The sequence below is a fragment of the Hemitrygon akajei genome, chromosome 14 (assembly GCF_048418815.1).
Source record: "Hemitrygon akajei chromosome 14, sHemAka1.3, whole genome shotgun sequence".
NCBI lineage: Eukaryota > Metazoa > Chordata > Chondrichthyes > Myliobatiformes > Dasyatidae > Hemitrygon > Hemitrygon akajei.
The window spans coordinates 76012586-76084674 of NC_133137.1; the positions used below are offsets into that span (position 1 = coordinate 76012586).

General features: G+C 41.7%; 1 long non-coding RNA gene across 1 annotated transcript; it reads left to right on the top strand.

The window, feature by feature from the left end:
• Nucleotides 1-7610: 7610 nt before the first annotated feature.
• On the top strand, nucleotides 7611-54890 carry LOC140739007 (uncharacterized). Its single transcript, XR_012101530.1, has 3 exons — nucleotides 7611-7689; nucleotides 37147-37303; nucleotides 54108-54890. It is a non-coding gene; the product is annotated as an uncharacterized lncRNA (long non-coding RNA).
• The last annotated feature ends 17199 nt before the right edge of the window (nucleotides 54891-72089 follow it).

Here is a 72089-nt window from a genome sequence, read left to right on the forward strand (position 1 = left end):
TGCCTTCTCCCCATAGCCCTTCATACCCTGACTAATCAAGAATCTATCAACTTCTGCCTTAAATGTACCCAATGACCTGGCCTCCACAGCCACCTGTGGCAACGAATTCCACGGCTGCACCACTCTCAGGCTAAAGAAATTCCTCCTCAGCTCCGTTCCAAATAGACGTCCCTCTGTTTAGAGGGACCTGTTCCAATACCCCACCATGTGAAAAATCCTCTCCACATCCACTCAAGGCCTTTCAAGATTTGATAGGTTTCAATGAGACCACCCTCAGTCTTCGGAATTCCACTGAGTATGTGCCAAGAAACATCAAACGCTCCTTCTTTGACAAGCCTTTCAATTCCAGAGTTATTTTTGTAAATCTCCTTGAACCGTCTCCAATGTCAGCACATCCTTTCTTAGATAAGGGGCCCAAAACTGCTCACAATACTTGAAGCGAGGCCACACCAGTGCTTTATAAAGCCTCAACATTACATCCTTCCTTAGAAATGTTAAGGTCTATATTGGTACTGTGGTAATGGTTATATTACTGCTTGCAGATGCAGCAACAAATAGGGTAAACAAAATGACAATTTGTTCTATATCACGCAATTTATCACTTTTATTCTCCAGAAAATTGTTCTGTAATAATGTTTGCTTGAGCTAGATCCCAAAAAGATGCAAAACACTGCGAGCATTGTAAGAAATAGACAAATAAAATTCCCATTAAAAACTATTTGGTAGTAATAGAATGAAATTAATTACCACATTCATCAGATAATCCTACTTTATTAAATGAGGAAACAGAAACATCTTAAAAGCTTTCCTATATTTAATCCATAATATTTAATTTATGTAATTAAGTTCACACTTTGCAACATTTAAGTTCTGGCCTCTCTTTTATGAGTATGAAAATATTTCTAACCATGCAGTCATCACCTCCACAAAGTGTGGAAACCCTTAAATATTAATCTTAGTAAACTAGTCGCTATTTTAGGTAAGGTGTTGTTGTTCTAAATGAAAATGTTTTAAGGACTTTGTTCAGGTGAAAAGAAAGTGATCATATTGTCAAAATGAGAGACAAAGGGAGCTAACAATTGATAAATAGAATAGATTCTGCAGATGCCAGAAACCCAAAGCTGGAGGAACTCAGCAGGCATAAACATCAGTTTCAACTTCCACTAATTCTGTGACCCCTCCCCCTTTACACATTCTGGTTTCCCTCTTACTCTTTCTCTTCTCCTCACCTGCCTCAGGTACCCCACTTCCTCCTCCTTCCCATTCTCACTCACCTCTCCTATCAAATTCCTTCTTCTTTATACCTTTACCTTTGCCACCTATCACCCCCCAGCTTCTCAGTTCATCTCACCTACCTATCATCCCCTCGCCTGGTTTCACCTAACGCCTTCCAGCTTGTAGTCCTTTCCCTCTCCCAAGCACCTCATTCTGGATTCTAGATTCTTCCCCAACCCTTCCAGTCCTGGTGAAGGGACTTGGCCTGAAACGCTGACTCGCTAGATGCTGCCTGATCCGCTCAGCTAACGAATGAGATAGTTAGACGTGTGGCTTTAAAAATAAGGCAGGGGATTTTAGAGATTGAATTCTAGAAACCCAAATGAAGACATGAGCATCCCTGGTAAGAGGGGGTGGGGGAAGAAATGGATGCAAAACACCAGGAATCATGGATCATGGAACCAAAGTGCTTTCAGACTTTGACAAACTTATATAGATGTGCAGTGGAGAGTTTATTGACTGGTTGCATCACAGCCTGGTATGGAAAGACCAAAGCCTTTGAACGGGAAATCCTACAAAAAGTAGTGAATTCAACTCAGTACATCATGGGTAAAGCCCTCCCCCATCCACTGAGCAGATCTACATGAAATGCTAACGTAGGAAAGCAACATCCATCGTCAGGATCCTACCACCACATAGGTCATGCTCTCTTCTCGCTGACGCCTTCAGATAGAAAGTATAAGAGCCTCAGGACTTGCACAATCAGGGTCCAGAACAGTTATTACCCCTCAAACATCAGCCTCTTGAATAAAAGGGGATAACTACAATCACTTGCACCATCATTGAAATGTTCCCACAACCAATGATCTCACTTTAAGGACTCTTTATCTCATTGTCTCATGTTCTCATTATTTATTGCTATTTATTTGTATATGCATTTGTACAGTTTTTCATTTTCAAGCTCTAAATGATCTTCCATTGATCCTGTTATAGTTACTATTCTATAAATTTGCTGAGTATGCCCACAAGAAAATGAATCTCAGGGTTGTACATGGTGACATATCTGTACTTCGATAATAAATTCACTTTGAACTTTTGAACTTTGAAGATGAAGGGTAATTTTTTCTGGGGAAAAAATACTTGTAGCTGGAGAAGGTAGGAACATCTCTGAAAGGAATAAATATATTTTTGTTACATGGAATTTATTTATGCCTAGCTGCTGTACATATTCCTGTGGCAAAATGTTTAGTTCGGGAAGATGTTTACATCTTCATACAGATCATCTATCACCCATGCCACTGACAAATTTCCAGAACCATTCCACTGTTCCAATGGTGATATTTCAGATGTTTCGAGGATCTGTCAACCACTGGATTAATAAATAGCAACATGGCCAGACGTACATTTCCCTAAAATGTCTGACTGTAGATTGTTTGGATTACAAATAGACATTTACTGAGTGAGATGTGGATGATTATTTCATCAGTTTATTCCCAAACGACTCAAGTGATGGAAAGGTATGTTTCTGGTTTTCTCAACTTCTCATTTTAACTGATCGCTCTCAAATATTTCTTCAAACATGGGCCAATTTTTTTCATGATAGGTCATGCCACATAAGACAAGATATTTTTTTTTCTGTGTCTCTGCAGATGTTCTGCATTCTTTCATAATGTAGAAACAGAGGTATGCTGGTGATGCTCTCGCTGTTGCCTGAGATCATGTCTGGGCAAGAACTTGTAATAGTGGTCGAACTGAAAAATACTTCATTCCATTCTGTTGCCCTCTACTACTCAGCATTCCATTCACTATGACTTCTTTCTTGTCGTTCCCTTTTGCATCTGGTGGCACACTGGACGTGACTCTTTTTTTATGAGGCTGAGTTGCTGCCTCAGTGCTAAACCCAGCACAGATGGAAAGTTTGCAAGGAGCCGGTCGGATTTGAACTCGGGATCATTCACCTCAAAGTCCAGTGCTAATGCCACTATACCACCGGCCAGCAAGCCTTTCTTCTATTGACTGAATACATACATACAAAATTTTGTATAATATTTATGCCTTACACCACCTGTAACTTCACTTTGAGGGCAGTGTGTCATGTCTGAGACATGTTTTGAATGGATAACGACATTCAAATTGACCCCTGCAGGTACACTTATTTTGATACATGCTTGAGTTCTACCAACAGTCTTCTTGTTATCATATGGCCTAGTGCACACGGTTTGCCGTTTGATCGATTCATGTGTTATGGATGGGGTGTGCAGGACCAAGTTGACTGGGAGGATTACAGCCCTGAGGAGAGATCTTGGCTGACATCCAGTTGCATCTTGGGTCCATCGCTCATCAAGGAGCTCCACCAGACCCTTCCAGATCATTCTGGGCCATAGGCGGGGTGATGGGTGGGAGTGTAGGGTTCTGTCAGGCCTGCACACGCAGACTCTTTCCAGTCTCTGACCAGCTAGCAAGTATCACCTGCCACTCATTTCCAGCTCATCACCTACACATACTTAAACCCAGCTCCCACCCACAATCCTTGCTCACTCACACTGCACGAACCAGCCAGCCTCAGCCAGTTGCCTTGTCTTGTTAATTATCCTCTCTTGTGTTGTGGTTCCTCATGGCTTGTTATTTTTCATTTTATTATTAATGTGATTGCTCACCATTAAATCATCTCCACTGCTCTGCATTTGGGTTAACCCTTCATGACAAGTATAGCCCAGTTAAAGGCTCAAGCATCATCTTCTACAACCTTTCCTCCAATTTACATAATGTCCTTGTACAACGGAATTGTTTTACTGATCCTTCTTTGTTCTAGGATCAAAACTCCCCACCCAGGAGTACTACAAGTGTACCTTTGCCCTGTGATGAAATCCATGGTGACGTGGGATCATGGGCTTTGAAGGACCAGTCACAGTCACAGGATCCCAGAGGGCCACTGGTTGGAGGAATTCCACTGGGTACATTGAGGGCAGGCAGCAACGAACTGATGTACATCTAAGATCATGGTGGACCACCAGATCTGGCATCACAGAAAATCCAGGCATGAGGAGTGGGCCCACTGGAGTGCCTCGGAGTACACATACACATGGTTGTCAGGAGTGTTGGTTGGTGCAGACTCATGCTGTATGGCCTGGCTGATCTGGCTCTCCAGGTCCCAAACAATCAGGACAAGGGTCTGGAAGGATGGAATGATAGGCTGAGAGTCGACCTCCAATTCATCTGGGTCATACTGTTGTGACAGGCTGTCTGCCTTCGTGTTCTTGGAGCCTAGTCAGTTGGAGATGGTGAAGTTGAATTGATTGAGGAAATGGGCCCACGAGCATGACGTGGATTGAGTTGGCAGGACTGTTTGTTATATGATCTGAGTTTCTGGTGATCGGTCCAGATCAGGAAGGGCTCAGTGTTTCCCATCAGCCGATGTCTCCATTCTTCCAAGGTCAATCTGATGACAAGTAGCTCCCTGTCTCCTACTCCGTAATGGCGCTGTTTGTGGTTGAAGTTGTGAGAGAAGGTACAAGTGTGTGTGTTCCCATCCAGTCCTCACTGGAAGAGGATGGTCCCCAGAGACAATGTCAGATGCGTCCACCCCTGCCACAAAAGATCCAGAGGAGTTTGAATGGTGGAGAATGAAAGCTGGGGTGAAGAATCTCTTAAGCTCTTCAGAAGCATGGTCCTCATCAACAGTCAGGTTACCTAGGAGATGGGTGACTTGGTGAGGGAGGTGAGAAGTGCAGCAATTTGACTGTAGTTTCTGATAAAATGGTGGTAGAATCACAAAAGCCACTGCTGTCACTTATGACTGTGTGGCTAAGTACAGCTCCAACACCATATTCAAGTTTGCTGATGACACCACTGATGTGGGCTGTATCAAAGGTGGTGATGAATCAGCATCCAGGAGGGAGATTGAAAACTTGGCTGAGTGGTGTCATAACAACAACCTCCCACTCAATGTCAGAAAGACCAATGTAGACTTCAGGAGAGGGAAACCAGAGGACCATGAGCCAGTCCTCATCAGAGGATCAGAGGTAGAGAAGGTCAGCAACTTTAAATTCCTGGGTGCTACCATCTTAGAAGACCTGTCCTGGACTTATCATATAAATGTAATTTCAAAGAAGGCATAACAGCGCCTCTACTTCCTGCAGGGATTTGGCAAGACATTAAAATTTTTGAGAAACATCTGTAATGGAGAGTGTATTGAGTGGTTGCAGCACCGCCTGGTATGGAAACACCAATGCTTTTTTCAGAAAATTCTACAAGATGTAGCGGAGTCAGCCTAGTACATCACAGGTAAAGCCCGCCCAACCATTGAGTATATGAAATACTGTTGTAGGAAAGCAGCATCCAGCAAATATCCTCACCACCTGGGCCATGTTCATTTCTCTCTGCTGCCATCAGGTAGAAGGTATAGGAGCCTCAGGACTCACACCACCAGGATCAAAAACAGTTTCTACCCCTCAACAATCAGGCTCTTGAATAAAAGAGGAATAGCTACAATTACTTGCACCATCATTGAGCTGTGGTGACATATACTGTATGTACTCTGATAACAAAATTTATTTGAACTTTGAGTTATTTGAGGGAGCGTGTGTGAGCCATTCAACAACAGCACGCACTTTCTTTGGGTCCATGATTCTGTCTTGGGATGAAAGGGTATAACAAAGAAAGGAAACGACTGGGGCGTGGGATTAGCATTTCTCTAACTTGCAGTACAGTTGGTTTTCAAGGTGATGCTGAAGGATTGATCAGATGTGGTCTTGGGAGTCATTGGAGAAAATGGGGATGTCATTGAGGTAGTCCAACATGTTCCTGTGTAGCATGCCTTGGAGAATCTTGTTAATGAAAGCTTGGAAACCGGCTGGAAGATTGAAAAGTACAAAAGGCATCACAAAGTATTTGTCGTGGCCAATGGGTGCCATGAACGTCACCTTCCACTCATGCCCTGGTGGATGAAGATCAGCTTGTACAAGCTCCATAGATCGAACTTGGTGGAAATCTGAGACCCACAGAGTGTTTCGAATGTGTTATTCATCAAGCGGAGAGGGTAGCAGTTGTTAATGGTGAATTTGTTGAGTCTATGGTACTCAGTGCAGGGACAAAGACCCTTATCTTTCCTTTTAACAAAGAATCCTGCATGGGCTGGGGACTAGGATGGGCAAAGGAAGCCACACTTTAGCACTTTAATGACGTAGTCATCCATGGCGTGGGTCTAAGGAGGGGAGCAGGAGAAAAGACAACCTTGTGGAGGGCTGGTGAGGTTGAGGGTTTCCACTATCTCCATGGATTTACAAGGTGAAAATCAGCTGAGGTTGCAAGCAGGTGATCTGGCAGTTGGGTACCCAACTCAGCAATGAACCAGATGACCAGGCGAAGTGAGGGTCGTGAGCTAGGAGTAACCAAGGATAAGAGGAATGTTGGGCGAGTCGATTAGGATAAATTGGGTGGACTTGCAGTGCTGTCTGATGTTCATGTGCCCAGGCCGGCTGTATACACTGAGCAACCCAGACCCCAAGGGATGTCCATCAATCACTCAGAACAAGACACCGGAAGGCTCTGTAGAGAATCCGAGCTCACACATGGATCCCCGTCCGGAAAGATGCTTGCTGCACCAGAGTGCTCCAGAGCCTGCTGTACACTGAGAGCCATTGGGAGGATAGAGAGAGAGTCAGATTACCGTGCTGAATGAGAGGTGGCAGAGAGCTTATCAGATAGAATGCTTCTCGTCTCTACTCGGTGAGGCTACTTGCCCAGACACAGTAGGCATTTGATGTGTGGGTGAGCCGTGGCTCCGCAGTAAGCACACAAGTAGTTTCTCCCCGGTGTTCCTGCTCTTGCGGAGCAAACGGACTTCTATCTAACTGCATGGGTTCTGGAGGCATTGTTGATGAAGCAGCTACAGCCTGAAACATCTCTGGAACAGAACTGGGGTTCTGGCTGGTGATCTGTCAGGTAAATCCATGAAACATTTCTCACCACAGAGGGCCAGGATGATGAAGCTTCTCCCAGGTGGGAAGCTCTTCTTTCAGGCGCTGCAAGAGGCTGAGGTCAGCTGCACTTCTGCACTCCAGCAACACTCTGCCGCGAGGATCCTGAATTCCGCCGTGTAATCCAGAAAAGAGCATGAGCCTTGACAGGGGTGAAATATCCAGTCCACTGTCTACCTTCCACTTCCTGGATGGTCAAAAAAACCTGGCGCATTCCAGCTGTGAACTGGTTGAGAGTGGCTGTAATGAGGTGAAGGTTGAGAGTGGCTGTAACGAGATGAAGAGTTGGTTGAGAGTGGCTGTAACGAGATGAAGAGTTGGTTGAGAGTGGCGAACAGATGGTCAGTGGTTTCCTGCTGCTTCTGAGAACTCATTATGACGTGCAACCTTCTTTAGGCAAGCAAACTCTACTGTGTCAATCACTGGTTCTTTCTTCACGTTAGGAAATGTAGAGGAGGCTTGAGCCAAACACAGCACAGCAGAGTTAATTTAGCAGGTGAGTGATCACTTTAATAATAAACTGCAAAGTATCAGCCGCCAAAAAGGCCACAAACCAAGAAAGAATAGATACTTAGCACAACAAGGCAACAAAGTAACTGAAGGTTAGGAGCAACTGTTTGAGGCTGGCTGGTTCATATGAGTGAACAATGATGGCAGATGAGAGCAGTGTTTAAATAGGCTGTAGGTGATGGGTTGGAACCTAGTGGCAGATGACTCCTGTTAGCCGCATTGAGACTGGGAGGAGCCTGCATGTGACAGTACTGAGAAATTACAGCACAGGAGGTCTCCTGCTGACCTTCTGAACTGAGGACCCATCTGGCTGCTCAGATGAATATTAAACTCCCATGGGATGTTTTGCAGAACAGCATTCTTTTGGAGATCTGGCAAACAATCATCTTAACCAGCATTTCCAATACAAACGAATTGATAGTTAATTTTGTCACTGCTTTTGGGCCAGGGCTCTATGCAAAATGCCGAGAGTCCACTTACATAACAGCCAATGCGTCAAGATCAGCAAATTGTGAGGTGTTTTAAAATAACTCCTAGGTGTAGAAAACAAAAATGAAATTCTTTATTGCTCAGCTATTTTGCATGAAGATTAGCTGCCTTGGAAATAAGATAAAAATGACAATTTGTATGTGAAAAAATAACAGATTAGATATGCATACTTAGTTTTTTGGTACCTTGAAGTAATCCTTCAAATATCATTTTGTCTTCCTAGGCTGTCTGCAGGGCATTATTTTAATAGCAGGTATCAGCAGTATAGTCCAGACATCAATGGCAAGGAACATTTAGTTACTGCTCAGATAATAATAACAGATTTTTGAAACATCAGTCATTTGATCATACTTATATAGAGGTATGAATTGCTTTCAGGCAAGCTTCCAGATATTCACAGTGAAATATAGCTAGGGTGCCTAAGACTTCTGCTCAGTACTGTAGTAATTTTATGTATTGCACTGTACTGCTGACACAAAAAAAAACAAATTTCATGACCTATGTGAGTGATGATAAACCTGATCCTGATATGGGTCTCTATTGTGGACTGAGAGTGGGAAAGGGGCTATAAGAGGGGAATCATGGCTGGGAAAAGAGGAGGGGAAAGGGGAAGGAGTGGGAAGCGCTAGAGGAGACATGCTATAATGATCAACAAACCAATTGTTTGGAATAAAGTGACCTCGTCTGGTGTCTCAGGGATGGATGTGTCTGCATTCTCATCAATATCCACACTTGCCCATGGCACGCCTTTTCCACCATCTGTCCCACACCCCTCCCATGGAGCTCCTCCCTCCCCATTCCCAACATCCCTTGCTCCCGACAGATATACAAACTTGCTCTCTGCTCCACGTACAGTACTGTACAAAAGTCTTAGGCATCCTAGCAATGTAGCAATACATATGTGGCTAGGACTTTTGTACAGTACGGTCTATTCATTGAGATTCATTTTCTTGCAGGCATTTGCAGGTAGAAGAAATACAACAGAATTTTACAACAAACTATACATAAACAAAACCAGACAAACAATCAAGGTGCAAAAAAAGACAAAATGTGCAAATAAAAGTCCGACAGAGAACATGAGTTGTAAAGAGTCCTTGAAGTGAATCTGTCAGTCTTGGAATCAGTTTAGTATTGTGATGAGTGAAGTTGTCTATGCTGGTTCAGGAGCCTGATTATTGTAGGGTAATAACTATTCCTGAATCTGGTGATGTGGGACCTAAGGATTCAGTATTTCCTGCCTGATGGTAATTGCAAGACTGCATGGCCCAGATGGTGGAGATCTTTGATAATAGATGTTGCTTTCTTGTAGTACGCTATGTCAATGAATTCAATGTTTAGGAGGTTTTGACTGGGCTGTATCCACCACCTTGTTTAGCCTTTTTTTATACCCAGGATTTGGTGTTTGCAGCCAGTTAAGATACTCCTCACTGTGCATCTATAGAAGTCTGCCAAATCTACGCAAACTTCTAAGAAAGAAGAGATCGTGTCATGCCTTCTTTGTGATGATGTTTACGTGCTGGTCAGAGGACAGATCCTTTGACATGTCAACGCCAAGAAAGTTAAAGCTACTGACCGGCTGCACCTCTGATCCTTTAATGAGGACTGGTTCGTGGACCTCTGGTTTCTTCCTCCTGTAGCTGATGACCAGCTCTTCCGTTTTGCTGACGTAGTTTGAGAAGTTGTTGCTGTGACACCACTCAGCCAGATTTTCAATCTCTGTCTTGTATGCCAATTCGTCACCACCTTCGATTCAGCCAACAAGAGTGGTTTCGTCAGCAAATTTAAATATGACATTGGTGCTGTACTTAGCCTCACAGCCATTAATATTGAATGAGTAGTGCAGGGGGTGAAGCACACAGCCTTGTGGTGCACCTATGCTGATGAAGAGTGTGGAGGAAATGTTAAATTTAAGAATTCTAGGTAGAATTTGAATAGGGACATAGATAGGAGGGATATGGAGTGTTATCTCCATTTGCCTCACTCTGTATTTGCAATTACAATTCATCTCAAATTTTAAAGCAGGACTTTTTCTCAAGTCATTACTTTGATCACAATAGAAGATTACTAGTATTGGTTCATCATGCTACCAAATCAAAAACATAATAAGACTACTCAGCGTAACGTAGGGTGCTGTGCACAAGTCTTAGACACATACAGTATACATAGCTAGGGTGCCTAAGACTTTTGCACAGTAATGTATTTGTCAACATGGAGGGAAGAGTGAGTTTGTAAATCTGGTGGGAGCAACAAATGCTGGGTATGGCGAGGGTGGAGTGCCATGGGAGAGGTGTGGGATGGGTGGCAGAGAAGGGATGTCAGGGGCAGGGGAGGGTTGCCATGGGTGCAGACACACCCAGCCCTGTGACACCAGGCAAGGTCATTTGATTCCAAACAACTGATTTTTGATCACTACAGAATGTCTCCCCGGTTCTTCCCATTCCCTCCTCTCTCCCTTCCCTTTTCCCCATCATGATTCCCTTCTCAATGCCCTCTTCCCTCTCTCAGCCTACAATTGAGACCCATATCAGAATCAGGTTTATCATCACTCACAAATGTCATGATATTTGCTCTTTTTGTAGTAGCTGTACAGTACAATATATAAAATTACTATTGTACTGTACAAAAGTCTTGGGGACCCTAGCTATATTTACGTTCCTAAGACTTTTGTACAATAGCTCTAAAATATGTTACTTTTTTGATTTGATCTTCAGAAGGAATATCATGCTGCCCTGTTGGTTACTGGTTGGAATTTGATGTGAAAATATTAATGCAGTACTCATAAAATTGCATTTAGAAGAATTAATTTAATAGAAGATATATCAATGCAACTGGTTCATTTCAATGTCTGATGTTGTTAAACCTATTTGAACCTAACTCTCCTTGTTTAAATATATTCTGTATTAAAGGGACACACATTGAGCCAATTCAATATCCCTAATTTGTCTATGAGGTTTCTGCTATCTTTGACCCTTACAAATTATTTTGACATGACACTGTCTGTAATCAGCAAGATGTTGGCCTGTTGGGACTAATTTGAATAAATAATCAGATTTGTAGCTGATCGATCATGTTATCTGATTTCTTTATTCCCTACACATCTTTCTCAACAGCTGGTGGGATGATGGCCATAGATGCATACAGAAGCGTTCAAACCTGCTGATACAAATCACAAGAGAGTTAGTTGGTTTACTGTGTCTAACAACAAGCTATGTTAAAAAAATTCTGCCAAATAACCCACTTTGTAGACAATTTTCAATCTAGTAGGGAAGGGATTTCTTCCAGTATGGAAATTTGCGGTGCGATGTGGCTTGAGCCAAAGGATAATTTATTGTTTTACAGCCAGTTGATGTTATAATCAAAATGATTTTTCCTCAGGATTAATTACTTTTCGAACCATTTCAGGATCAGAATCGAAATCAGGTTTAATGTGACCGACGTATGTCATGAAATTTTGTTGTCTTTGGGGCAGCAGTCCAATGTGATACATAATAATAGAAAAAGCTGTGAATTACAATAAGTATAAACTGTATATATTAAATAGAATAGTTAAATTTGATAAGTGCTAAAATAGAAATAATAAAAATTAGTGAGGTAGTGTTTATGGATTCAATGTCCATTCAGTAATCGGATGGCAGAGGGGAAGAAGCTGTTCCTGAATTGCTGAGAGTGTGTGTGCCTTCAGGCTTCTGTGCCTCCTTCCTGATGGTAACAATGAGAAGAGGGCATGACCTGGATGATGCATGTTGTTAATGATGGACGCTGCCTTTTTGAGGCAGCACTCTTTGAAGATGCCTTGGATACTACAGAGGCTAGTGCCCATGGCAGAGCTGACTGAGTTTACAAACCTCTGGTGATACAACCAGTTAGAATGCTCTGCACAGCACATCTGTAGAAACTTGCCAGTGCTTTTGGTGACATACCAAATCTCCTTGAATTCCTAATGAAATACAGCCGATGTTATAATGGAAATTACTTTTCCTCAGGCGTTTCTCGTCGTCTGCAATTTTCTTAGTTTTCGATATTTGTAAATTTCTATGGAAGTTCTTGTTTTCTTGCCCCTACATATAAGCTTCAAAATGAAGCACAGGAGTGTAAAAAATCAGGGAATTTTCAAGTGCGTTGCAAAGTGCCAAAATAACAGAAAATGTATAAACAATGCCAGAGTTTAAAAGAAATTGGAAAATAGAATCAGCTAACCACCATTAATTAATGATGGTTGTCAAATAACTCTGGTTGTGGAAGTATTGCTCTACTCAATTTTATAGGCTGCAGTAACCATTAGTGTAACTATAAAGAATTAAACATTTTATTCCTAAAGAAGGGCCTCAGCCCGAAAGAAACAGAATCAGGTTTAATATCACTGGAATATGTTGAGAAATTTGTTATCATAGCAGCAGCAGTACAATGCAATACATGATAATAGAAAAAACTTTGTGAATTACTGTAAGTATATACTGTATATATTAAATAGTTAAATTAAATAAGTTGTGCAAAAACAGAAATTAAAAAGAAAGTAGTGAAGTAGTGTTCATGGGTTCAATGTCCATTCTGAAATTGGATGGCAGAGGAGAAGAAACTGTTCCTGAATCGCTGAGAATGTGCGTTCAGGCTTCTGTACCTTCTTCCTGATGGTATCAATGAAAAGAGGGCATATCCTGGGTGGAGGGGGCCGGGTGGTCCTTAATGATGGATGCCACTGTTGTGAGGCACCGCTCCTTGAAGATGCCTGGATGCTACAGAGGCTAGTACTCGTAATGGAGCTGACTAACTTTTGTCACTTTCTGCAGCTTACTTTGATCCTGTGCAGTAACCCCACTCCCCAGCAACCTCCCCCCCCCTCCCCCATACCAGACGGTGATGCAGCCAGTCAGAATGCTCTCCACATTAACTGTTTATTCTTTTCCATGGACGCTGCCCGACCTGCTGAGTCCCTCCAGCATTTTGTGTGTGTTGCTTTGGATTTCCAGCATCTGCAGACTTTTGCGTGTTTATACATTTTATTGGTTTGCTTCAGGAATTACTTTCACTGAATCCAGAACTACGGATAAAGAAAAAGACAGTTTACTTAAAGATGTTGATGAATTATTTTACAAGCTGCTTGCAAGTCTTAAAAGCTGCTTTCAATAATATTTCAGTGCTTCCAGGCATCCAGATTCACCTAATATGGATCATAATGGCTCATTATTAATTCAAAACTTTTAATACATTGAACGCTTGTTTTGAGAACGCAATGATGTTGTATCAGTCAGTAAGTTCAAGGTGACCATGAGAACAAACATTGATTTAAATTTTATAAGTATACTGAAGGAATAGCAATGCTGGCTATTATGGTTGCATGCAACAAAGCAGCAATTAACCCACCTAAAAGGCCAAATTTCAAAATTCAAAGTATTTCAACATTTAAGGGAAGTTTGGATAGTTACATGGATGGTAAGTGTATGGGGGGCTGCGGTCCCGGTGCAGGTTAAATGGTGGCACAGTAGCATAGTGGTCAGCACAACACATTACAGCACTACTGACCCAGGTTCAATTCCTGCCACTGCCTGTAAGGAACTTGTACATTCTCCCTGTGAACACGTAAGTTCCTTTCAGAAGCTTCAGTTTCCTCCCACAATCCAAAGACGTCCCAGTTAGTAGGTTAGTTGGTCATTGTAAATTGTCCCATGATTAGTCAGGGGATTGCTGGGTGGCACAGCTCAAAGGGTAAGATGGGCCTATTCCATGCTGTATCTCAATAAGTAAATAAATGGTTCAGCATGGACTAGATGGGCTGAAGAGCCTGTTTTTGTGCTGGACTTTTCTATGACTCTTTGGCTCTAAATTTATCATCAAAGTACATATATATGACCATATAGTAATCCTGAGATTTGTTTTCTCACAGGCATACACAGTAAATCCAAGAAACACTTAATCATAAAACATGCACCTATATCTCAAACTTTCATTTTATGCTATTATAATTATAATGTAATGGAAACCATACCAGACCATACCTCAAGCAGGTAAACTTTATTTAATTCTGTAAAGAATTGTTTTACTGCAGTTGATTGGAAAGATATCCATTTCCTTCATTGTCTTCACATATCTGCATAGATTATGAAACGCTAAAATTCAGATCAATACTTGCTGAAGTGAGGCTCTTCCCTGTCTAGTCAGAGATGCCTGATCTTGGCCAGCACCTCTATAATTGACCTAAAAATTACAGAGAATAAATTAGCCTGTTCACCATCTGGTAAGACATGAAGGAAAATAATTATAGGCAGAAATTTGATAAGGTCACAATTGATTTTAACTCTAACTTCAAACAACAAGCATATATTTTTCACTGTGATGTACATGAAATTTGTCACTGGGAAATGACATTGACGTCCTGATAGCACACACAAAACTCCACTTCATTTTTAGATGGTCAAATGGATCAATTTAATATTGAAGAATGTATACAGTATACAACCTGAAAATCTTACTCTTCACAGACTTCCACAAAACGAGAAACCCCATAGAATGAATGACAGAAACGTCAGAACCTGAAAGCCCACCCTCCCCCCTCCCATTGCATTAACATCAGCAGAATCATCGACCCTCCCTCTTCTCGATATTTATTGCTTATTTATTTATTTTTATTATTTCGTTCTTTTTGTATTTGCATAGTTTGCTGTCTTTTGCACACTGGTTAAATCCGCAAGTTGGTGCTGTCTTTCATTGATTCTGTTATGGTTATTATTCTATAGATTTATTGAGTATGCCCACAAGAAAATGAATCGCAAGGTTGTATATGGTGACAAATATGTAAGACCATAAGACCATAAGATATAGGAACAGAAGTAGGCCATTCGGCCCATTGAGTCTGCTCCCCCATTCAATCATGGGCTGATCCAATTCTTCCAGTCATCCCCACTCCCCTGCCTTCACCTCATACCCTTTGTTGCCCTGGTTAATGAAGAACCTATCTATCTCTGCCTTAGATACACCGAAGGACTTGGCCTCCACAGCTGCTATGGTAACAAATTCCACAGATTTACCACCCTCTGACTAAAGTAATTTCTCTGCATCTCAGTTCTAAAAGGACGTCCTTCAATCCTGAAGTTGTGACCTCTTGTCATAGAATGCCCTACCATGGGAAATAACTTTGCCATATCTAATCTGTTCAGGCCTTTTAACATTCGGAATATTTCTATGAGATCCCCCTCATTCTTCTGAGCTCCAGGGAATACAGCCCAAGAGCTGCCAGACGTTCCTCATATGGTAACCCTTTCATTCTTGTGAATCTTCTCTGAACCCTCTCCAATGTCAGTATATCCTTTCAAAAATAAAGAGCCCAAAACTGCACACAATACTGCAAGTGTGGTCTCACGAGTGCCTTATAGAGCCTCAACATCACATCCCTGCTCGTATATTCTATACCTCTAGAAATGAATGCCAACATTGCATTTGCCTTCTTCACAACTGACTCAACTGGAGTTTAACCTTTAGGGTATCTTGCACAAGGACTCCCAAGTCCCTTTGCATCTCTGCATTTTGAATTCTCACCCCATCTAAATAGTCTGCCTGTTTATTTCTTCCATCAAAGTGCATGGCTATACACTTTCCAACATTGTATTTCATTTGCCACTCCTTTGCTCATTCCCCTAAACTATCTAAGTCTCTCTGCAGGCTCTCTGTTTCCTCAACAATACCTGCTCCTCCACCCATCTTTGTATCAGTGGCAAATTTAGCCACAAATCCATTAATACCGTAGTTCAAATCATTGACATACATCGTAAAAAGCAGCGATCCCAGCACCGACCCCTATGGAACTCCACTGGTAACCATCAGCCAGCCAGAATAGGACCCCTTTATTCCTGTTCTCTGTTTTCTGCTGACCAGCCAAAGCTCCACCCACGCTGGTAACTTCCCTGTGTTTCCATGGGCTCTTATCTTGCTAAGCAGCCTCATGCACGGCACCTTGTCAAAGGCTTTCTGAAAATCCAAGTACACCACGTCTACTATATCTCCTGTGTTTACCCTGCTTGTTAGTTCCTCAAAGAATTGCAGTAGGTTTGTGAGGCAAGATTTTCCTTTCAGGAGACCATGCTGGCTTTGGCCTATCTTGTCATGTGCCTCCGGGTACTTCATAATCTCATCCCTAACGATTGATTCCAACTACTTCCCAACCACTGATGTCAGGCTAACAGGTCTATAGTTTCCTTTCTGCTGCCTCCCACCCTTCTTAAATAGCGGAATATCCGATATACCATATATCCATGGACATTCAGCTCCCAATGGCAGCCATCCTTTAGCCAAGTTTCAGAGATGGCCACAACATCATATTTGCCAATCTGTAGCTGAATTTCAAGATCGTGCCTGTTCTTTCTATAATCTCTGTTGCACGCTATCTTTGATTTATTTCTGTTTTCCTCTTCCTCAGCCCTATCACTCCGATTCCCATCCCCCTTTGTACCTTGATAATAAACTAATAACTGTGCTTTAAATAAGTGAGAATCCAGAATGTTCTAAGTAATCCACCTTGTTACCATGCGCAATACTGCATAAAATAGAAATTATGCAATATTTTTTTTATTTAATAAAATTCACAGAATGATCTGTCAAATTCAAATTTCAGTGTAAGGCTTTCAATGGATATTATTACAACAATCAAAAAACAGGCGGACTGTTATGATATCATCTATCTAGGCAACAGCGAACTGGCTGTTAGAGGATTTAGGACGTCTGAATAGCCACTAGACATTTATCAGCCAATTGGCAAGGTGAATATATACACGAGGAGAGACTATGAACCTTACCAATTCTATTACTAATGGATGGGGAGTTCAGGGAGTAGTTCCACTTCTGACGAAGGTGCTTGTTGTGTCCGTTCTGGGCAGCTCACTCAACTTTGATCCTTTGATCCTCACCGGACGCCCTGCTCTCACCTGTGGTTCCAAGTAGCTGTTGGCAGGCAACAGCGGCCGCATTCCAGTGCACTGTTTTGACAGATGGGCTAAACCAGGTGGAGGTAGCTAGCAGCCTCATACCCGAGTGAGGTAGGGACATGCCTGTCCTAGCGTGCAAAGTCAGCTCTGGCCATCTGGGCAGGTGAGATCTACAATGAGATCCAATGACTAGGAAGGCGGTACTGCAATGCTCCGTGGAGAGCGTAGGTGATTGTGGTCTTTCCACGATCATGATTGTTCTTGGCAATTTTTTTTTACAGAAGTGGTAAACCATTGCCTTCTTCTGGGCTGTGCTTTTATAAGATGAGTGACTCCCAGCCATAATTAATACTCCAGAGATTCTCTGCCTAATGTATACTGAGCCTGTTTAATCTCCCTTCATGAGACATACTCGCCATCTCTTTAAACCTCTGTTACACTCACACAATAGGTATAAATTAATTTATGTAGGGATTGCAAAATGGGTGTCCATTTATCCCATTGAGACCCATTGAGTCCTGAAGAAGAGTCTTGGCTCAAAATATCAATTGCTTATTCATTTTCATAGATGCTGCCTGATCTGCTGAGTTTCTCCAGTATATTGTTTGTGTTGCTACCCGTTTATGCAGTATGGTCTCACCAAGGCCACATGTAATGACAGTAAGACATTGTTAATTTCAAATACGGTATCTTGCAGTAAAGGCCATTAGTCTCAAGTTTCTTGCTGTGCTGACCAATGAACTTCCAATGAAATCAGTACTTTAAACATCACATTCCTAATCACTCTCCATTTACAAAATACTCAGCTTTTCTTGGTGGTCATAGAACATTACAGCACAGAAACAGGTCCTTCAGCCCATCCAGTCCATGCTGAACTATTATTCTGCCTAGTCCCATCAACCTGCATCTGGGCCATATCACTCCCATCCAATGTACCAATCCAAATTTCTCTTAAATGGTGAAGTCAAACCCACATCCCCACCTAGCACAGGCAGTTCATTCCACACTCTCACCACCCTCTGAGTGAAGAAGTTCCCCCTCATGTTTCTCTTAAACTTTTCACCTTTCACCCTTAACCCATGTAGTTCTAGTCTCACCCAACCTTGGTGGAAAATATCTGTTTGCATTTACTCTACCTATAACCCTTACGCTCTCGGGAATAAAGCACTAACCTATAACTCAGGTTCTCCAGTCTCGGCAACATCCTTGTAAATTTTCTCTGCACCCTTTCTGTCATATTGATATCGCTCTTGTAGGAAGGTAATGAGAAATGCACATAATACTCCAAATTAGGCCTCACCAATTTCCTGCAACATAACAGCCCAACTCCTGTACTCAATTTATGAAGGCCAATGTGCCAAAAGCTCTCGTAATGATCCTATCTGCCTGTGGTGCTACTTTCAACGAATTTGGATCTATATTCCCAGACTCCTCTGTTCTGTCACACTCCTCAGTGACCTACCACTCACTCTGTAAATTCTACCCTAGTTTGTCCTCCCAAAGTGCAACACCTCACGCTCACCTGCATAAATTCCGTCTGCCATTTTTTTAGCCCATTTTTCCATCTGGTCCAGATCCCACTGCAGGCTTTGATAGCCTTCTTCACTGTTCACTACCCCCTCAGTCTTGGTGTTATTTGCAGATTTGTTAATCCCGCTTACCACATTGCTAAGCAGTGGTGTGTCGGTCTGAGGAGTGGTGGTGAAGAGGAGTTCAACCGAAGTGGATAAACTCGCAGTCTTCCAGTTCCTCACTCCGCTTGCATGAGCCTAACCCTGCTCACGTTCTAACTTAGCTAGAAGATCAAATACATTTATTATCAAAGAATGTATAAACCACACAACCTTCAGATATGCTTGCTCACGTGTAGTCACAAGGCAAGACTTGTGAAAGAACCCAATTACAGGTCCACAATCCCTTATCCAAAATTCTGAAATCCAAAAAGCTCCTAAAACCAAAATTTTTTTTTCGCCAACAGCTGACGTGGCAGCACTAGCAGAGGCTGCCAGACGTCAGTTGTGGCTCAGCGCTCGTACTGGTTACACGTGCATTTGCTGTTCGCTGATATTTTGTGTTCACTGTTGACTTTGTGTTTAATTTCACTGTGAAAATGTCAAAAAGAGCTGCAGATACCCCTATGGGTAACAATGAAAAAGAGAGAAGGAAGCATCTATCATTATCAATAACGCAGAAAGTGGAGTTATTGCAGAAGCTTGATCGTGGTGTGTCTGTGCGGCATCTTACTGAAGAATATGGTGTCGGAACTACCACTGTATATGATTTAAAGAAACAGAAAAACAACTTACTGAAGTTTTATAGTGACAGTGATGTTCTACATTTATTCCAATAAGTCATTTACCACGTGTTTGATTCGGTTCGTTTGAAGCTGTATATTTTTATGTTTCATTGAATGTTTTTGTTGGAAATAAAATATTTTTTCTTGTCATTATTCCCCAAACAATACAGTATAGCAACTCTTTACATAGCATTAGGTATTTTAAGTAATCTAGAGATGACTAAAATTATACAGGAGGATGTGCGTAAGTGCGGAGCTCTGCCAGGTCCTAAAGTCCACCCGCACTGAGCCAGATTAAATAAAGAACTCGAGCATGTGTGTCTTTTGGTATCCGCCGGGGGGGTGGGGGGGTGGGGGGGGTCCCAGAACCAATAAGGAGGGATTCTGAAATCTGAAAAATTCTGAATTCCGAAATGCAACTGGCCCCAAGGATTTCGGATAAGGGATTGTGGACCTGTAAAGAAAAAAAATAAATAAAAGTCCAACACTCGCTGCGCAAGAGAAAGAAAAAAAACAAATCATGTTAAGCAATTGAAACAAACAACAGCATTCTGAACCAATATGGAGTCTTCAGATCCAAACCCAATACTCAGCATCTCTTGGTGGTCATAGAACACTACAGCACAGTAGGCCTAAAGCATCACTTATCAGTTCATTATATTAGCAGGCACAAAGCACAGCAGCTGGAGCAGTCTTCATAGCTTCAGCACTGTAGAAATGACCATTGCAGTCAACGAGCAAAATCCGATTTTTATCCCAATCGACACCCTCTCTTTTCAGTCAATCCGGGCTAGCATTTAATTTCACCGAACAACAGACCAGCGAAAGGCTCCAGCTTCCTGGAGAGAAGAGTGAAGATCGTGGAGAGGGAGTGAAATCGGCTCTTGCCTCCAAACTGGGCCAGCTTTTAAGTTGGTACCTCACAAATTGTACCTCGCACTAAGACCTGGGCACCACCACTGTGAAAGACTCAGGGCCTAGATATCAGCAAACAAAATTATCGCATTTGATGAAACTGCCAATAAACAACACAAGCAAGTGCAACATCCTCTAGATGATACAAAATAAAACTTCTTTCTCTTCTTTTACATCCTCTTTTTCCTTCAAATGTTCTTCTTCTGCTGTTGGAGCCTGTGATCTACATTTTGGGGGTCTGTTTTGGGGCTGAATGAGTGAGCTGCCACTTATCTGTCTCTGAGAGAGTTCTTTGAGATTTTGATCAAAGCGTGAGGCTTGTAGGCCCAGAAGCCTGGACGTGGGGTGTGAGCCCATGATCGACTCCATTTCTCACTGATCTTACTGATTAAGGCACTGACAAAGACCAAAATCATCAAGGCAAGTGCGGAAGGCGAGCAGGTGTGCAGCGATGTCTACCAGCCTCTGACTGCCTGCTGCTGAAGAAGGTGCCTGCATGTGACAGTCTCTGTCTCCCCCTTACTTGCTGCTCCCAAAGGAATGTCCCTGGCTTCAAATGGAATTTCTCTTCCTCAACGCTGTTGGAGGAAGGTGCCAGAGTTCTGGGTTTTGTTCAAGGTTTAATTGATGTGGTTTGACGATTGGACTCTAGCTCACGTTATGATAGAACCGTGGAACACTATAGTACAGAAAACAGGCCATTCGGCCCTTCTAGCCTGTGCCGACACTTTATTCCCCCTTGATTCTTCTACGCTCCAAGGAAGAAAGTCCTAACCTGTTCAATCTTTCCCTGTAACTCAACTCCTGAGTTACATCCTAGTAAATCTTCTCTGCACTTTTTCAATTTTACTGATATTCTTCCTATAGTTAGGTGAACAGATCTGTACATGATACTCCAAATTTGGCCTCACCAATGTCTTATACAACCTCACCATAACATCCCAACTCCTATACTCAATACTTTGATTTATGAATGCCAGGATGCCAAAAGCCTTCTTTACAACCCTGTCTACCTGTGACACCACTTCCAGGGAATTACCGTATGTATCCCTAGATCCCTTTGTTCCTCCACACTCCTCAGTGGTCTACCATTTACTGTGTATGTCCTACCTTGATTTGTCCTTCCAAAATGAAACACCTCACACTTGTCTACATTAAATTCCATCTGCCATTTTCTGGCCCATTTTTCTAGTTGGTCCAGATCCCTCTGGAAGCTTTGAAAGCCTTCCTCATTGTCCACAATGCCACCAATCTTAGTGTCATTAGCCAACTTGCTGATCCAATTTACCACATTATCATCTAGATCATTGATATAGACAACAAACAACATGGTTCCAGCACAGATCCCTGAGGCACACCACTAGTCACAGGCCTCCAGTCTGAGAAGAAATCATCCACTACCACTCTGTCTTCTCCCACACAGCCAATTCGAATCCAGTTTACAACCTCTCCATGTGATATCTAGTGTCTGAACCTTTTGAACTAACCTCCCATGTAGGACCTTGTCAAACGCCTTACTAAAGTCCATTTCGACAACATCTACAGCCTTTCCTTCATCTACTTTCTTGGTAACGTCCTCGAAAAACTCTACAAGATTTGTTAAACATGATCTACCATGCACAAAGCCATGTTGACTATCCTTAATCAGCCCTTGGCTGTCCAAATACTTGTATATCTGGTCTCCCAGAACACCTTCCAATAATTATGGAAGGTGTTATAATTATGGAATAATTATAGCCATGCTGATTATCCTTAATCAGCCCTTGGCTGTCCAAATACTTGTATATCCGGTCTCCCAGAACACCTTCCAATAATTTACCTACTACTGATGTCAGACTCACTGGCCTGTAATTACCTGGTTTACTTTTGGAGCATTTTTTAAACAATGGAAGAACATGAGCTACCCTCCAACCCTCCGCCACCGCACCTGTGGCTAAGGACATTTTAAATATTTCTGCCAGGGCCCTTGCAATTTCTACACTAGTCTCGCTCAAGGTCTGAGGAAATATCATGTCAGGCCCGGGGCATTTATCTACCTTTATTCGCTGTAAGGCAGCAAGCACTTCCTCCTCTTTAATCTCTATATGTTCCATGACACGTACTGCTTGTTTCCCTTCCTTCCATATACGCTATGCCAGTTTCCTGAGTAAATACTTATGCAAAAAAAAACTCTTTAAGATCTCCTCCATCTCGTGAGGTGCCACACATAGACGACCACTCTGATCATCTAGAGGACCAATTTTCTCCCTTACTATCCTTTTACTCTTAATATACTTGTAGAAACCCTTCGGGTTCACCTACACATTATCTGCCAAAACAACCTCATGTCTTCTTCTTGCCTTCCTGATTTCCTTCTTTAGTATTTTCTTACATTTTCTATACTCTTCAAGTACCTCATTTGTTCCTTGTTGCCTATACCTGTTGTACACCACTTTTTCTTAACCAGATCGCCAATATCCCTTGAAAACCAAGGTTCCCTGTGCCTGTTAACTTTGTCTTTAATCCTGGCAGGAACATGCAAACTCTGCACTCTCAAAATTTTGCCTTTGAAGGCCTTCCACTTACTGAACACATCCTTGCCAGAGAACAACTTATCCCAATCCACTCTTCCTAGATCCTTTCTCATTTCCACAAAATTGGCCCTTCTTCGATTTAGAACCTCAGCTCGAGGACCAGACCTATCCTTATCCATAATTAACTTGAAACTAATGACATTATAGTCACTGGATCCAAAATGTTTGCTTACACATATTTCTGTCACCTGACCTGTCTGGTTCCCTAATAGGAGACCAAGTATTGCATCCTCTCTCGTAGGTACCTCTATATATTGATTTAGAAAACTTTCCTGACTACATTTGACAAACTCCAAGCCGTCTAGCTCTTTCAATGTGGGAGTCCCAGTCAATATGTGGAAAGTTAAAATCCTCTACTATTACAACTTTCTGTTTCTTATATCGGTCTGCCATCTCTCTACAGATTTGCTCCTCCAATTCTCTCTGACTATTGGGTGGTCTATAATACAACCCTATTAGTGTGGTCACACCTTTCCCGTTCCTCAGCTTCACCCATATGGCCTCTGTAGACAAGCCCTCCAGGCTGTCCTGTCTACGCATAGCTGTGATATTTTCCCTGACTAGTAATGCCACTCCTCTTCCTTTCATCCCTCCCCCTCTATCATGTCTGAAACAACGGAATCCCAGAACATTAAGTTGCTAGTCCTGCCCTTCCTGCAACCAAGTTTCACTAATAGCAATAATGTCATAATCCCACATGCCAATTCATGCCCTAAGCTCATCTGCCTTACCTACAATACTCCTTGCATTGAAATAGATGCACCTGAGAACATTTCTATCACATACGAACCTTTGATTTCTGTCTATACATGCAGTCCTCACATGACCTTTATCCTCCTCCACCTTGCTATCTGCTCTAACACTTTGGTTCCCCTCTCCCTGCAAATCTAGTAAATCTACCCGCAGGGATGTTAGTCCCCCTCCAGTTCAGGTGCATTGGAACAGATCCCACCTTCCCTGGAACAAAGCCCAATTGCCCAGAAACATGAAGCCCTCCATCTTGCACTATCTCCTTGGCCACGGATTTAGCTGCATTATCTTCCTATTTCTAGCCTCACTAGCACGTGGCACAGGTAGCAATCCTGAGATTGCAACCCTGGGGGTCCTGTCCTTCAACTTTGCACCTAACTCCCTAAACTCTTGTTGCAGGACCTCCTCCTCCTTCCTATCCACATCATTGGTTGCTACAGAGACCTCGACATTTGGCTGCTCACCCTCCCTCTGGAGAATACTGAGAACTTGATCCGAGATATCGCAGAACCTGGCACCAGGGAGACAACAGACCACCCGGGATTCTCGATCTCTCCCACAGAACCTCTTATCTGTCCCCCTAACTATGCTCTCCTCTTTTCCCTCCTTCCCTTCTGAGCTGAGGGTCCAGTCTCAGTGCCAGAGACACGACCACTACAACTTGTCCCTGGTAGGTCATCCCCACCAACAGTATCCAAAACGGTATATTTATTGTTGATGGGAACGGCCACAGGGGGGTGGTCTGCTCATTCTGTCTATTCCCCTTCCCTCTCCTGACAGTCACCCAGCTGCCTGCCTCCTGACTTTTAGGGGTGACTATCTCCCTGAAACTCCTGTTTATTTCTGCCTCTGCCTCACGAATGATCCAAAGTCCATCCAGTTCCAGCTCCAGTTCCCTAACTTGTTTTGTCAGGAGCTGCAGCTGGATGCACCTTTTGCAGGTGTAGTCATCAGGGACAGCTGTGCTCTCCCTGACTTCACACATACTGCAAACGGAGCACTCGACTGCCCTAACTGCTGCCTCCATTACCTACTCCTAATCTAAGTAGATTAATTAAAGGAACATACCCAGCCTTACCTCACTGGGAGCAAGCTCATCCTCAGCCTCTGCTCGCCAAAGCCTCAAAGCTCCACTCCTACCCTGAGCCACTCACACAGTTGCCACTCCTCTTCAGTTACCCCTCCTTTTATTTATCCCTGCCAATTATCTCAAGTACTCACTCCCTCTAATCAACTAAGCAACACTCTGTTTAATCCTTCCGTTCCCCTCCACACTCCTTTTAAAGCACACTCACCTCAATTCCTCAGCTGCTTCCCAGCACTCAGCGCTCTCCCGAGCCCCTCGCTCCTCCTCCTGCTGCGACAGTCCCACGATCACACTGTCTCTAATGTGTCTCTGGATTCCAGTTGCTCCTTCTTTTTGGGCGGTTTTGAATCGGAGCAGCCTGCAAGCGATGAAAACTGAGCTGAACTGAATACGCCTGGACTCTTTAGATTTTTGTGTTTTATATTCTATGTTTTTTGCTCATTTTTAAAAATTACCTTTGAACGATTTGTAATTTTTTTTGTGTGCAGGGGGTGCACACTGAAAGGGTTCATGGTTTTCCAATGTACCCTGACCATGTTTACTACTTCCTGTTGCTACCTCATCAAAAGCATTCTGAAAATCCAGACTTAACATGTCCAATTAGAAATTCGCCGTTACCTCACTGATTAGAAAGTGGATGTGTGCTTCTGACACAGATGTTGGCTGCAGTTTTCCAAAATAGCTGTGCAACTTTAAACGCTACTCGGGTGACTTTGGCAAAAGCCTGTGTACGGGAGACTGGTTTCCATCCCATTTTTTCCACCTTGCGGAAGATCTTAAAATCATGGCAAACGGCAGAAGCAATGAGGGCCAGCGCTGACAGCCACTAAACGGGGGATGAATATCACCAGCTATATAGCGAATGAAGGGGTTACCTGTAATCTTTGTGTAATGGGATTCTGGAGTAGGGTAATGAACACTTATGCAAATATTCCAGTGCAGAGTATTCTTTTGGCCATGCCCTCCCAGGAGTTTCCAACAATTCCCAAGTGATGTTGATAATCGTTATTTAGATCATGGAAGCTCAGATTAAGATGACACCAGGGTATTTAGTGTGAGGCAAATGTGCAATCTGTCATTCACAGAAGGAAGCCTTAAGCTCTTCCTCATTGTCTTAATTGTTTAGGTGGAATGTCGACGTAACTGTCTTATCTGCATTGAGCTGGAAAATGAAAAAGCACTGAAGCTGTAAAACAAATTTATCTACATTTTTAGAACACCTGGAGGTGTACAGTAAATGCCACATTTATAAAGAAAAGAATTAAAAATAAAAACAACCTGCAAAATTTGGAAGCAAGACTGGCAGAGGATGATTCAGGTGCTCAGCCAAGCACTCAGTGAACAAATTTGCAATCTGCTTTATGTGTTGGAAATCAGAATAAGATAGCAGGATGGAGATATGGCTCTACTAAAGGAGAAATAAGGTGCTTCTTCCCTCCACTAGTCTGTAGGCCACCTTCGGGCAAGGTGTAGCACCTGCTTAGCTCCCCAGTCAGGGTCACATGAAGCCATGGGAGCAGATAGTGGATGTTCGTATGAGCAAATAGTGCATATCACAATCCTGGTTATGCGACAACTCATGCCAGGCAGACAATCTCTCTGAAGTGTATTGATAATGCTTGGGATCACCCACCTTGTAAAGACACCGCCCAGAAGAAGACAATGGCAAAACCACTTCTGTAAAAAAATCTGGTATGAAGAATCATTGTTATGGAAAGACCATGATTGCTCATGTCATACAACACAGCACATAACAAACTGATGAATCAGAATTAAACTCTGGGGGCAATTTTCAACATCCCCTCTGAAGAGTCTCTGAAGTTACCAGGACAGGACCTTGAGCTGAAATTTGGATTACTTCACCTTTAACACAGATGATCATCATGTTAAAGTAGTTAAAGTCAGAGTTAGATGTGACTCCTGGCTCATAAAAGGGCTGATTACCATTTAACCTGCTTTTCAGCATTCAGTAGGTTGATGTTATAAATAAGACAACACTTTGAGGAATTCTGTTTTTATTTCAAAGTTAATTCACTTTTCATTGATCAGATATCAATGTAGATCTAGTTTGAGGAGAATTCTGAAACAGTACAGAAGACTTCCTAAGATCACTTCGTCTAGCCTTCACCAACACTCGTTCAGCAATCAAAAGACCATAAGATATAGGAGCAGAATTAGGTCATTTGGCCTATCGAGTCTGCTCCACCATTTCATCATGGCTGATCCAGTTTCCCTCTCAGCCCCAATCTCCTGCATTCTCCCTGTAACTCTTCATGCCCTGATTAATCAAGAATCTATCAACAGTCTTAAATATACCCAATGACTTGGTCTCCACAGCCACCTGTGGTAACAAATTCCACAAATTCACCACTTTCTCCCTAAAGAAATTCCTTCTCATCTCCATTCTAAATGGACATCCTTCCATTCTGAGGCTGTGTCCTCTCATCTTAGACTCCCCCACCATAGGAAACATGCTCTCCACATCCACTCTATTGAGGCCTTTCAACATTTGATAGGTTTCAATGAGGTCATCCCTCACTCCTCTGAATTCCAGTGAGGACAAGTCTAGAGCCATCATATGCTCCTCATATGAGAAGCCTTTCAATCCCTGAATCATTTTCATGAACCTCCTTTGAACCCTCTCCAAAGCTAGCATACCCTATCATAGATACAGTGCCTATAAAAGGCATTCATCTCCCCACTCCCCCCCGGAAGTTCCCATGCTTTATTGTTTTACAACATTGAATCACAATGGATTTAATTTGGCTTTTTTGACACTGATCAACAGGAAAAGACTCTTTCATGTCAAAGTCAAAACTGTTCTCTACAAAGTGATCTAAATTAATTGCAAATATAAAACACAAAATAATTGATTGCATAAGTATTCACCCCCTTTAATATGACACACCAAATCATCACTGGTGCAGCCAATTTGTTTTAGAAGCCACATTATTAGTTAAATGAAGATCATGGTGTGCAGTCAAGATGTTTCAACTGATTGTAGTAAAAATACACCTGTGTCTGGATGGTCCGACTGGGTGGTCAGTATCCTGGCAAAATCTACATCATGACGACAAAAGAACACACCAAGCAACTTTACAAAAAGGTTATTGGAAAGTACAAGGCAGAAGATAGATACAAGAGCATTTCCAAGACACTGAATATTCCGTGGAGTACAGTTAAGTCAATCATCAAAAAAAGGAAAGAATATGTGACAGCTGTAAACCTGCTTAGAGCAGGCCATCCTCAAAATCTGAGTGACCGTGCAAGAAGGGGACTAGTGAGGGAGGCTACCAAGAGACCCATGACAACTCTGGAGGAGTTACAAGCCTCAGTGACTGAGATGGGAGAGACTGCGCATACAACAACTGTTGCCCGGGTGCTTCACCAGTTGCAGCTTTATGGGAGAGTGGCAAAGAAAAAGCCACTATTGAAAAATTCTCTCATGAAATCTTGGCTGGGGTTTTCCAGAAGGCATTTGGAAGACTGAAGACAACTGGAAGAAGATTCTATGGTTTGATGAAACCAAAGTTAAGCTTTTTGGCCATTAGACTAAACACTATGTTTGGCGTAAGTCAAACATAGCACATCATCAAAAACACACCATCCCTACTGTGAAGTATTGTGGTGGCTGCATCATGCTGTGGGGATGCTTCACTGCGGCAGACCCTGAAAGGCTTGTGAAAATAGAGGGTAAAATGAATGCAGCAAAATACAGGGAAATCTTGGAGAAAAACGTGGTGCAGTCAGCAAGAGAACTCTAACTTCAGAGAAGATCTCTTTTCTCAGCAAGACAATAGCCCGAAGCATTAAGCCAAAACTACACAGGAATGGTTTAAAAAAAAATCAAAGTTAATGTCTTAGAGTGGCCAAGTCAGAGTTCAGTCCTCAATTCAATTAAGAATTCCTGGCTGGACTTGAAAAGAGCTGTTCACTCACTATCCCCATGCAATCTGATAGAGCTTGAGCAGTTTTTGTAAAGAAGGATGGGGAGAAATTAGTGTCCAGATGTGTAAAGCGGATGGAGACTTATCGACACAGACTGAAAGCTATAATTGCTGACAAAGGTGCATCTACAAAATTATGACTTGAAGGGGGTGAATACTTTCTATAGGCACAGTAAGGAGCCCAGAATTGCTCACTATACACCGTGAGCCCTCACCAGTGCCTTCAACATTACATCCTTGCTTTTATATTTTAATTTTTCTTAAAATGATTGCTAACATTGTATTGACCTTCCTCTCCACCATCTTAGCCTGAATCATTAACCTTTAGGGAATCCTGTGCAAGGACTCCAAAGGCCCTCTGCACATCAGATTTTTGAGTTTTCTCTCCATTTAGAAAATATTATTTCTTCTACCAATGTGCATGACCACACACTTCCCGACACTGTATTCCATTTGCCACTTCTTTGCCCATCCTCCTAGTCTGTCTAAGTCCTTCTGAAACCGCTCTACTTCCTCAACACTAACTGCCCTCCAATGATCTTCGTATTGTCTGCAAATTTGGCCATAAAGCCACCATTTCCATCATCCAAATGACTGTATTGGAGATTTTCTGAGGAATTAGTGAAAAAGGTACCACTGTGCTTCTTTACTGAGAAACTCATGGAGATCAACAAGTACTTGCTGATGTTATTTTGCAGTCTATAAGAGGAACTGAAGAATGAACTAAGGCCAGACAATACAGTGACAACTCCCAAAGAAAGGAGACACATTGGTATCTGGATGCTTCAGCCATGCCTATGTCATATTCTCGAGAAAATGCCACCTCTTCCTTTGCTCAATGAATCAAGCTAAAACATGTTATTATGTTTCATCTGAGGCATTCCACACCTTTCAGGGTATCATAGAGATTGAGTAATAGTATAGAAACAGGCTCTTAGACCTACCAAATCTACATCCACCGTTAATAAATCTGCAAGTCCCACTGCGGAGGTTTCAGATGTTAAAACAACAGATGTCCTTGTTTAATCTTGCAGTTTCAAATTGTGGCAACTGGACACCAGGCCAAAATTCCCCGCTAAATTCAGACTGTCTTACTACCATCTTATTAGCACAACATCAGTATTGTAGCTGCTATCAGAGTTTCACCAAAAATGCCCCCAAAGAACCCTTAATCCATTATTTTTGTGAAAAGAAGGTAGTCTGAAACCTGTAGAGGCTTTCAACAATCTGAGTGAGAAGTGGCAGCCTGGACAATCCATTTCTCCAATGCCAGCTTTGTTACATTTCATAATTCCAAAACTAAAAACTAATGGGAAGATAAACCGAGAGCCGGGGATAACTGGTGTACTCTTCATTTTTACTTTTAGTGAGGCGTGCACATATGATATGGTAGTGTGATAACGAATGCTATTCACATACTTTCACATGTAACCCAGAATGAATCATTTAAACAAACAAAATGCTTAATCAAGCAATATATTTACAATGAATTGCCAAGATCAGAGAACAACTCAACCCAACCATCAACCACCCGAGCTACACATTCCAAATTATTTCCAAACAAGGAATGCTTAATCAATATTATTCAAGTACTACTGAAGTATTAAATACATGTGTGATGATGTATAGTATTCACATACTTTTACATATAACCTAGAATAAATTATTTAAACAAACAAAGAATGGTTAGGTTGAGCTGTTCTCCGATCTCGACAATACATTTGCAAACTTTTCGTTGACATAAGAGGAGACATCATCAGTGCACTGTTCATTTGTGGTATGTCCTCCGAATGTGTGGCCTTTATATACTTATCAATCAATATACTTATATAAAGGCCAAGCATTCAGAGGACACAGTACGCTGATGATGTCACCTGTCGTATGGTGACAAAACATTTGCAAATGAATTGCCAAGATTGGAGAACAACTCAACCCAAGTATCAACCACACAAGCTACACATTTTAAGTAAATATTTCCAAATGAAGAATGCTTAATCAAACAATATATTAACAATACTACTGAAGTATTAAATATGCAACAAGCGACTTTAATTGTAATGCAGAACTTGGCAGCAACACTCAAAATAAAAGCAGTCATTACCCTCTTCAGAGATTACTAAAAAGATTGCTTTGTGTTACTAAAACGTTACTCCAATATGAAACATGCATCATTTCCCAAATCTTGAACTGTTGCAAACACATTACTGCTTGTAATCAAGTGCTTTAGTTTTACTTAGCTTACAACACACACGACATCTGAAAGATGGCTTCCGTGTATTTTGTAAGAGTGTTACATAACACCTACTTACAATCACTCTGTATGGATGAAAGCGAAGTTACGGCAATTTGTAAGAACTCTCCCTGCTCTTTTGAAAGTTAAGCTGCAAACGATATTGTACCATGAAAAATGACTCTCTAAGCATGCTTTTCATTTTGCGTCATAGTTTCCAATTTTATATCCTTGTCTTTATGCCTTGGAGTAGTAACACCAAATGCTTCACAGTTTCTTCTGAACTTGCATTCTCTGCAACCGTCATGCTAATTCATCAGTTAACTGTGCTGTAGGGTGGCTGGGGAGAGGCACATCTCTACCAAAAGAAGTGTAAGGCACTCCTTCAATCCGCTAGTCTGCAGTTCACCTGGGCAAGGTGCAGCCCCTGCTCAGTGCCCCCTATCAGGGTCACATGAAGCCATGGGAGCAGATGGTGGATGATCGTATGAGCAGCTGGTGCATATCACGTCCTGGTTATATGACCACTGATGCCAGGCAGACAATCTCTGAAGAGTACTGATAATGGCTGGGGTCTCTCATCTTGTAAAGACACTGCCCAGAAAAAAACAAGGGTAAACCACTTCTGTAGAAAAATTTGCCAAGAACAAACATGGTCATGGAAAGACCATGATTGCCCACGTTACATGATGCTGCACATAATGAACAAACTGTGCTGTGCAAAGTTCCAATATCCAGGATTAGTGCAGGGACTACCACTGTTCACGATTTATTTTAGTGGCTTGGGCTTTGGCTGCCCAGTGTGAGTCTTATATTCTGGTAGAAAGAAATGGAATTCACATGTTTCCTGGAAAACAAGCACTTACAAAGGTTGGAAGAACAAAAAGTTTTTAATCACTTGAAGTAGAGATGTGGCCATAAGAATAAGGTCAGTACATTTAAGAAAATGAAGCACTGAATTTTGGGCAGATTCAACCACACTAGGAATTCTGCACACCATTCCCATCCCAGTTTTATACCCAAGTGCTTCTTGGATCCCAGTGATCCAAGAAGCACTGGAAATTTACAAAAAAATTGCTGATACTGAACCAGAACCACAAAGTTATACCAAGGAGACCAATAGATAATAAAATCTATTTAAACAGTTTCATAAAGTGACCTAAGTGATTCCACCTTTTGTGAATAGAGAAGGTATAGATCGTAAGATAATCATTAGTAAATCCATTTGGAACTTCAGAAGAAACCTTGTTCCCAAAGTGGGCTCAGAATGTAGAACTTGCACAGGAGTAATATTCTGGAGCACACAGCAGGTATATTTAAAGGGAAGCCAGGAACCCACATGTTTCAGAAAGGATTAGGAGGACATTCTAGTAAATTGAGATAGAGGGTGGTGAGAGGAATCTCATGAATAATGTCAACACAAACATAGTCAGAAGATTGCAATGATCTCCATGCTGAAGTCTACAAAGATCAAACTTCAGCAGAGGAGGTCTGGTGGGTTGGTAATGGATCTGAAAGCATTTGAAAATATCTACACCTAGCTTCTACTGAATTTAGCAAAAGGGAGAATAATAAGAGGGCAGTCAATGAAACCCCATGAAGAAGCCTGGTATTTTAAATATTTCAACAAAGCTTGCAGACTTGGACTTAGAACATAGAAAGCATGCTGTAGAACATAGAATAAACAGCACAGTGCAGTCTCTGAAATGGCTGGTCCATTAGTCCTGAGGCCTTTGCCCAACAGAGGTTTTCTGTAGGTGACCAACAGCCAAAAAGATGAATTGCACCACTCTTCTTGCATACCTTTTATTGAGATGCAGTGCAAAATAGGTTTGTTCGGCTCTTCAAGCCGTACCACAAAGCAACCTCCCAATTTAACCCTGGCCAGATCACAGGATAATTTAGAGTGACCAATTAATCTAACAACCAGCACATCTTTGGATATTGAGAGGAAACCAGAACACCCAGAGGAAAGCCACACGGTCACATGGAGAACATACAAACTCCTTATAGACCTTTTTGTGGGTGAACAAGAAGTTCTAGGCAGAACACTGAGCCAAAAGGATAGCGTAATAATATAAAAAATAAATTAATGTGTGCACTTATCAATCTGCAATGTACAGAGATCTATGTAGGAAAGTTTGATCACATTGGTATAAATCAAGACAGATATTCATAAATACAGTTAGGTTTCTCAAAGTCACACCACATCTCAAGCTTGCTCTCATTCCTCTGCTGCTCACATTAAAACTACAATCTGGTTATTACAATTAAATGCCAAAATGTGTCCCAATAAGATTAAAGTAGAAGTAAAGCCAGTCCAACATCTTGTAAGACTTCATAAAATTATTTTCTTCTTAATCTAAATTCATTTTCCTAGGAGAGATTTGAGTTGGCTTTAAGCTTATATGATCTTCCAAAAAAAAGAAAGCAGTTATTTCCCTTTATAGATCATAGCCTTGAATTGGTCAAAAGTAACTTAAAAGGCTTAAAAACTGCTATAATTTTATTTTATAAAGAAAGCTGGTAGTATCATGTTGTAGAAACTATCGTATCTGTTGCACTGAAAATGAATTTTTGAAAACTACAAAAGAAAGTGTTTAAAAGGCTACAGTACTTCAAAGGAAATTTTTAGTAGATTTGTTAGTTGATAGTTATGAAGTACAGACTCAATGTCAAGGAATGTTTTTTTTCTTTAAAGCTTCAGGCAACTTGAGTATTCCTTTGATGTAACCTATAGTGCAGCACTTAGCAACTTCTGATAAATAAGTATCGTACATATTCCGTCCCAGATTTTCAGCAGCCTTGCCTAATTTGTTTAATTGTAACTCAGCAACAGTATATGTGGAAATCATGTATCAGCAAAGTGGCTGTAATTGGGCAAAGGTATTCATTAAACATTCAATTACCCGTTTTGTTCAATTTCCCATAAACTGTGCAAAGATTTTTAAAGTTCTGCTTTAGTCCTTGGCATATAAATGCAATAAAGGATATGGACTCGTCTCTCTCAGCAAAGACTCTGGTGAGAAGTTTAGTTTCTGAGTTAGGTCTTATTAATTATGATACATTTTAAATCACTAACTGCTGCGTATTTAATATTTCAGTAATATTTGAGTAATTTTGTAATTATATTGTTTGATTAAACATTCTTTGCAACACACACAAAATGCTGGAGGCCTTCACCACTGAAATTTTACCACTTTAAACTAAAACCATCAGGGACAGATGATCAGGAGAACACACATTAGTTCTCGTTGATGGGTCAGTGGTGGAAAGAGTGAGCACACTTAATTTCCTGAGTGTCAACATTTCAGGGGTTCTATCCTAGGCCTAACACTTTGATGCACTCACAAAGAAGGGATGGCACTGGTTATGCTTCATTAGACCACAAGGCCATAAGATGTAGGAGCAGAATTAGGCCATTTGGCCCATCGAGTCTGTTCTACCATTACATCATGGCTGATCCAATTTTCCTTTCAGCCCCAATCTCCTACCTTCTCCCTGTATCCCTTCATGCCCTGACCAATCAAGAATCTATCAACCTCTGCCTTAAATATACATAACGACCTGGACTCCACAGCAACCTGTGGCAAAGGATTCCACACATTCTCTATTCTCTGGCTAAAGAAATTCCTCCTCATCTCCAATCTAAAATGGCATCCCTCTATTCTGAGGCTATGTCCTCTGGTATTAGTCTCTCCCACCATAGAAAACACCCTCTCCACATCCACTGTAACAAGGCCTTTCACTATTTGATAGGTTTCAATAAGGTCACCCCTTATTCTTCTGATTTCTGTGAATACAGGCCCAGAGCCAGCAAACGTTCTTCAAATGGTAAGACATTCAATCTGGGAATCATGTTCATGAACCTCCTTTGAACCCTCTCCTGTTTCAGTACATCCTTTCTAAGATAAGGATTCCAAAACTGCTCACAATACTCCAAATGAGGCCTCACCAGTACTTTATAAAGTCTCAGCAATACATCCTTGCTTTTATATTCTAGACCTCTTGAAATGAATGCAAAACAGCCAAATTCATTGGGAGTTTGACGAAACTTGGTATGTCGCTAAAGACTCCAGCAAATTTCTACAGACATCCAGTGGACAGCATTCTAACTAGTTGCCTCCCCACCTGCAATGGGGGTTCCGATATATAGGATTGGAAGAAGCTGCAGAGGGTTTGAATTCATTCCATTCCACCATGGGCATTAACCACCCCACCATCTAGGACATCTTCAAAAGGCAGTGCCTCAAGAAGGACATATCTAATATTAAGGACCCTTATCATCCAAGCCATGCCCTCTTCTCATTACCACAATAAGGGAAGAGGTACAGGAACCCGAAGACTCAAACTGGATGTTTTAAGAACAGCTTCTTACATCACCATCAGATTGCTGAACGGTCCATAAACTCATGAAAACTACCTCATTATTCCTCTCTTACACCATCTATCCACTTACATATTTACTTATTTATTGCACCTTGTAATTACTATGTCCTACTCCATGCTCCTGCCTCAAAGTAACAAATTCCAAGGCATATATCAGAGGTAATAAATCAATTGCTGGGAAAACAAGCGCTTATAAAAAATCTGCTGGAAGTTTCAGGGCGCTGATTAATCAATACATGCAGACTTGTCATTTACATTTCAAAAACAAAACCAAATGAAGTTTCTCCTCCTACACAGAAAGTCAAAATACCATTGAACAGGATTGATAGTGAAGGTAGGATCCATCTTAGAACTGAAGTTGTGGTGTTCACTCAGCCTGGCAGTTAGCTTGCAGATGTTTCATTACCAGTGATGATGACATTCCTAGTGCACAGTTGTTGGTCTTTCGCTCTTGCAGTGCTCGTGGTTATATAGACCCCATTCACTTGGCCTCGGTCCCGTTTGGCTATTTGACCTTTGACTTCTATTGGCTTACTCCTGGATGGAGGCAGGTTAATGGCGACCTATATAATTGTGAGCACTGTCAGAGAGAAACACCAACAACTGCTAATTGCCAAGCACGGCAAACACTGCAACATCAAACGGCTCAAACCGAGCTGCCAATATTCGCCCCCATCCTAAATTGTTTTGGCTGTCAGCTGTTTGTTATTTGCCTTTGATCTCTGATTACCAATTGATAACCTCTTTCTAGTCCTTTAATGCTAACCATGGTTAGGCATGTCTTAATCAGAGTGACAGTTGCTTGGTGATGTTAACACCCATTTCTGCCTTTCATTTCTTGAATGAGGAGTAATACTCAGATCGCTGCCTTACACAGTGCAATTATTTGTACTTTCCTTGCTAACATAGTGTGGGAAATCTGTCCTCCCAGTGAAGGATTTAGACATAGCTGCTCCTAAGATTCACTGCTGGATCTCATTAAACTAACTGTGATCCTATTTTCAAGTCTTGTAATTGAACCATAAATCTCAGACGTATTCAAAGTTCAAAGTACCGCTATTATTTTACTCATTATACAATTTTGAGAGTTGTCTCCCTACAGGCAGCCATGAAACAAAGAAACCCAAAAGAATTCCTTATGTGACCATGAGGAGTTTGAACATTCGCCCCGTGACTGTGTGGATTTTCTCCGGGTGCTCTGGTTTCCTCCCACAGTCCAAAGGTGTACCAGTTGGTAGGTTAATTGGTCATTGTAAATTGCCCCGTGATTAGGCTAGTATGAAATCAGGAGATTGCTTGGTGGTGTGACTCAAAGGGCTGGAACATCCTGACAGCCTATTCCATACTGTATTTCAATAAATAAATAAACAAAAAAATAAATAAATACCCAAGGATACTCAAAGAGCCAATTTTAAAGATGTGCAGATGTTTAAAGGGCCGTCGAACTGGAGAAGGCGGGCATAAGAGTGAAAGAATGATAAAATCAAGATATTGCCTGCTAGAAATCAATATAGGAGAAAAGGGTGAATGGATGAATAGAACTTGTTGTAAATGAGTACACATACACTAATGGGATGACCAGGAGTACTGGTGTAGAAGAGAAGGTTGGTTAAGAGCACTTTGGTTTACTGAAGTCTGAAGATCGCTAAGACCTGGATGATGCAGAATTTGGTAATTTTACAGAGAGAGACAGATGGTTTTAGTAATCCTGCAGTTACGCAGTTCAAAGCTCATTTAAGAGACAGATATGACATTGAGATTGGGTAGTCTAGTTCAGTTCTAGACAATTATTGTGGATTGTTGTTTTGACAAAGGATGGATAGATTATATAACCTTGAGAGTTGTTTGCTTACAGGCATCCACAAAGCATGAAACCGGAAAGAACCCAATTAAACAAAAACAACCCCCAACGCACACAGGGGAAGGGATAAAACCCAAGTCATGCAAACAATAGTAGCGAGCAACAGCAGTCCGAACCAGTCCTTACATCCAAATCACCAGAGCAGCCTGAGGTAAGCTCAAAGCCTTTGTATTCTCGCCATCATTTTAGTGGGCAAATCGCCACAAAGTTTGCAGACGTGCATTACAGCAACTGGGGGCAGTCTCACAGTCTTCGCGTTGTGAAGAGAGGAGCCCCCAGTCTATCTGGGCCTCCATTTAAATTATTCAAACAGCGGATTGTACCTCACATTAGCACCTGCCGCAGCGAATTGCTTTGGGTCTAGATTTCACTGCCAAAGAAGCCATTCTTGATCTCTCCAAGTCGGCTCTGCGCCCAGAGCAATCCAGCCTCGCCCGACTCTCGACTTCTGTCTTTCCAGTTGATCTGGGCCAGTGTTTAAATTACCCAAACAGCAGATCATGCCTTGCATTAGGACCTGGGCCCCACCATGATGGAATGCTCTGGGACTAGAACGAACCACCCAGCGATACACTTTGAACCTAGATTTCGCTGCCGAAGAAGCTGTTCTTGACCTTTCCAAATCTGCCAGGTGCTTGGGGCAATCCACTCTCGCACCCGGGGTAGTTGGACGGGCATCGTAACTCCTCTGCCTCGTCTTCTCCTCTCCGAATCATTCACTCCAACAGTATGGCTCCAACTCCAAGTGCATCAATTCTGCAGCGCACCAGCAGGGGATGTATCTCGAATTCACTTTGCCTCTTCATTGTTTGCGATGATAGTTTACCACAATTGACTTCAAAAAAAGTGTTATGAGTAGTGTTTCTAATTTAATTTCTTTGCTTTAGAGCTACCAGTAAGCCATCACACATGATGGAATTTATGATAAGATCTAACAACAACTATTGAAATGCAGACACTTCATGCCTCAGTGAATTTTCAGTAGCAAGGAACATTCATATCTCAAAACTACAGATAATGACCACCCTAGAAAGAAAAGCTAGCTACCAGTCCAATGCCACCACCATCTCTGAGGTCAGGGAAGAGCTGTTTACAATGACAATTTGTATTTCCACTACCAAAACTGATAAGGGTTTGACATGTGTTATGGTAAACACCCAACCATGCCAGACACAGAGGCTCTGATGCTTCGATTCATCAGAATATAGATAGCTGGTGTGGTCCTTTTAAAGATTCAGGCCCACTCTGCTAATTGACGGCCATGTTTTGGTGCCAGAATTGGAGATTTAATGAACACCTGAACTCAGGTTCAGAGCTCATTTGTCAGCTCAACTTTGATTCAGTCTGCGATCGTGTTTAGGATTTCCGTCTCATCTGGATTCTCATCTAGTCTCGTCAGGTTCTCATCTAGCATCTAGTCAAGAACCCTGTTCTCATCTCAGAGTCACAATCATGTCTCAATTCCAGTCTCGGAAACTCCAGCACTTGGGTCCTTACCATCCTTGCCTAGGCCTCCCTTCACAACATGTTTCTGCTGCAAGATTACATCATCCTAACTTCAGAAGATATACCTTCTCCTATAACCCTGCTGAGTCTAAACCCTAGAATTTCATCCTCAGCAGCACAAAGGGGATCTCCTCATGAAGAGGACAGCTGTGGTTTGAGAAAGCAGTTCACCTACTCAGGTACAAGTAGGGATGGGCAGTAAACACTGGTTTTGCCAGTGATGATCGGATCCTGAAATATAAGTTAAAGTAGTAGGAAAGTTGTTTCCTGCTCCCCCTCCTCCACTTGCAGCATCTTGTCCTTCTCTTTGTGTCCTCTGCTCTTTCTCCCAGTCCATAAGACCATAAGCAGAAATAGGCTGTTCACCCCATCATCTGCTCTGCCATTTCAACAAGGTTGATCCATTCCCCAATCTCCTGCCTTCTCCCCGTAACCTTCCATGTTCTGACTCATCAAGAACCTATCAACCTCCACCTTAAGTGCACCCAATGAGCTGGCCTCCGCAGCTGCCTGTGGCAATGAATTCCACAGAATCACCACTCTCTGGCTAAAGAAATTTCTTCTCATCTCCTTTCTGAAAGGACACCCCTCCATTCTGACCCACCACTCTCTGGGGGAAGAAATTCCTCCTCATCTCCATTCTGAAAGGAAACCCCACTAGGCTGAGGCTGAGTCCTCTGGTCTTAAACTCTCCCATCTTAGGAAACCTCCTCTCCACATCCACTGTACCTAGGCCTTTCAACATTTGATAAATTTCTATGAGTTCCCTCCTCATTCTTCCAAACTCCAGTGAGTAAAGGCACAGAGCCATCAATTGTTCCTATACAATAACCCTTTCCTTCCTGGAATCATTCTCGTGAACTGCTTCCAATGGCAGCATATCCTTTCTTAAATAAGGGGCTCCAAGCTGCTGACAATGTTCCAAAAGAGCCCTCACCAATGCCATATAAAGACTCTGCCGCATATCCTTGCTTTATATTCTAAAAACAAGGATGTAATGCTGAGGCTTTATAAATCCTGGTGTACTTCAAAAGGAATATGTACTTAAAGTTGTCAAATCTTGGTGCAGCTGCTTTCTATCCTCCTCTGCTTACACTCCATTCCCGGTGGCTTTCACAGAACTCTTGAAAATATCAATCTCCTATACAAAAGCAACAACAGAACTGAACAGCAAGGATTTTGCTTCCTGAATGTATCTTACGGATTTTGGGCTGCTGACCATCAAAGTCACCGTGAAATTTCCCCATCAAATACCATCTTTTTTTAAAATTGCCTATATTTGTTATTTCAATCCATAATTTAAGTCAGAAAGGATGTGCTGAAACTGGACAGGGTTCAAAGGAGGTTCAAGAAAATGATTCCAGGATTGAATGGTTTGTCATATGAAGAGCTTTTGATGGCTCTAGGCCTGTATTCACTAGAATTCAGAAGAATGAGTGGTAACCTCATTTGAACCTATTGAACGGTAAAAGACCTTGATAGAGTGTATGAGGAGAGAATGCTTCTAATGGTGGGAGAGTTTAAAACCAAAGGACACAGCCTCAGAATAGAATGGCGTCCTTTTAGAATGGAGGTGCAGAGAAATTTCTTTAGCCAGAGAGATGTGAATCTGTGGAATTCTTTGCCACAAGCCACTGTGGTGGCCTAGTCTTTAGGTATATTTAAAGCAGAGGTTGATAGATTCTTAACTAGTCAGGGCATGAAGGGATATGGGGAGAAGGCAGGAGACTGGGGCTGAGAGAAAAATTTGAAAAGTGGCGGATTAGACTCAATAGGCCAAATGGCCTAATTTTGCTCTTATATCTTCTGGTCTTATGGTCTATAGCTGATGCCAAGATTAAAGAAGACATTTTTGTTGGTCCACAAATCAAACAGGTGATCTATAACAGGCAGTTTGAAGAACTTCTAGTGGGACTAGAGAATTACACGGAAGGTATTCAAAGATGTTGTTGAAAATATTTTTGGCAACTACAGAGCCACCAAACTATGTGCAGCTGGTTGACAACATGCTTCAAGTGTACAAAACCATGAAGTGCAACATGTCACTAAAGTTTCATTTTCTACATTCCTATTTAGATTTCTTCCCTGCAAATCTTAGCACTGTCAGTGATGAGCATGGTGAAAGGCTTCACCAGGACATTATGATCATTGAGAAACGGTATTAGGGCAACTGGAATTCATCAATGCTGGCTGATTATTGTTGGACACAAGCTTGAAGCCTCAGACACTGATTGCAAATGAAAATCAACAACAAAACATTTTTAGCTTAGTTGCAAACCATCAGAATAGTTATGCAACTAAATACATTATATTCAATAAAAGTTAATTTCTTGTTTCTCCAAATCTCTACATGGTGCGAGTACTCTGAAATGATATTTGTGTTCAGCTTCAAGCAGTCGATCATAAGCAAAAATAATTCCGAGGAAGCAACTCTTTTGAAAAAATGTGTTGCCCAGTTTAGTCAAAGGAAATCAAAGTGCAACAAGCCTTCACACAGTTAACATTCCCTTTAAATAGAGTTGCAAGGGGAGGCTATGGGGTTGTTCTTGCTCTGAGAGTGTAAGGCAAGCAGGTGTTCAGTGCTGCCAGCCTGCATTTGACAGGTCTCCTTCTCCATCTGGCTTATTGGTACGGGAGGAATCTGCAGGAGTCGGGTCTTAGGCAAGATTTGATCAGTGTAGTTTGGCGATTGGACTCATTTTTAGACGGCTCTGCAGTTCATGTTATGAAGCGTTTCTGGTTTCAGGTTACCCCTTTTTTAATTGCTATTTTGCACAATTTTGATTTGGGCAAACTGGCTCTGCGGTCTGCAGTCAACAAATGACACTGTGCTAAATTGAACTAAGTGGAACACTCCTAGGCTGTTTCAAGGACTCTGCAGTTGTTTAATATTCTGTGTGTTATTTCCTCGTTTTTTGCCATTTACACATTCTGTACCTTTTTTGCAAGTTGGGTTTTTGGTGGTTTCTTTGAACAGATCCCATGGCCTTTCCTTGTTTTGTGGCTGTCCACGAGAAGATGAATCTCAACGTATGATAATAAATGTACTTTGTAGCTTTGAATCTTTGAGCTTTAATTGATTCAGCTGCAAAACATTAATGGATTGCACTAGGTATGCACAAAAGTGAAACCCTAACAGATGTCTTGAATTATCTACTTAGCATACTTCCAGCAGACATTAAGTGCACAGGGGTTTAAGGATTTAAGAACATTTTGCTGAAAATCTAAAGCAACACACACAAAATGCTGGAGGAATTTAGCTGCTCAGGCAGCATCTACAGAAAAGAGTAAACAGGTGATGTTTTGGACCAGGACCCTTCATTAGGACTGGAAAAAAAAGTCAGAGTAAGAAGGTGCGGGAGGGGAAGAAGAAGTACAAAGTGGCAGGTGATAGATGAAACTGTAAGAGGGGAAGTGGGTGAAGTAAAGAGCTGGGAAGTTGACTGGTGAAAGAGATAAAGGGTGGAGAAAGGGAAATCTGATAGGAGAGGATAGAAGAACATGGAAGAAAGGGAAGGGAGAGGAGTACCAGAGGGAGGTGAAGATCTGGTAAATGAGACAGGGAAACAAAAATGGGGGCATGGTAAATGGGGGGGTGTGCAATTACTGGAAGGAATTTGGCCTCTGGCTAACACACCACAATTGTGTGTGCTTGTCTCAAAAGTAGTTTGGAAGCAACACCAATCAACTCATTTATCAGGTGGGGGGGGAGTGTGTGCATGTGTGAGTGTGTGCGTGTGTGTGTGTGTGTGTGTGTGTGTGTGCGCGCGTGCACACACTGCAACTTAATTTTAACTAGTATTGGAAATCCTATTTCAACATACATAAATAAGATCTGAATATTCTAATACTCATGTGATTGTCTGTAAGTGAGTGAAAGAGGTGTGCCTGTTCCTCTGTTGACCACAACATCACGTGCCCCAAACTAAGATAAACTCATAACACAAGGTCAAATTTTACATACTGTGTTTTTGACTTTCATGTCTGCAGATTGAAATGTTTGACTTACACCAACAATCTAGTTGCAGTCTTGTAGTGAAACTCACAGACCTACTGCACTGGAACGAATGGGCAAAATCTTTTAATCTCTTGTTTCATGTGAGATTTGCTAACGTGGAATCTGTCCTTCAGTTTTTCATTGGCGCCAGCCTTAAAGATGATAGCAAGACATTTGGTATCCAGCAGCTCTTTTGAAAGGTTAAGCAAACAGTTGGAGTTCCAGAGCTCTGTGATGTCTGGAAGCAAGGTCATTCATTCTGTGTTTTTAGTGTTCACCGGCTTTTGGAAAATTGTCCTTTATCTGTCTGACTGTCTGTCCTTTGCACTTGTACCTTTTGAGCAAACAAACTTTGTCAAAACTCCTGCCAAGGTTAATTGATGCGTTGACATGTGATTAGGACAGGACAGCAATTGATAGCAACACATCAGGCTGTCCTTACTGACATTAAACCACCTCTGCTGTTCACTGGGAATTCTAACACCTTCAGTAAGAGAAATTCAAAGCTGAAAAACTATAAAATTAACAAGACAAAGTGACTTGTTCTACATTTTATAATGTTAATGTGCAACAATTGGGTACATACCAATAAATCTTCCATTTCAAATGTAACCTCATTTGTTTTATATATATGTAGAGCACTCAGCTTCCTCACCCCAATTCGTCACAACCATGCAGTAAAAAATAATGTTTGAAGTGGATTTTAGCCACTTGCCTGATTACAGTGATTAGCTGGTTTGGAGGTCATCGTGTACCCTCTGTCATAAGATGCTATGATGGTGCTTTACTATTTGTTCACTGAAGTATATTGGATAATGGAAATGTCAACAAACAAACGTCTTTTTTTAACTGGAGTAGTAAAGTTACGGCATGACAACACACAAAAAACACTGGAGGAACTCAGGCGGTATCTATGGAGAAGAATAAATAGTCAACCTTTCGGGCTGAGGAGGAGGGGAAGGAGGCTGGCTGGAAGGTGATAGGTGAAGCCAGGTGGTGGGAGAGGTCAAGGGCTGGAGAAAAAGGAATCTGAAAGGAGAGTGGACCGTAGGAGAAAGGGAAGGAGGAGGGGCACCAGGGGAAAGTAAAAAGAAAGTAAGAAGAAGTAAAAAGTCAGAGTGAGGCGTAGAATTTGTTTACAAGAAGGAGAACTTGAGATTCGTGCCATCAGGTTGGAGGCTACCAAGACTGAATATAAGGTGTTGCTCCTCCACCCTGAGGGTGGCTTCATCTTGGCACAAGAGGAGACCATGGACCAACATGCCAGAATGGGAATGAGAATCAGAATTGTAATGTTCAGTCATCGGGAAGTCCTGCTTATGGTGGATGGTGCGGAGGTGCTCGACGAAGCAGTCCCCCCGATTTACGATGTGTCTCACCAATGTAGCGGAGGCCGCATCGGCAGCATTGGACACAATAGGCAACCCTAGCAGACTCGCAGGTGAATTGTTGCCTTACCTGGAGGGACTGCTTAGGGCCCTGAATAGAGGTGAGGGAGGGGGTGTTTGGGCAGGTGCAGCACCTAGGCCGCTTGCAGAGATGAGCGCAGAGCAGGAGATTAGTGGGGAGGGATGAATGGATATGGAAATTGCAGAGGGAGCAATCACTGTGGAAAGCTGTGGGGGGGAAGGTAAAGATAAGTTTAGAGGTGGGATAACTACTGTGTTACTAAAATTTCAGAATAATAGGGCTTCCTTCTAGAATTGTGATGAGTTTTTTTTAGTAAGAATAAGAACCAAACTCATGATAGTGAAAGATACATTAGATGAATGTATCTTAAAGTTCCACCTTGATTCTTGTGTTTAAGAGATTTAAGCACAGGAATCCTTGCCAAAAGACGCAAGCACTTGGGCTAGAATAGCCAATCTATGGCAAAGAAACCAAGATCTGAAATTACTCCACATGTGTGACCTGTGAAGCCACTAGGTAAAAACACTGAGGTTAATCTGTGCACAAACTTGTTCAATATCAGCTCTGCAAAATTCTAAGGTTCTACCAAACTTACTCGGAGCATCATTGAGGCTGTGACTTACAACTAACTCACTTTTGTGAGCTTCAATTCTGAATGCTACTTGTTTACTTTTATTGTTTGCACAATTTGTTTTATTTCCTCCCTCTGCACTTTGGGTGTTTGACAGTATATTTTTGTTTTCTTTGTGTGGCTGCCTGTAAGGAGACAATTCTCAAAGTTGTATAAAGATGAGATAAAACTTCATTTATCCTGAAGGAAATTATTGTTGCAAGGTTGCTCAGTCAGAAATACATTCTTTAAAATACAAAATTTAAGCATTAAGATATGAAAAAGAATACAAAATGTGAATAAAAAGTAATAGTGGAAAATGCAGATGTGCAATGAATCCTTATACTTGTATATTTAAGGAGGAGGAGTTGTAGAGTCTTATAGGTACAGGGAGAAAGGATCTCCTGTGGCGTTCAGTTGTACACCTCGGTGGAATCAATCTGTTACTAAAGGTGCTCCTCTCTTTGTCCAGTGTGCTATGGAGGGGTTGAGAGGGATTGTCCATAATTCTCCATAGCTTCTGCAGCATTCTTCTCTCAGACACAACCACCAGGGAATCAAGCTCCACTCTCAGAACAGAACCAGCCTTCCTGACGAGCTTATCGATTTTCTTGACGTCAGCTGCACTCACCCTGCCCCAGCAGACTACAGCATAGAAAAGAATGCTGGCCACCACTGAATCTTAGAACACCTACGGCCTCGTACTACAGACTTTGAATGACCAGAGCCTCCTCAAGAAGTACTGCTGGCTCTGTCCCTTCTTGTACAGAGCCCCTGTATTTCTAGTTCAGTTGAGTTTAATGTCCAGTTGAGTTCCCAGGTATTTGTAGTCTTGGATAACTTCCACATCCGTTGCCTTGATGGAGATGGGAATGCAGGGTGTTTTCACCTTCCTGAGGTCCACCAACAACTCCTTTGTCTTAGTGATGTTGAGCTGCAGATGATTAAGCCCACACCACCCAACAAAGTTGTCCACCTCTCTTCTGTACTCAGCCTCTTGACCCCAACTGATACAGCCCACAACTGCCAAATCTTCTGAAAACCTCTGCAGCGGCAGGACTCCGAGTTGCTTCTGAAGTCTGAAGTGTAGACGATGAACAGGAAGGGGGACAGGACAGTCCCCTGAGGTGTCTGTGTGCTGCTAACCACAGTATCTGATACACAGTTCTGTAATCTCACATTCTGCATACATACTTTGATAATAAATATGTGCAGTTCTGGTCTAGAGGAAGAATGTGATTCCACTGGAGAGAGCTCCGGGGAGGTTCATTAGCATCTTAAATTATCTGGAGGACCTTAGTTATGGAAGGGATTGGATAGCCTAAATTTCTCTTCTTCTGAATCTAATCAGCAGGACCCAGGCCCGAGAGCAAGGAACGAGCTGATGTTTGGCTGATTTAAGAGCCAGTCCAGGTTGAAAAGGTTGGGTATGGGTCGAATCAATGTGGCGGGGCCTGGGACCAAGGGCAAGGAATGAGCCGGTGTTTGGCTGAGATACGCACAGGGCCGGATTGGAAAAGTCAGGGTGTCAAGGCTGGAGGTGAGGGATAGGCCGGTGTTGAGCTCACTGCTCCGTGAGGTTTACTCGTCTCTACACTGAACTGAGGCCGTGGTTGTAGCAATGAACTGGCTACTGGGGTGTGGACTCACTCTCGTCAGCTTCAGTTCAGAGTGTTACTTGTTTGCTTTCTATTGTTTGCACAATTTGTTCTTTTTCTCACACATTTGGTGTTTGACGGTCTTTTTTAAAGGCCCCCATTGGGTTTCTTTGCTTTTGTGGCTGCCTGTAAAGTCACCACGCTCATTCATTTGGTTTGGGAACGTGGTCAGTTTTATACAACAAGCTGTGTCCTGCCTGGTGATCCTGAAACAAATGTGGAAATCTACCATAACTCCCTGCAATTTGTAGAGCCTCGTGTATGTTCAAGGAGGGATGCTTCAAAAAATCAGCATCATTAAGGACCCCATCACCCAAGACATTCTCTGTTCTCATTGCTGCCATGAAGGAGGAGGTACAGAAGCCTGAAGGAACACACTCTCAGCCATCTGATTTCTGAATGGACATTGAACCCGATGCTTCACTACTTGAACCCATTACTACTTCATTACTTTTTTTCTCTCTTTTTGCACTTCCTATTTAATTTAACTATTTATATATATATTTACTGTAATTCACATTTCTATATTATCATGTATTGCATTGCAAAGAACACAAATTTCATGACATATGCCGGTGATATTAAACCTGATTTTGATGGAGCACAGAAATTTGACATTTGTTCTCATTTTGTCTAGACTTGATTGCTGCAGGCAGAGTATTTGCCCAAAGATTTGAAGCTGTTTTTTTTTTTGGCTTGAGTCTGACTCTGGAGAATGGTATTCGCAAATTGTGCAGAGGCAACAGATCTTTACTCTTGGCCACTGCTAATTAACAAACTGTACAGTAGTATTAAAATGCCCCATTTCAGGAAATCCCCAGAGTAAGACTGATCTTCTGCCTTTCAAGCCTTCCAATTTGAATGCTTTCTTCCAGTTTTCTTTCATGTAACAGCTGCAAAAAAGTATTGTATTCTGCAAATGACTATTACAGAATGGTGCTCTCTCCCTCTGAAGACTTCTCAAATTACACAATTACCTGTAAAATTCAAAGTGACTATTTTATTAGTAACGTAGTCTTTCAACAAAAATAGCCCAGTCATGTAGTCAATGTCTGGACCAATCTAGCAAGAAAGTCATGGCAGATTCTTGTCTACCTTCAGAAATGTTTAAATGTTAGGCTGAGAATTATCTGCATTCTCAGATAATGAATGCATCTGAGATGGAGCAGGAATGAATATTGCAGAAAGTCGTTCTAGGATACCAGATGTGTTCAGTTTCCTTATTGGAAAAATGCCTAAATTTAGGTGGAAGTTTGATAAAGGCAAAATTTTCCCAACGTAAGAAAAAAGTAAGTACATTAGAAAAGCTTTCCACAATGGGACCTGGTTGCTTTGTGAATAAATAAACCAATGGAAACACTTTGTAGGTGTCAGCTGATGTGAATCCACTGTGTCACTTTTGGTCTGAAGATCTGACAGAATGCTTGAGGGGCTTAACTCTTGCCTGCAGCCCTCTGCTGACTTTTACTTCACCATTAACTTGCAATGCAAAATTTGGCTAAGATGTTTATTTCAACTTGGTCTCCTTAAGGTCATAATAAGAACATAAGATTTAGGAGCAGATTTAGGCCATTTGCCCTATAGGGTCTGCTCAGCCATTTCAGTTGTGGCTGATCCATTTGCCCTCTCAGCCCCAACCTCAATAGCATTTGACAACAGCCTTAAGTTTATGTCTGGCCAGGCCAAGGGTGGCATTGAAATAAAAGAGATCGGTAACTCAGGCTGGCTGCTTGCTTGTAGGGTTGCTCGCCAAGACTGCGAGAACAATGAGTCTGACCAATATATACTCAAGCACCCCACAGAAACAACACTCAGTTGCACGCTGATGATGTCACGACGACTGATGATGAAACATTTGCGACTTAACCTCCTGGTTCGGTGAGCAAACTGACAAACAAGCAGGGATAGCATTGTCTGAAGGGAAATGGAAGGTGGGGCTGGTGTTAATGGAGTGGAGAATTAGAAAAGAGTAGACATTTACCAATACCTTTCCAGGACCAATCAGATAACCTGTGATTATAAATTGCCAATAACAGGACCACCAATCAAACTCATCGGTTTCTCCTTAAATATGCAGATCAGCTTTTCTTATGTCATAGGGGTCCAATCCATTATTTTAACTTCAAGCCAAATAAATCCCATCAGAAGTTAAATAGGGGGCTGAAGAGTCCTAGGCAGACATTCTTTCCTTTAAAAAGTGTGAGTTTTCTGCATTAGACTTAGTTCACGGATGAGAGGGGTGGTTCCCTGAGCAGACCGTCCAGTTCATCTGGCAAAATGCCTCATCGCCAGACCTCACCTGGTTGGCAGTGAGAGAGGCCTTCCCAGTCCGATCCCTTCTGTACGCCTGGGATGTCACCTCCATATTCCGCTGCCCACGGGAGGACTGCAGTGAGGAGGAGTCGGTGACCCACCTCTTTGCACACTGTGGGTTCGCGGAGAGGGTGTGGAGGAGGATGGAAGGGACAGCGTCGAGGTTCATCCCCAGCAGCTGCGTAACAGAGGACTCTCTGATCTACGGGCTGTTCCTGGGGACGCACACGAAAACCAATATCCAGTGCTGCTGGCAGATCATCAACTCGGTGAAAGACGCTCTTTGGTCGGCCCGAAACTTGATGGTCTACCAGCACACGGAGATGTCCGTGGGGGAATGCTGCCGACTGGCACATTCTCGGCTGCAGGAGTACGTGCTGAGGGACACACTGAGACTTGGTGCAGCCACCACAAGGGCCCGGTGGGGAAGGACCACAGTCTAGGGTCTTTCTCCCGTGGGAGTTGAGGGGTAGGGGGACAGGGTGTATACCCCTCAACAAGTGTATGTAAATATGAAGTAACAGAGTGTCACATGGGGGGCAAAAGTGTGGAAATGTAAAGACTGTAATGGAAACACCTGTAAAGGATTGAGAGCCATTGAATCTGAGAGTCATGAGAGTATATCATTTTATTTTTGAATAAAGTATATTTTGTTTAAAAAAAAAGGAGTACTTCTTCAAACCTCAAAAGGAACTCCTGCTCCAGAGGATATGCAGAATTGTTTTCCTTAACAACTGTTCTTCACACCCATATGTTGTTGTGCTTATACTCAGAGATGTTCTGGCAACATTTCTTCCCGTCCGCCATTTCCCTAATGTGGCTTCAGGGATTATTGATAGATTAACAGATATTTCATTGCATGAAGTAAAACTGTAGAAACACATTTTCATGTCATGTGCTTTATTTAACTTATTGTTACATATCCTCACATTTACAACATATATCACGCATGTAAGAACCCTTCCAAGATGAGTAGAGGAAAGTATTGGGGGGAAGAAAAGTCAGAGGTAGCTTTTTTTTTTAAAGACAGTGAATAAGAAATATGTGGAATGCACTGCCAGGGCTGGTGATAGAGGCAGATACATCAGAGACTTTTCAAAGACTCTTACATAGGCACATGGATGAAGGAACAATGGAGGTCAATATGGGGGGGTTAGTTTTAAAACTAAGGGTTAGTTTTATCTTAACACAAAAATACAACTGCAGATGCTGTGGATCAAAGAATATGTACACAATGCTGGAAGAACTCAGCAGGCCAGGTTTATCTTAGATAGGTTACAGGTGGACATAATGTATAGAAGATTAGATGACTAGCAGGAGGCAAAGATTGGGAATGAAGGGAGCCTTTTCTGGTTGGCTGCCAGTGACTTGTGGTGTTCCACAGGGGTTGCTGTTGGGACCGCTTCTTTTCATGCTATATGTCAATGATTTGAATAATGGAATTGCTGGCTTTGTGGCTAGGTTTATGGACACTAGCAAGATAGGTGGAGGAGCAGGTAGTGTGCAGGATGCAGGTATTCTGAAGAAGGACTTAGACTAGTTGGGAGAATGGGCAAAGATGGAATATGGTATATGATCATGCTTTTTGGTAGAAAGAATAAATATGTAAACTATTTTCTAAACAGGGAAAAAAATCAAAACTCTGAGGTTCAAAGGGACCTGGAAGCCCTTGTGCAGGATTCCCTAAAAGCTAAGATGGAGGTAAAGAAGGCAAATACAGTATTAGCATTCATTTTGAGAGGACTCAAATATAAAAGCAAGGATGTTATGGTGAGGGTTAATAAGGTGTTTGCCAGGCTGCACTCAGAATATTGTGGGAGGGGGGAAGTCTCATTGAAATCTATCAAATATTGAAAGGCCTAGATAGAGTGAATGTGGAGAGGATGTTTTCTATATGAAGAAGTCTAGGAACAGATGGCACAGCCTCAGAGCAGAGAAATGCCCATTTACAGCAGAGATGAGAAGGGATTTTTTTTTAGCCAGCTGGTGATGAATCTGTGGAATTCATTGCCACAGACTGCTCTGGAGGTGCACTCATTGAATACACTTAAAGCTAAGTTCGGTAGATTCTTAGTTAGTCAGGGCATCAAAGTTTAGGGGAAAAGACAGAAGATTGGGGTGGAGAGGGATAATAAATCAGCTATGATAGAATGGCGGAGCAGGCTTGATGGGCCGAATGGTCTAATTCTGCTCCTAAGAGAAGTTACTCTAATTCTTCAGTCTAACATTGTAGACTGAAAGGCCTGTACTGTCCTGTAATGTTCCACGTATTTGGAAAGCTGCAGTGTGTAAGCACCACGTCACTAGTGAATTCATATGATCAAAAGACATCATGAGGAACAGTTTTCTTTTGAGCTATGTCCTTATCTAGATTATATTTACTGTATTGTTACAATTGGTGTGGTTAAGTAGTTACATTCATTTGCTAATGGCTTCTCTGACTTAGATCTGTTATCTTAGAATAAATGTTTTTAACTAAAGATTTTTTCCCCACTAGGCTGAAAATTTTACTTAGTAACTTCCTATTAATTGATTTCTACTTGGAATAAGCAAATCCCTAACTTAGTTTCTGGTTAATTAACTTACTTTCATCAAATAAATCTAATTCAAGGCATCAAAGGTCCTTTTCATCCATGAAAATATACTGTTATTTATTTAAGATTAAAGTAATTGGCATCTGCAGCAACAGGTAAAGAAGATAACAGGAACAATCAAAAATCTTTCAAGTCTCTTGGTGAAACATGCTTCACCAAGCACCTACGCTCAGTCTGCCAGAAATGCTGTGATCTCCCTTTGGCCACCTAGTTCAATTCGACTTCCCATTCCCACTGCGACATGTCAGTCCATTGCCTCCTCAACTGCCAGGATGAAGCCACTCAAGGTTGGAAGAGAAACACCTTATAGTCTGTCTGGGTAGCCTCAAACCCAGAGGCCTGAACGTCAATTTCTTGAACTCCTGGTAATTGCTCCACCTTCAGCATTCCTCATATCCGTTTCCCTCTCTCACTTCATCTCCATTCCTCCTATCTGTTCTTTTCTTCCATGGTCTTCTACCCTCTCCTGTCAGATTATCCCTTCTCCAGCCCTTTATCTCTTTCACCTATCAGCTTCCCAGCTCTCCACTTCACCCATTCCCCTCCCTGTTTGTACTTCTTCCACCCTCCCCTCGCCTTGTTGCTCTAGCTTCTCATCTTTTTTTCCAGTCCTGATGAAGGGTCTCAGCTCGAATGTTGACTGTTTATTCGTTTCCATAGATTCTGGTGGCCTGCTGGGTCCCACCGACATTTTGTGTGTTTTGCCTGGATTTCCAGCATCCGCAGATTATTCTCATCTTTGCGCGTAATATTTCTCATTTTTCCACACCTGTATTAAAGTGTTTCCAGTTATAATTGGGAACCAAAGAAAAGTTGTGAGGGAAAACAAAAAGGCTAGCAGCTAGAATGAATGGATTTGCAGAATGAAATAGCTTCATTCCTGTTGTGACCAATAAACTTCACATCAGCTTGAAACCTATATCCTATGGAACTGCAATTTCCTCCTCAACATATCGCAGTAGGGATTCCACGAGAAAATTCCCTCGATTGCCTCCTGGAGAAAGCGGAGGGGAAACACCCAAGATACACAATGCTGGTTAGATTCTACTGCAGGTGAATGGTTTCATCTTGCCAGCTCCTGATTAACTCAAGTATGCAATTTACTTGTGAGGAGACATCATCAGTGTGCTATTGATTGTGGTGTGTCCTCCGAGTTCGCCTGCGGTAGAACCTAACCAGCCTTGTGTGTCTTGGGTGTTTCCCCTCCAAGCTACACACCTTCCAAAATATTTCCAATCGAGTATGCCGCTAATCCTGAGCTGTTGGCAATTGCAAGTTTCCATGAGGGAGAAATGCAGAAGAAAAGACAGCTGTAAAGAGATGCATTAGCTACGGCATTAACTTTCACGCCAATAGTTTGAATTCTATCCATTCAGAAAAACACTACAACTTTGTGGAAAGGCAGAAGTCTTCAAGGCCCAGGAAGTCATTATTTGTATGCATATAGCTAAGTGGTGCTTTGTTCAAAGTCCATGCCGACGTCAACAGAAAAGGTATCCATTTGAAAAGCTGCTTATTTACAGACAGCAATATGTCTCATTGTGAATTCAGGCATGATTGTACATCTTGATGTACATCATGACTGTACTTCTTTAGTTCTATTTTCATGAAGTCAATCATGACACATTATTGGAACTTTGGCTTCTGGGAGATCAGGACTATCTTGTAGATCTTGACTTATGTCAAAATGTACTTGCCCACATGAACACTGCTGTAATGTGGTTTATTGTGGCCAGTACAGGATATACAGAAAGGTGCCAGATATACAGAAAAGCCAGCAATATCATGAATGATCCCACCCATCCTGTTTGTCCCACTCTCAGTTGGGAGGAAACTGCGTAGCATCCACGCCAAGACCACCAGACTCAAAAACAGTTACTTTCTCCAGACAATAAGACTGATCAACATCTCCACCCACTAACTCCACCACTACTGTCAGTACCTGCACATCACTGTATGTACATACAATCAATCGATGTATAGAAACTATCTTTTGTATTTACATATATTTTCTGTTTTTCATTATGGTGCTCTTTATAGTGTTTTTTATTGTGCTGCATCAGATTATGAGTAACAGGTATTTTGCCCTCCTTTACACTTGTATTCTGGAAATGATATTAAGCCATCCTGATTTTGCCCACCAAGGCTACTACTGATGATGCTGCACCATGCAAGATGCATGCTTCCAAGCATAGGTCTTGTCAGATCAGATATCCCATCCACTTTACTCACAACATCAGTGTCTTGCACTGTGCCACTGATGACCGCAAAATTGGAACATTAAATATTTCAATTGCTTTGCACCAATTACGCTAATGTTACCTTGGGCGTATTTTTGAGGACTACATTTCAGGAAATAGGAGATCCTCAGAGAAAATGGAATATAAAGTTACACTGTCCCATGCGCTGAAGATGATATCTGTGACACATGCCTGCATTTAATCTTATGCCTTAAAAAGATGTGTTGACTTAACCTCCATCTTTTCCACATCATTATTTTCCCTCAGAGCTTCTTGGATCAGATCTTGCTGACTCAATCTCCATAGCCAGAATTGCTGCTTATAGCACCCTTGTTCCCCTGCCTATCCAGTGTCAGAACCTGAAACATTCTAATTTGGGCAGAGCCTCCAGCAGCATCTCATCAAAATATCTCTGAAAGCTTTGACAGCCAGCAAAGCTCCATCCCATTGACGGCAAAATTGACATTTTTTATATGTCTCAGATATTTGAAAACTATTAAAATTGAAGTAAATACATTTTTTAAAGTGAAGTTTGCCTTTTAAATAAAATTACAGCTGACTATAATATATAACAGGTTAGAATAATTAATATGTTAAAATATTTTTAAAATGTATTTTTCCTCATAGTGCCAGCTACATATTAGTAGACATTTACAGAAGATGAGAAGCTGGCATAAGGGAAGTAAACTGCAAAGCTTCAAGGCCACCAGATGAGTTCATGGAAACAGTAGCAGTCCTAAATTACAGGACCAGTGATTTGAAGGCTTTGACTAATACTCCAGTGCAAGTTCAAATCCCACTCTCAAAGCTGAAGAAGTTAAATTCAGTTAATTTAAAAATCCATGATGTTTCTGGATTGTCACTTTGAAAAAAAAATCCGCCACCCTTGCTTAGCAAGTTTGGATCAATTATAACTCCACACCTCCACCAATGTGATTGATTCTTCTGAAACCGTGCAGCAAGTTGCTCAGTTGTATGAAACCACTGCATCAAAGGATAACTGGAATATTAACTCTGTGAGTAAGGACTGTGGCTTCTTGAGAGCAATTCAAGATGGACATTAAATGAACTTTGCCAGTTCATCGTGCATATTTGCATCAGTGCTTGGTGTGCCTTTGTATGGAAAGGGTTACAAAAAGTAGCGGATACAGGCCAGTCTATCGGGGTAAAGCTCATCTACTTGGAGTGCTGTCACGGGAAAGCAGTATTCATCACTAAAGATCCCCACCAGCAGCTCTCTTCTCAAAGATACAGGAGCCTCAGGAGCTGCACCAACAGGTTCAGGAGCAGTTATTCCCCCTCAACCATCAGGATCTTGAACTAGTAGAGATAACTTCACTCAACTTCACTCACCCCATCACTGAACTGGACTCACTTTCAAGTACTCTTCATTTCATGTTCTTAATAATAATAATAATAATAATAATAATAATAATAATTAATATTATTATTTTCTTCTCTTTCTTTTGTATTTGCACAGTTTGTTAGTTTTTTATGTACAATAGTAATAAGTTCATCATCTTGGGCGTGGTCTTCCATTGATTGTACTGTGTTTATTTACTGTGAATGCCTGCAAAGAAAGGAATCTCAGGGTTGTATAGTATACGGTGATGTATATGTACAGCACTGTGCAAAAGTTTTATCTATATATATATATATATATATATATATATATAGTATCATGGAGTGGAGAGCAAGCCTGTAAATTGGAGTGGAGCAGAGGATATTGGGGATTGCAAGGGTGGAGTGCCGCAAGAGAGGTGTGAGACAGATGGCAGAGAAGGAGTGCCGGGGGTGGGGGGGGGGGGGGGGGGTGGTGACATGAATGCAGACACACACAGCCTTGAGACACCAGGCAAGGTCACTCGATTCCAAACAATTGGCTTATTGATCATTACAGAATGTCCCTGGTACTTCCTGCTCCATCCCCTTTCCCTTCCTCTTTTCCCAACCATGATTCCCCTTTCTCTGCCCCCACCCCACTCTCAGTCCACCATAAAGACCCATATCAGAATCAGGTTTTTCATCACTCACATATTGTATGTCATGACTTTTTTGAAGAAGCAGTACAGTATAATACATAAAATTTCTACAGATCTTAGGCATCGCAGCTATATCTAAGTAACAAAGACGTTTGCACAGTACTGTTCTTTGATAATAAACTTACTTTGAACTTTGAAATTTGATACTGTTTTCCTTTAAATGAAAAAATATAAATATTTCTTTCACCTTCTCTGCGCATTCATGTGTATGACTAACTCCAGCATCCACAATGGACAATAGGAATCAATATATGAAATATGTGTTACTGTAATAATGTGTATTGCAGGGCTTACTGTTTGCTCCATTCTACTTGACATTGCGTAAAGTAGATAACATTCTCCTGTGTGTTGGCAAAAATAGAATGCTGCAGGGATAAATCCTGTAAATACAAACCTTCCTGAGAAACCCATAGCTCTCTATTTCTCTAAGCTCCATGTACCTATCCAGGTGTCTCTTAAAAGACCATGTGATATGTGCATGCCTTGCTTAAAGTAAGCATGAAGTTAGACTCACATTTTGGACTCCCATGTCTTCCTTTGAATTAGTTTAATGTTTTGATGTTACAAAATGTAACACCATTCTTCCTCCCCACCCAAATACATTCACAGTCCTCCAACCCCAGAACAGGCAATCTTCAGCCTCCAGATTCCCACAGACTCGTACTTGCAGTTGGGGCTTCCACCTCCCCAGTGGATTTCCCAAAGATTGATAGACTCAGGTTGCCCGAGGATTCCACTTGAGGTGTTCAAAGAGATTCTGTTTTTGTAAAAAATTAAAAACAAATATCAATGGAGAATCAATCTATGATGAGCTTAAAACGTATATTGAAGACAAAAGTATTCCGATAAGGAACATGATTTCTTGCGTAACAGATGAAGAACCACATATGACAGGTCGCCGTTGATAGACAGTTTAGTAGTGCGATCATGTGAGTCAAGTATGATGTCCTCCTAATGGGTTGTTGGATTCCCTTAAAAGGTTTGACACTGATTAGATGAGCCAAAAGGCCTGTGTCCATGCTGTACTTTTCTAGTCTCTATGAGAGGGTAGGCTTGGAGAGTAGAAAGATAACTCTTACATAGTTCCAGTTTGAATTCAATTGGCCAAAGATACTTCCTTACACACGATAATTGTTATGAAATTTTGCAAGCCTTCGAACAGAATTAATTTGTAAATATAAAGGTATTGTTAATACTATAAGATGAGAACAGTGTCAGTCATACACCCAGGATGTGCACGCTAAAACAATTATGGTAGATTCACATCAGGACCAGTATATTTTGGCCCAATTAAGCAGCTGCCAAAATTAGCCAAAGTTTCATGGAAATAGTGAAAAAGTGTAAAAAAGACAAACTGAGTAACAAATTGATGCACCATCAATAACTCTCCGAGACATGAGGCGAGATATCGGCTTTTATTGACTGGAAGAAAGAACAAGCAGCAATTGACCACCATACTACATCCTGGAGACTAAGAGGCAGGGATCAGGCCCCAATTGCCTTTATACCGGGGTCTGTGGGAGGAGCCATGGTCAGTGGGAGGAGCCACAGGAGCAGTCAGTGGGGGGGGGGGGGGGGGCGTGTCCAGACAGGTATATGTAGTTCACCACACAAATACAGTACTTAAATGAAATACAGAACAAATTAGAAGATACAGAATGATTCTCCATTGCTGGTTCTGTAAAAGTTTTGTGTTACCAGTCAGGTTCTTAACCCTGAGCTGAACCCTCAAATCTGGAGGACCAGAGGACCACTTTCAGTCTGGCCTCCACCCTTTAACCTGTTTGGCATGGGTGACCGTACCAAGAGCCAAAGCACAAAGTCCTGAATCCAGCCAGAACAGCTCTCCGCATCATTGGGGCATGCAAGCCTCAAAACCACGGCAAGATTGTGATCCTCTTGGAGGCAGCGTAGTTAGTTTTAGGAATAAAACATTTTCTCTACGTGGATTTTACCTCTTACACTCAACGGCATTTAATTTTTCTTCTGCTATTCATGCTCTTATTCAACTATCTCTCAATTTAGATTCTATACCTGCTCCATGACACAATTGGTGATAGTGTGGGTGCCAAGAGGTATTATTTTATAAAGAACAGCAGCTGGCTCAGAGTATAATATAGAGCAGTGTTTATCCGTCAGATTCTGACAGCATAAATCACAAAAGCCATGTGCATACGGTGAAGCAGACCCTAAGAGTGGATCACAACTATGAAAGCACTCACAAATATCTTCAATAAGCTTTGAATGTTTTCTATTTTTTGGCCTTTCCTATTCAAGATTTATTGCAAGAGATTCTTTCCCAACCACCGCCAATTCCTTTTTACCATCCTTATTACCACTGTCAAGTCTGCTATGTTACCTTGACTGTGTTTTCAAAATGCTGGCACCGGATAAAAGAGTTCAGTGGAAATCAAAGAGTGTCGTCTTTTTGTGTAACACACTAAAGATGAAATTCTTCTGTGAAGTTAATAAGCAAGCACATTTATACAAAATCCTAATTTTAGAAAAGGTGTTCATACAAATTGCTTCTGTTGTCAGAAAAATACCTCCCTAGTGCAGAGACTGGGGGAAAGTTAATTTCTTTCTATATTGCCCTGACAGCATAATTCCAAATTCAGTATGACCTCTGATATCCATGACATTTCTGTTCCCCATGCTTTGCACTTCTGCTCTGTGGAGAGCGTACTAACTGGTTGCATCACCGTCTGGTATGGGGAGGCGGGGTCTACTGCATAGGAGTAAACATAGTCAGCTCCATCGTGGACACTAGTGTCCACAGTATCCAGAACACCTTCACAAAGTGATGCCTCAAAAAGTTGGCATCCATCAATATATGGAATTCACAGGCTTTCTTTCTGTTAGTATGTATTGCATCATACTACTGCCAGAAAGTTAACAAGTTCCATGATATATGCTGCTGATATTAAACCAGATTCTGATTTTTATAGTATATGATCATAAGACTATACGATACAGGAGTAGAATTAGGCAATTTGGCCCATCGAGTCTGTTCTGCCATTTCATTATGGCTGATCCAATTTTCCTCAGCCCCAATTTCCTGTCTTCTTCCCATATCCCTTCACGCCCTGACTGATCAAGAATTTATCAACCACTGCCTTAAATATGCATAAAGACGTGGCCGTACCAATATGTTTCATCGTTGTCATCATTATGTGCTGTGTCTATTATGTGGGCGATTACGGTCTATGACCATGATTGTTCTTGGCAATTTTTTTCTTCAGAAGTCGTTTGCCATTGCCTTCTTCTGGCCAGTGTCTTTACAAGATGAGTGACCCCAGCCATTATCAATACTCTTCAGAGATTGTCTGCCTGGCATCAATTGTCGCATAACCAGGACTTGTGATATGCACCAGCTGCTCATACGACCATCCACCATCTGCTCCCATGGCTTCACGTGACCCTGATTGGGGAGCTAAGCAGGTACTACATCTGCAGGCTAGCGGAGAGAAGGAGCGCCTTACACCTACTTTGGGAAACACATATCTCTATACTGCCATCCAATCAGAAAGTTTAAGATTCCCAAAAATTATTTTCTTTAATTATGTTTATAGCTATCGTCAGTGCATAATTACTAGTGTTTCTCTCTGGGAGTGCTCGTACTTATATACCCTCTATGTTCGCTTGCCTTGATCCTGATTGGCTACCACTTCAGTTGATATTTAAATTCTATTGGCTCACACTTCAATATTCAACTGAAGAGGTAGCCAATCAGGACTGGGGCAAGCAAATGTAGGGCTATATAAACATGAACACTCCCAGAGAGAAACAGCAAAACTGCACCTGAGGATGTCAGCTTGAGTGGTGATGAAACGTCTACAAGCTATTTGCCAAGCTGGGTGAACACTGCAACATCAAACAGTTTTCAAATATCTCTGAATATCGCTTTGCCTGTCCATCCCATGATGTAACACACAAATGTTGAGCGCTGTTGAACGCAACTTTTTCTTCCATCAGTTTTCTCTGTCACTAAGATGTTCGAGCTTCTCTGTCCACAGTACATGTACCAGTAATTCCAGTTGCTTTTTCCTGATTGAAGATGTCACCTCCCTTCTTAGTTTGGCTTTCCTCTTTTGTTACTCTGTCCTTCCACGAATTTTCATCATTCCTCTCAAAAACCTCATTTCTGCAGCTTCAGGTCTTCCCTCATTTTGACTTGATATTGTCCAATATTCCCTTCCAGATGCTGTTCTTTAGTATCTTGCCTAAACTGGTATAGTCAGGTCAAAAACATAAACAGAATGTAAAGCGATGTTAAAATAGTTCCTGATATATTCCCCCAGTACACCACATACAATTGCCACTGCGGCTTTTCTTAAGATATGTATTTTTTTCTCTAATTCAGTTTGCATTTAATTAGATCCCACTATGATGCTTCACCCATGTAGAATACTAAACCTGCTATAAAACTACGTTTCAAAATGATAGCCATCTAATATCCAATGCAACAGAATGAAATTTCACTCAGTGAAGAAAGAAAATTACAGTGCAGTTTAGTTAATACTTCTCACAGTTGTTTCATGTTACCTTCTTGGGATATTTGAAGAAATGAACAGTAATATATTGTAAATCATAATTTTAGAGCTTCTCTCATACTAAATGAGAGATTTACTTCTTGGATGCTAAGGAACGTCCATTCAACGTCCATTCAGAAATCGGATGGCAGAGGGGAAGTAACTGTTCCTGAATTGCTGCGTGTGTGTCTTCAGATTCCTGTACCTCCTTCCTACATGTAGCAATGAGAACAAGGCAGGACCTAGGTGATTGTGTCCTTAATAACAGACACCGCCTTTTTGAGGCACTGTTCCTTGAAGATGTCCTGGATACTACGGAAGCATTCACAAATCTTTCAGTCTAACTCCATTTAAGAGTTTGTCCTCATTGTTAAAATTAACCTGGTGGAATTCTTCCCTCAATATTCAATTATGTTGGTAAGAGAGAGGATACTCAAAGAGAATCTAATGGCAACTGTTTCACATGAAGAGTAGTTGGTAACAAATAAGCCACTAGAAGCAAGAACAGTAAGAATATCTTAAAATTATCTGGAAAGTTACTTAAATGGGCAGTGTATAGAGGGATATACACAAGCAAGTGGGATTGGAATGAGAGTCAGCTTAGATATTTGGGCTGAAGGGCCCGTCTTTATGTTGTAGAACTCTACAACTCAATCTCTCTATTATACTGTTATCACATACTTTTGCAACGGAACATCTACAGTTTCCCAAAATGAGATGTGTTGATAATATCTTCCAAGATGTAACACTCCGCTCTCGAAATCCAGCCACCAACTTTGGCCAAGAGTCGCCCTTGCACACTGTACAGATCTCTGCACCAGGCCTGCAAGGGGTTTCATCATTCCTTGTGCAACATTCCTTTTGGAACATTTCAGAGGGCCTTTTATCATATTATCCCAGGAGCAGCAATTTCCCAGCCTGGTGCTGGACAGTTAAGTAACCTGTATTCATCAGACTGCCACACTCGATACAAATCTCCTCAAACTCCTTTATTTGGGTTGTCACCGAAAACACTTGCAAATTTATACAGATGCATCTTGGAGAGAATTCTAACTGTCTGGTATGGAGGGGGTGGGGGGACTACTGCATAAAATCAAAATAAGCTGCAGAGTTGTAAAGTTAGTCAGCTTCATCATGGGCATTAGCTTCCATAGTATTCAGGACATCTTCAAGGAACGGTGCCTCAAAAATGTGGTGTCTATTATTAAGGACACAGTCATCTAGGTCCTGCCTTGTTCTCATTGCTACATGCAGGAAGGAGGTACAGGAGTCTGAAGGCACACACGCATCCACAGTTACTTCTCCTCTGCTGTCCGATTTCTGAATGGACGTTGAACCCAAGAAAACTAGCTCACTACTTTTTTTTAAATTTCTATTTCAAAGGTTCCTTTATTATCAAAGTATGCAACTCTGGAATTCTTCTTCTCCGGGTAGCCATGAAACCAAGAAAGAAAAGAAAGGTAACATGATCATCAACCCCCAAAACCCCCTCCCTGCACAAAAAAAAATGCAAAAATGGAACAGGCTCATCAACCCCCAATCCGTCCTCCCACACAAAAAGAACTACAGCCCTACATGTTTAATTTTAATTATTTAATATATATACTTAAAGTAATTTAGTTTTTTTTTCTATATTATTGCGTATTGTGTTGTACTGCTGCCACAGAGTTCATGACATATACTGGTGATATTAAACCTGATTCTGATTCAGAGACAGCCCTCTTCATCATCTTTAAAGTTCATTCGAAAATTCCAGTCTGACTATACCTCAAAAGCTAAGCTGCCCACCAGCCTTCGGTAGAATTTCTCCTACCCAACTATCGTCCAGACTGTCGATCACCAAGTTCATCATCAATGAAATTGCTGATTCTGATTCCCCCAGCTCTAGGCACAACACAGATCCAATCGGCACATAATTTCTGGCTACCACTCTCATTCCCAGCTCCCACCTCCAACCACCATCGAGCCCAGCCTTCAAAGGAAGAACTGTGCAGCTCATTTTTCATGTGATTCGAGTTCACAGAATGAATGATGATGGAATAAGTTGTTGTCATGTAACTGCGGTGTCATTCTAGACCAAGTGCCTTTGTTCACATTAAATTCATTTGTTCGTTACGTGCCGTGTCATGTGACGTGGGCAGTCATGGTCTTTCCATGACCGCGATTGTTCTTGGCAAATTTTTCTACAGAAGTGGTTTGACATTGCCTTCTTCTGGGCAGTGTCTTTATAAGATGGGTGATCCCGGCCATTATCAGTATTCTTCAGAGATTGTCTGCCTGGCGTCAGTGGTCACATAACCAGGACTTGTGATATGCACCGGCTGCTCATACGACCATCCACCCACCTGCTCCCATGGCTTCACCTGACCCTGATCCGGTGGAGCTGACCAGGTGCTGACCTTGCTTTCTTCTTAAACACACTGAATTACTATTTTTAAAAAAGAGAAAGAGCATATTTTTAACATGAAAATACATTTTGTTAATAGGAGCATGGGGATTAATAATATCATCTATGGGAATATGACATGTCATCAAGTGTTGCAAACTGAACTATCTCAGTTTTACTGAATGATCTTTGGGATCAAGAGCAATTAATGTTTTTTCATAGCTGAGGAAATTAAACAGGGTGAATTGATTGAATAAAACAACAGTCTAAATGGGCAAGGCATCAGACTAGTAACCTGAAGGTCACTGGTTCAAGCCTCAGCTGAGGCAGTGTGTTTGTGTCCTTGAGCAAGGCACTTAACAACACATTGCTCTGCGACGTCACCGGTGCCAAGCTGCATGGGTCCTAGTGCCCTTCCCTTGGACAACATCGGTGGCGTGGAGAGGGGAAGGCCTGCAGCTTGGGCAACTGCAGGTCTCCCATACAACCCTGCCCAGGCCTGCGCCCTGGAAACTCCAGGCGCAGATCCATGGTCTCTCGAGACCAACGGATGCCACCTAAATGGCTCCAACTCCTTTGAATGAAGATTCTAGTCAGGATAAAGGGTCACACAGTTTCCACTGAGATGAGAAGAAATTTATTCATGTGAATATCTCTAAAGAATTTATTTCACAATGCTGCGAATGCACAGTTATGAAGTTAATTCAGTCCTGAGATGGGGCAGGTAGGGGTGGGTGGATAGAAGCAACTCATGACAGCTGGGTATAGAGTCATAGAAAAGAACAGCACATAAACAGGCCCTTCAGCCCATCTAGTCCATGGCAAGACATTTAAACTGCCTACTCCCAATGACCTGCACTGGGATCATAGCCCTCCATACCCCACCATCCATGTACCTATCCAAACTTCTCTTAAATGCTGGAATCGAGCTCAGATACACAACTTGCATTGGCAGCTCATTCCACACTTAGTCTTCTGAGTGAAGAAGTTTCCCTTCACGTTACTCAAACTTTTCACCATTCACCGTGAACCCGTTACCTCTCATCATGGTATGAGATTATCTTGAGGCTGGTGACCAAAAGTGACCTTATTGAAGGTTCAAGTGGCCACTCCTACTTGTTTTAGATTCAAGCATTGCTTTTGAAATGGTATTCGCTTCCAAATGAATCATTCACCTTCATGTGACTTTCGAGGAGATGGTACTGAATTCAGTGAGCTCAGAGACAAAATGCATCTAGATGTTAACCAGCTTCAGAAGTATTTGGACAGTCCTGTGACATGGGCGGAAAAATATTTCAGATTAATTGTTGGGTTGATTGGGTCAACATTCGGGGCACACACCACAATCAACAGCACACCGAAGATGTCTTCTTGCATGGGGACAAAACGTTTGCAAGTAAATTGCCAAGATTGGAAAACATCTCAACCCAACTACCAACCATCTGAGCTGCACATCTTCCACATTTTTTCCAATTACAGATTAAGTTTAATGCACAGAAGACCGAATGTCACACTCTGGTGGGAAAGATAAAGCAATGAAGAAAAATTGCATATAGTCAATCTGAATGCATGGAAGAACAAACTAAGCAGGTTTGGAAGAAAAAAGCTTTGAAAATAATTGGATAGATTTACTGAAAAGGTTTCACAGTCACAATGGGATGAACAGCTTCTTGCTATGTGGCATAAATTATGATTCAATTGGGTGAATGTTAATTCCCTAAAACTAGTCAACTGAGGTCAAGGGAAATATTAGAGAAGTGAAAATCTAAAACACAACCCAGACTAGGTGTATCATTGCTCCAGACCAACAGAAGCCAAAATTAGCACTGGAAGTAAAGACTGAGGGAATTGCTTATTTTCTCACTTTCCCAGTTGTTACAGATATAGACTCAAAATCAGGTTTAATATCACTGGCATATGTCATAGCATTTGTTGCTTTGTAGCAGCAGTACATTGTGAGTTCCCTTGACTTCCCCCTCCTGAAGTCCACAATCAATCCCTTCATCTTACTAATGTTGAGAGCAAGGTTGTTGCTGTGACACCACTCCACCAACTGATCTATCTCGCTCCAGTATGCTTCCTCAACACCATCTGAAATTCTGCCAATGGTAGTTGTGTCATCGGCAGATTTAGAGATGGCATTTGAGCTGTGCCCAGCCACACAGTCATGGGTGTTGAGAGAGTAGAGCAGTGGGCTAAGCACACATCCTTGAGTTGCGCCAATGGTGATTATCAGGGAGGATGCGATGTTATTTCCGATTTGCACAGACTGTAGTCTCCCGGTGTGGAAGTCAAGGATTCAGTTGCAGAGGGAGGTACAGATGCCCAAGATTTGGAGCTTGTTGATTAGACCTGACGGTATGATTGTGTTCAATGCTAAGCTGTTGTCAATAAACAACAGCCAGACGTAGATATTACTATTGCCCAGGTGATCCAAGGCCAAGTGGAGAGCCAGTGAGATTGCATCCACTGTAGACCAATTGTGGCGATAGGCAAATTGCAGTAGGTCCAGGTTCTTGCTCAGACAGGAGATGATTCTAGCCATGACCAACCTCTCAAAACTTCATCATTGTAGATATGAGTGTCACTGGGTGATAGTCATTGATGCAGCTCAGGCTGCCCTTCTTGGGCACTGGTATGATAGTAGCCCTTTTAAAACAGGTGATAACCTCTGACTGCAGCAGTGAAAGATTGAAAATGTCCCAGAATACTCACGTCAGTTGGTTGTCACATGTTTTTAGAGCCCTACCGGGTACACCATCAGGGCCAGTTGCCTTGTTATGATTCTGATGTCGGTCTCTGAAACAGATCACAGGATCACCAGGTGCTGCAGGAATTCGCATAGATGTACCTTTATCCTTCCTTTCAAAATTGCATAGAAGGTCATCTGGGAGTGAAAAATCACAGACGTTTATGATGTTAGGTTTCAGTCTGTGAGAAGTAATGATCTGCAAACCTTGCCAGAGCTGACGTGCATCTGATTCCATTCTACCCTCAATTGGAATTCTTTTCTCTCCCTTAAAATAACCTTCTGTTCATCGTACATGGACTTCTTGTATAGTTCTAGATCACCGGTCTTGAATGCCACAGATCTAGCCCTCAGCAGACTATAAATCTGCTTCATCCTTGGCTTTTGTTTTGGGTATGTCTGGTATGTTCTTGAAGGCACGTACACATCCACACAGATCCTGATGAAGTTGGTGACAACTGTGGCATATTCATTCAGATTTGAAGATGAATCCCTGAATATTTCCCAGTCCACCGATTCAAAGCAGTCCTGTAAGCACTCCTGTACCTCCCTTGAACTTACCTTCTTGTGCCGCAGTATCTGGCCCTGATGCTACAGTCTTTAGTCTCTGCCTATACCCTGGGAGTGGGTGAACATCCAGGTGATCAGACTTTCAGAATTGTGGGCATAGGACAAGTCCTGAAAATGGGAATGCTGTCAAGGAGAGGACATAGACAACAGCTTGCTTACACTGTCTTGCTTCCTTCAGAGACCACCCTTCCTCTACCCCAACTCTCACTGCAAACCTCCAATACCACAAGATCCCTGATTCATTACTGCCAATGAATCCGATGGAGGTGCACATATGACCATAAGACATATGGATAGAATTAGGCCATGCAGCCCATCTTAACCTCATTCTCCTGCTTTCTCCACATTACCTTTGATGCCCTTACTAATCAAGAACCTATCAACCTCTACTTTAACTATATCCAAAGACTTGGGCTCCACAACTGTCTGTGGCAATGACTTCCACAGATTCACCACCTTCTAGCTAAATAACATTGGTGATTTCTTTACAATGCCCATTGCCGGTAGTCCATGTAATAAAAGCAAACAAGGGGGCTAAAACTATGAGCTTATGAGCACATGAAGTTTTGATGTTCAGATTCTCACAAATTTATACCAATGCAATTTCCTAACTTTTGCTCCAAAATTCCAAAAGAGGCAAATCTGGGAGGTTATGACCAAAGTGGAAATACAGAGGCATGAGAGAGGAGCTTGCCAAAGTTGATTCGAAGGGGACACTAGCAAGGATGAAAACAGAACAGGAATGGTTGGAGATTCTGTGGGCAATGCGGAAGCCACAGGATAGATATATCCCAAAAATGAACAAGTATTCTAAAGGGAGGATAAGGTAACCATGACTATCAAGGGAAGTCAAAAGCCTAAGAGAGGGCACATAACATAGCAACAATTAGTGGGAAGTCAGAGGACTGGGAAGCTATTAAAAAACAGCAAAATACAACTAAAAAAAAACTATATGGAGAAAAAAGATACAATGAGAAGGTAAGCTGGCCACTAATATCAAAGAAGATATCAAAATATTTTTCAGTTATATAAAAAGTAAAAGAGGCAAGAGTGGATATTAGACCACTGGAGAGGCAGTTTGGGTCACAACGAAATGGCTGCTGGACTTAATATGTATTTTGTGTCAGTCTTCACTGTGGAAGACACAAACACTACAGTATGCCAGAAATTTGAGTGTATCAGGGGGCAGAAGTGGGTGTCATTGCTGTTACTAAAGAAAAGGTGCTTGGGAAGCTCAAAAAACACACGCAAAATGCTGGTGGAACACAGCAGGCCAGGCAGCAAAAATAAGGAGAAGCACTGTCGACGTTCTGACGAAGGGTCTCGGCCCGAAACGTCGACAGTGCTTTTCCTTATAGATGCTGTCTGGTCTGCTGTGTTCCACCAGCATTTTGTGTGTGTTGTTTGAATTTCCAGCATCTGCAGATTTCCTCGTGTTTGTGCTTGGGAAGCGGACAGGTCTGATGGTAGATAAGTCATCTGGACCAGATGCACTACACGCCAGAGTTCTGAAAGAGGTAGCTGAAGAGATTGTGGAAGTATTAATAATGATCTTTCAAGAATCACTAGATTCTGGAATGGTTCTGGAGGCTGGAAAATTTCAAATGTTACTCCACTCTTTAAGAAGGGAGAGAGTCAAAGAAAGGAAATATTAGGGCTACTTAGCCCAACTTCTGTAGTTGGAAAGGTGTTAGAGTCAAGGATAAGGTTTTGGGGTACTTGGAGGCACATGATTAAATAAACTAGTTTATTTAATGGTTTCTTACAGGGAAATGTTGCCTTACAAATCTATTGTAATTCTTTGAGGAAATAATAGGCAAGATGGACAAAGGAGAGTCAGTGGAGGTTGTACACTTGGATTTTCAGAAGGCCTTTAACAAGGTGCCCACATAAGGCTGTTAGAGAAGATAAGAGCCTATGGTATTACAGGAAAGATCTAGCATGGATAAAAGATTGGGTGATTGGCAGGAGGCAAAGAGTCAGGATAAAAGGAGCCTATTCTGATTGGCTGCTGGTGACATTAGTCATTGTAAATTGTCCCATGAGTAGGATAGGATTAAATTAGGTGTTGCTGGGCAGTGTGGCTTGAAGTGGAAGGGCCTTCTGTTGTAAGTGAGGAAACAGATTCGATAGGTCTCAAGGACAAGGATTCTGAACATGCAGCCTTGGTAGTAAAGGATTCTACTTACAGAAGGCAAATGTGGGAAAACAGCAACAGAAGCAACACGCACACATGCACAATTTACAGCAGTTTGATCGGCAATAAAACACACGCGGACAATTACTAACGAATGTGAGAAAATTGCGTGGGAACAACGTATACGCGTGCACGCTCGCATACACACACACACACACACACAAGGGAAAGTTCAATACAATACCTACCACCATTTGACTCTGTGCAGGCACGGCTCTCTGCCTTTAGGGACAATAATCAACGGTCCCAACCCTATTCAATGCACAACTCACCAATAATTTCTCCAGCACTGTTCCACGGTCTCAGCCTGGAGTGAGGCAGGGTGATCCCTCGGATGGCAAAGAGAAAGGGTCCAGCACACGTGGCAACCTTTATAGAGCAGCAGGGCTGGAGGATCCCACCCAGGTGATTCACAGGGAGGCCAATGGCTCGGTGCCAGCAGAGTTAAACTGATTACAAAGGCCAATTGCCTGAGGCCAAGTACAAGACTAATTAAAGGGGCCAATGGTAAGGTGTGCATCGATGGGCAAGGAGGGGTCAAACCTTGATTGGCAGGTGGCGTGTCTTTTGACCAGGTAACGGACAATGCTGTCACGTGACAGTCACGACCCCTCCAATACACCTTCTCTGTGTTGTATCTCAATAAATAAATAAATAAATGATCAAAAGCCTTGAATTAAATGAAAAATAAGAACCAAAAATTCCAAGCCATTAATATTTTCATTGGGAAGGATGAATAAGATTTCTTCCCTTGCCTCTAAAAGTTTAAAATATTCAAAGTACATTTAATATCAGAGTATACAGACAGCATACAACCTGAAATTCCTCTTCTTCACAGATATCCTCGAAACAAAGAAACCCCGTACAATGATAGAAACATCAATGCCCCACAGCCCTTCTCTCTCCCTCTCTTCACACAAGCAGCAGAAAAAGCATCGAACCCACCCCCAGACCAACTTGAGTTGTTGTTCTAGGACACTATTATTTTGTCTAATAGAATTATTTCTACCAGCCTCCATTCCTGCGAAGCATGTCTGTTAACATGAGGAAAAGCTCCTTGAGTGGCAGAAGACTTCCAAATGTCTCATAGATTCATGATATGAACTGCGGCCAAACTATATGCCTTTTTGCTGCTCTGTACGAGATCTTATCAAAGTCAATATTGGCCCAATGCCCAATCCAAAGGGGTTGAAAAACAAGTTCCTTTATTTTGTGTTGCTGGAAACTGCAATACAGCTGCCAACCCTTCAGATTTTGTCACAACTCTTCCAATATTGAAGCTTTGTATCCAAAATGTTGCCACTGGCAACTTGGGAGAAAAGCAGAGTGCTTGCGTTTGAATGTATGGATGAGGTATGAGAATGTGACAACACAGTTTGAACACATAGGGAGACAGTATGGAAAATGGAACAGGCAGGGAGGCAGTTGAATTCATATTAGGAGAAGAATTTTAGTTCCTAAACCAACCCTCCTAGCTTGCGATTTCTTGAAGGCAAAGTAAGCCATCTCCTTGCTATGATATTTGATTGCACCTTAATTATTCCTTGTTTCAATCTGGTTGAAGTAAAATATTTCACGTGCTGGCATCCTACAAAGGTTGTGTTTTGGACACAGTTGCAGCTGCAAGTTAATCCAGACAGGAAAAATAAACAACATGCTTGCCTATGATACAACAATGATTTCACTCCTCTCTTACTATGGGGGGACAACTAATGTCAATTCTATGTAACACACAAAAATTGCTGGAGGAACTCAGCAAGTCAGGCAGCATCTATGGAAATGAATAAACAGTCAATATTTCAGTCCAAGACCCTTCTGCCGGACTAAAGAACATTAATTCTATGTGGAAGCTGAGATAAACTTGAATCATATCAACATTCTGCACTATTTAGTCAGCTGGTGGTATACTGGCATCCACACAGGACTTCGAGGCAAGTGGTCCTGGGTTCGAATCCGGCTGGCTCCTTACACACTTGCCAGCCATGAGCATTGAGCCTCATAAAAAAAGCAGACAAGTGCTAAAGAAAGGGCACTGTTGGCACCAGATGCACCACAAGGCATGGAGAGGAACAATAATTCTGCACTACTACAGTTTACATTCAAGATTATCAGCAGTGACCCTTCACAAAATGGTAACCCTGAAGGTGCAAACAAATCAAAGTATTAAACACAAGAAAAGCTACAGATGTTGGATATCCAACACAACACACACAAAATGCAGGAGGACGCAGCAGTTCAGGCAATATCTATGGAGAGGAATAAACAGTTGACATTTCAGGCCGAGACCCTTCATCAGGATAGAAAAGGAAGGGGGGAAATGCCAGAATAAAGAGATGGGGGAAGAGGAAGAATCATAGCTAGAAGGTGTTAGATGAAGCTGGGTGGATTGGAAAGATAAGAGGGCTGGGGAGGAAAGAATCTGATAGGAGAGGAAAGTGGAGCAGGGGGTGGTGATAAGCAGGTGAGAAGAAGAAGTATTATTGTATTTACAATGACAACTGCAGTATGAATAATCCAGAGTATAAAAGTATGCTTCACAAAATCATGAACTATTGTGTCATGAAGTATTTCCTTTTGAAGTGGAAGATGAATAGTTGAACATAAATAACCAGTTTTTCCAAAAAAGGATATGTGTCAAGAAAATTTTGTGACTGAACCAGAGATGAGAGAAATATTTATTTTATTTTATTGAGTTCCAGCACGGAATAGGCTCTTACGGACCAGATATCTCTCTATCCTAGGCTAATCACAGCACAATTTACAATGACTAGTTAATCTATCAACCAATACACCTTTGGATTGTGGGAGGAAACTGGAGCAATCCGGAGGAAATCCACGCAGTCACGGAGAGAACATACAAAGTCCTTACAGGCAGTGACGGAAATTGAACTGGGCTCGCTAGCCGCTACGCTACCGTGCCGACCAATACCATGGTTGGATTCAAACAAGTCAAGATTGTAGTAACGGATTCTCTCCAAAATTTACCAAAAATTGCAAAAACAAATGTTTCAAGGATGCACAAAAGTAGCAAATATTGCTGAAAATGTTACAGTTCCAGAATTGTAGCAATGGTGATTTAATTTTATTCCCAAGCAATATCAGCACTCTATTGAAACAGATACCTCAAATTGAAAATGTAAAACCTTTACTTCCTGTAGTTATTTTTCTTCAATGATTGGAGATAAAACATGACATAAAATGTTTATCATGCTAAGGAGAAAACAAGCAATTGCCAGTCTTGCATGTCTGTCCTACATTTAAGCAGAGAATTTTAATTTGTGTGAATTTTGGAATGCAACTGATAGTGCCCCCCCCCCCCATTAATTTTGGAAATTGTGAAACAAAATACTGGATTGGTTAAAATCTAAAATAACAACATTGGACTCTAGTTCATGTTATGATATGTTTCTGTTTGGTCTTTTTTTTGTTGCTATTTTGGGTGTCTTTAAATCAGGATGGCCTTCAGAGAACAAACATTGAGCTGAACTGGATATGCCTCGGATGTTCAGTTGTGTGTTTTATACTCTGTGCTTTTCACTTGTTCCTTTCTTGCCATTTGCGCGATTTGATTGGGCTTTTTTTTGCGTATGGGAGGGTATTGATGTTTTTCTTTTAATGAATTCCTTTGTTTTCATTGTTGCGTGGCTCTCTATTTGGAAGATAAATCTCAGAGTTGTATTGTGCGTACGTACTTTGATCATAAATGTAACTTGAAATTTGAATCTTTGAAATATGTTGGAAAAACTCAGTATGTTATCTGCAAAGAGAAACATTTCAGATTCATAACCTTTCATGTGAACTAACAGATCAATGTAATAAAAAGGTTGGTCAATCCAAAATTTTAACTTCAATTTTCCTTGCATGGTTGCAGATGGAAGCTGAAAATTTTTAGCCTATGCTGACCTTTTTAAGGAAACATGAAGAACTGTATCAGAACCTGAAATTAATGATTGATAAATCATTCACTTTGAATGCAAGTATAACGTAAATCATAAGTGTAAAGACAGCACAAAAGTCTTAGGCATTTAAGCTTTACTCGCTATTGAAACAAACACTATGCCATGATTATAATGACAAGTCCTCATCTCAAAAGTCCTGGTTATTCGACCATTAGCACCATGTAGACAGTCTCT